This window comes from Pieris napi, chromosome 19 (genome assembly GCF_905475465.1).
Source record: "Pieris napi chromosome 19, ilPieNapi1.2, whole genome shotgun sequence".
Classification (NCBI taxonomy): domain Eukaryota; kingdom Metazoa; phylum Arthropoda; class Insecta; order Lepidoptera; family Pieridae; genus Pieris; species Pieris napi.
The window spans coordinates 11,133,706-11,204,626 of NC_062252.1; the positions used below are offsets into that span (position 1 = coordinate 11,133,706).

Here is a 70,921-nt window from a genome sequence, read left to right on the forward strand (position 1 = left end):
TGTTTTAGTTTTAAACTTGCAACTTCCTTTATCGTATACTTAAAATACTGAAGTTTACTTGTTATGAGTTAAAGTTAACCGAAGCAGTATATTATCAGTTTGAACTGTATTTGCTCAACACTTTAAACGAATATTTATCAACCCGACTTTTATTTTTATTTTATTCTGTGCCGGTATAAAATAAATCAGTGGCGCTACAACCTTTTTAGGTTAGGCCTCAGATTTTTGTATCTGTTTCATGAAATTGTCAATCTAATAGGCAAGTAGGTGATCAGCCTCCTGTGCCTGACACACCGTGGCTTTTTGTGTCTACGGCAGGCCGGTTTCCTTACGATGTTATCCTTCACTGTTCGAGCGTATGTTAAAGGCGGACATAGACAGAAAGTTCATTGGTGCACAGCTGGGTCCAACAATGCTCTCGACTTCAATTTAGAGATCAGGCATAATCCCTAAGTTAATCCCTAAAGGACTACGGACGTGCAGAACTCGCAGATCAATTTACATTTAAGAAACAACTAACAACACTGTACCAACCTTTCTTATTATTACCTGTATGTATTTTTATATTGAGTAGTAAGCACCATCTCTGGGGTCACCGGTACTATCTACCAGGCGCCAACTTAAATCTTTAATCAGCGCCTGTGCACTTGAACTCAGCCCAAGAGTCTCTACTCCAAAGGAAACAAAATCAAAGTTGCAGGCAAAACTTGCTGAAGATTTGAGCCGTTTAATATTTTCCGCCAACTCTACCGCGCCAGTTTTTTTTTGTCCGATGGAGGTGAGACTGGGCTAACGTGTCCACACAAGTAGAATCCCATACCAAAGCCCGTTACATCTGCCAAGGCATCAACGACATCCCAACCTGCCGGGGCGGCGAGCGGCGTATAATACGCCGGTCTCTTGTTCTGGAGCGCGGATAGTGAAAGGGACCTGCACTCTTTTCAGTTTAACTACAGTTATTTTTGCAAAACGAACGCATTAAATTTGCTAGCCAGGTGATTATTGATTTAAGCCATAACCTGAAAGTTGTGTACAATCCCAGTCAATCGGGATAGTCGGCTTTTATTAGTGATTTAATTACAAGGCCAACTGTGTAATTATTTACCTAATTAGCATAATCGTTACAGCTAACGACCACCTCGTTACGTGCTAAATCTATAATAACTCAGTGCTAAAACGCTGTTTTAACCTAAACGAGACTGCTGTTATACCGTAACCGAGTATTTTAAATTGCCTCAAATGTTTTATTTATTTATTTTACTTTTGCTCCCAAATGTCACAAGAAGGACAATCAGATACTTATGGATATATTTTATAAAAAGGATATACATGTGTGAAAATGACACGAGAACTTAAGAAGGCGCAGCACTGACCATGCCGCATACTCGTGAACGGTTGTTACTTGTGGTGTGTGTGGCGGTCGTACTTGAATTCGTGTATGCGGTGATGTTAGTTATTTCGACTATGTATTTGCGTGTTGTTCCCACGAGAATGTAAGTGCGTGCTCCTATTTCGCCATGCGTCCTGCTGATAGAGAACAAATCTTTGTTTTTATTATTATTTATTACTTAAGATGTCATGTGGAACATGGTGTAATGGTTGCAGCTCCTTACCAACATTTTGTAAAACAGAAAACTTGGCGATTAAAAAGAGTGGCGGAGAGTTTATTGCCAGTTCTTTTCTTCTGTTCTTAATTTGAGAACTGGCAGTAAATGTAAAATTAGAAGCATTTCATATATCTTTGACGTTCATAAGTGTACATTTTGTTGCCTATAGTACCTAGTCTCAAAAAGTGGATGGCGTGTGCCGTGTATCCGAACCTGGGCTGGCAACAAACTTACCTTCTGGCACTGTGAGTGTCCATGGGCGGCGATATAATTTAACATCAACTGTTGTCTAAAATAATATCTATAATCAATTTTTGCTTCATACCAGTCGGGTAACGAAACTTAAACTCATTGTATTACATTAACACTTCGGTGTGACACGAAGTTCGTGTAATCCGAATCTCGCGCGCTAATCCCGAAGAATATTCCTGCCGTATATTTATTGCGGACTTACATTTGTGGCTTATTCTATTATCTGAATCACTATTACACCGTCATACCATTTAATCTAAGACACACTTTAAAACCTAGACAAGGGCTGTTTGTTATTCTGTTACCATTAAGAATATATTCTAATAGAGAAGTGGTCATTTAGTTCAAAAGCCAATCTTACTAATTGGATGGGCCGCTTGCGTGGATAGTAAATAGGTTTTTGGCATTAATTGGCATAGGATTCATTCTCTCATAAATACGATATCAGATATGTAAGCTAGAATCGACGGATTCTACACGCCTATTAAAATTTGGAGTATTTACAAATCACATAGCTAGTTTATGTAATAAAATTCGTAATGATTACTAAAGGTGTGTACGTACATACGTACGTACGTAACACTTTATATTAACATTTTATTTTAAAATAAACCAGTGGCGCTACAACCTTTTTAGGTCGGGGCCTCAGAATTCTGTATCTGTTTCATGATCATTTGTCAATCTAATAGGCAAGTAGGTGATCAGCTTCCTGTGCCTGACACACGCCGTCGACTTTTTGTGTCTAAGACAAGCCGGTTTCTTCTCGATGTTTTCCTTCACCGTTCGAGCGAATTTTAAATGCGACAATAGAAAGAAAGTCCATTGGTGTACAGAGTCGCACGCTGCAGCCACTAGGCCACTGCTCCAAATTTCATTTTAATGCGATTTATTAGAAGTGACTGGAAAAAGCACTCATTATTACAAACGGTAAAAATTCAACAAACATTGAGCTGATTCAAAGTTTACCCTTCCCCGTAAAAAGGCCTAAATCAAGAATATTCAGTGTAACAGTCCATTTCCTCTATAAAAGCTCCTAGAGCTTTCACACTACATTGAAATTCCATCAGCGGATATCTCTTAAACAAACATTTTTGCTTGTTTTCTGTTTACCAACAGTTTGCGACTAACAGGCTAGGTATCTTAGACGTAAAAGAATACTCCTATAAAAGTTTAAATCTAAAAAGTTTTGGTTTTATCGACGAAAGTAGGAACACATATTTATATTTATTTATTTATTGAAGTTCACCACATCATATACTATATCTACAGTATAATTTACAAGCTGTCTTTACTAAAATACATGACATATTGTAAACATAAATGTTACAAAAATTAAAAAGTAAAACAAATAAAAAAATGTGTGCGTGTACTAGTGTACACACGTAAGAAGTGAAACTTCTTTATGACCTTGTTTAACGAAAAATTATCTACAATATGCAACTTTACAGAAATTGGTTAAATAAAGTTAAATTAGACACAGTTTAAAAAAAGGATTTTATTATCATTATATTTTATCATCACATGAATACAAATAATACAACTATTTCATTTTACCTTATTACTAGTAAGATTATCACAGAATTTCATTAATTGTAATAGAATTATTATTATCATTGTTATCGTTATTATATATTATTGTTATTAATGGCTTCGAATCTCTTCGAATCAACCGTGGTAGGGACAAGAAAAAGATGGCGCGTAACGGAAAAATGTGACGCGTAACCGAAAAATGTGACGGTAATTTTTTTTCCAACGGCGATAAAGAAGTTTCACTTCAACAATAAAAATATAACACTTCTAATTTTGGATTTTACTAGTAATTGTTTGCTTAACAATAAGCAAAAATTGCGGAAAGGTACTTAACAATGCTTTTTTTTAAGTGAAACTTCTTTATCGGGGTTGGAAAAAAATTTGGTGTAACATTTTTTCGTTACGCGTCACATTTTTCCGTTACGCGCCATCTTTTGAAGTGAAACTTCTTTATCGACGTATGGGAGAAATTTTGTAGCAGGTTACGCGCCATGTTGCTTTTTTGAAGTCAAACTTCTTTATCGGCGTTGGAAAAAAATTTACACACATTTGTCACATTTTTCGGTTACGCGCCATCTTTTTCTTGTCCCTACCACGGTTGATCCGAAGAGATTCGAAGCCATTAGTAACAAAAATATATAATAACGATAACAATGATAGTAATACTAATAATTCTATTACAATTAATGAAATTCTGTAATAATCTTAGTACTACATAGTAGTACAGTAATAAGTTAAAATGAAATAATTGTATTTGTATTCATGTCTATGACAGTAAAAGCCTTTTGTTAAAGTTTATCTAATTTAACTTTATTTAACCAATTTCTGTAAAGTTTCATATATGTAGTAGATCATTTTTCGAAAAATAAGGTAATAAAGAAGTTTCACTTCTTACGTGTGTACACCTAGTACACGCACACATTTTTTTTTAAATTGATCGGCCCACTACCGAATAGTTAAGCTCAGGATAAGTAGTGTTTATTCTGTTACATTCGCGGAGAATTCGAATGAAAGGTTCCTGAACTCCTAGGTTGGTTTTGGCAGACGGAATTTGGAAAATTCTGCTGATTTTGAACCTTGGGAATGAATAAGGGACGTCAATGTTAATAGTCTGTACGAGTTTACTGAATTTGACCATTTAACAATTTCTATAAGAACGTTACACGGGCTACATAATATCTCCGTTCGTACCTACATAGTTTTAAATTTCCCAAATCACTGATGGTACGGGTGCCTGTGAGAAAATACTGTATAAATAAAGTAAATGATCTTTGATTACTTTCAATGCGTTGCGAACAAAATTACGAATAAATAATGACAAATGTTTTCAGCTAAGAATGTATTTTTTACACCCGCGTGAAAGTATCTTAGGCACGAGAATGTCGGGCCTTGAAAATATAAAATAAAATATGTTTATTATGGAATATAAGATACAGCCCTGCGATTCTGTAACTCACTTCACGAACTCACACAGCGGTTTTCGCATCGGCGGTCGCTCTCAAATCAGTCGTGAAGCAGTCATTTTATGATTTGGCATTCTGAAAAGGTGGGAGCTTGTACTTTATTGTTTATCAGAATGCCAAATCATAAAATGACTGCTTCACGACTGATTTGAGAGCGACCGTCGATGCGAAAACCGCTATGTGAGTTCGTGAAGTGAGTTACAGAATCGCAGGGCAGGTATCACTTATTCCAGGTCATTAAATTCTCGTTACTCTTTTAAAATAGCAAATCATCATACAAAATGACTGTGCCATAACACTAATAAATTTTAAAATAAAAATCGCAAATTAATTAGATATAATAGATGATTATACCCTCTAGGTGTAATGAAAGACTACAGCAGCCCGAAGCGATAACCCAGCTTATCATTAAGCTTTCAAAAGTATTTCCACGTCGATAAGAAAATGATACAATGTATAATTTATGAAAATTCAATTTCCTAATAAGGAAGCAGGAAATTCCTCAACTTTTGCATTCAATAGGCCGGAATAAATTACGTTTAAACATTCTGACAAGATTATTAAAAGTTTCTAAAGATCATATGAATAATTAATTTAGGTAAGGAGGTTCGTTGCAGTACAAAATATCAAATTTTTAGATTATTATTGAAGGATTCAAGAAATATAATATCTTTGACCATAGAATAAAAAACTTTCAGCCTGTTTGACAGCTATGGTGACAGGAGCGTTAGCTAAAATAAATCCTCTTTGGGGATTAAAAAATATTTACATATTTTTTTATTATTGTATATGTATTACTAGCTAGTCTTTACACAAGAATGAACTACCCCAAGATTTCATACGTTCAGCGTTACTTAACAGGATCACTGATACCACCATATGAGGTCTGCAGACAGAAAGCTCTACAACTTCTAGGGTTGCGTATATGGCGCGGACTTAGCAGGACATAACACTCAGGACCTAAAAAGTGTTGGGACATACGGCAAAACTTTTTTTGAAGTTATACTTCTTTTGGCGCGTTAGGGAAAAATGATGACAGTAAATTTTTACGATGCGCGCGCTCACCGTCCCAAAAAACCGACACCCGCACACTATCACAAAAAACCGACACCTACACACCGTCACAAAAAAACCGACACCCTATTCAACATATTAAAATAAAAAGTTTCCATTTCTTTAATTATGTAGAAATAACTTTTTTGTGATATTTAAATAAAATTGAACTAGATAATGCGTTATAATAAAACTTTCAATGTATAAATACCTTTTTTCTATAGTTAGTGTCGCTTTTTCTACAAAACGTAGAATAAGGCAAAAAATATTTTTTTTTAAAGATTTTTATCTTGTTAGGGGGGCATCCATAAATTACGTGAGGTGTTTTTCGAGTCAAATCTCATTCAATCTTACGTTAAAGAGAGGGGGGTCTCGGCAAATATCACGCAATTTTATTTCTGATTGAAAAAAAAATTACGAAAACGGTTGACCCTAAAGGCCATCTCTGCAACTTCCCGCTAACTCCATACCTAAACGCTCAACATTTCACTTATTTTGTTTTAGTCGTAAATAAAAGCACGAAGCAATTTTTTTTCTTTTTTCAATAACAATTCAACGCGTTTACGTAAGAAACCCACATTTTGAAAAATCTCACGTGAGATTGGGGGATGGGGGAGGGGGTTGAATAGAATCTCACGACATCTCACCAGGGGGGGAGGTAGGTACAGAAAATTTAAAAAAACACCTCACGTAATTTATGGACGCCCCCTTACGCCAAAGAATTATAACTTCTAACGCGTCTACATAAGTTTTTTTTTCTAGTAAGGTGAGCTGAAACAATCTGTCAAAATTGGTCAGTATTAAAAACGCAACTGGACGTGAGGGTTATTTTTTCAAGCACTTTCATGCTTGGACAGTTTTAACATTGATCGGTTTGCGATGCATATTTGCTATTCCGATAAAAGTTATAATGCAATAGAATTGGTATAACGTTTTAGCAAGCTTGTACTTTTCCCGACTCACATGAACAATCTTGCAGATAAGTACGCCAAGTGGACTCTACTTTTCGTTTAAATGGGGTAGTGATGTACTATTTCATCGACAACTTTTGAAATTTCGTCAAGATTTAACACATTTTATTGGATGTTACTTTAGACAAATGATTTGCTCTGAATCGTCCCGTGTCGGTCTTATGACTTCTGCATGTGATTCTAATCTCTGAGGTCGTAGGTTCGATCCCCGTCTGTGCACTTTTCAATGGTCTTTCTTTCTCGTGGAAAAACCGGCTTGCCTTAGTCCCAACAAGTCAACGGCGAGTTTCAGACACAGGAGGTTAATCACATACTTGCCTATAAGATTGACAAATGCTCCAATTCGACTTAGGGTCCTTCAAGAATGGAGCATACCAACTCTAAAAAGGCGGGCAATGAGTCTATCACTTAGCATTAGGTGAACCTCCTGCCCGTTTTAACTTTTAACCCTGTTATAAAAATGGGTTGAACCTATACCATATAAATCATACTATCTTTAATAGAATAATTAAAGGATTTTTTCTTAAGTTTTAATTGAGTTGCCATTCCATACTAATACAAAAGTGTAAAGTTAAGTATGACCGACAATAATATATTGTTCTTAATCTACATAGCGTAAATACAAGAAAATATGACATTCAAATTTATACAGATACATTAATTATATTACAAACAAGGAACACTAATACAGGAAAAACAGGAAAAATGAGAAACAATTTAAAAAATTTACATTAATAGTATTAAAATAAATGAATTAAATTTCGATAAACTGGTCCATCCCTAGTTCGGTCATCGAAGCGAATAATCAGGTGACTGTCTGAATAACGAAACGCGCCACCGAATTTTCTCTTTTGTATTTTGAGGTGTGGCTACAGTGATGGCGAATCAAGGACGTGATTCAATAAACAGCAATTGTGCTTATAACAATTTATATTCTTGTTTTTAATAGAAAATAGTTTGAAATCATTACAATTTTATTATTACGTAGTATGGACAAAATCTGTCACAGAATTTGTAATAATTCATATAATGACTTAATTTTTATTAATGTAATAAGGCAAACGGGCACTAGGCTCACCTGATGTTAAGTGATACCACCGCACATGTGCCAAAAGGCTCGCAAGTGCGTTGCCCGTCTTTTAAGAATCGTTATGCTCTTTTCTTGAAGGACCCTAAGTCGAATTGGTTCAGAAATACTTTAGTGGGCAGCTGGTTCCTCATAGTGGAACATTTTTATGCTACCTCATATAGATAAAGTAAATAAAAAAAGTGCGTGCGTACAAAGTACACATGTCAGAAGTGAAACTTCTTTGGCAAACTAATTTTAACCACTTGTTTATATTTATACAAATCTAAAACTTTAGATTTCCGAGACTTAGAGGGTCGGAAAAAGGAAGATATGTTAGGAGTTTAATGAATTTAATTGTCATTAAATTAACACGTGTCATTTTAATTTACAATTCGTCATTTGAGACTTCAATAAATTATTTTGCATAAAATTATATACTAATATTTCATAAATTCTCTTTACGAAATTTTATTTTAAAAATAGAATTTCAATAAGGTAATTCGCCCTTCTTACTCTCTCTCAATCAGTCTCAATCGCTCTCTCCCTTTTCTTCGACAAAAACGCTGCACATCTTCGTGACGTGAAAAATTTGCCGTTAAAGAAGTTTCACTATAAATATTTAATTTTTCTTTCCATACAAACCTTCCTCACAGTTCAAGACATTCGTTCAGGTTACATTTCATAATTTTTGACATTGTAACCAAATACGGTACCATCCTTAGGCGAAGTTGAAAAAAGACAAGTAACAATCTCGCTTTAAGTGAAACCACACCCGCCCGTCTCGCACAAACGAACACGACACGGAACCTTTCCAATGCCTGCATTTGCACTTCAAGACTCCTTCTAGAGGATTTTCACTGGACAGCCATAGAAATTGTGGTTAGAATTCTTTTTGATATAAAATTCAAATCAAATATACTCAATTTGATCGTGGACTTAGATTTCTTTAGACTAGAAATAACGGTGAATACGTCTGAGAGTTTGTTTTTTAGTTTTCCAAGAAGTCAATCAGATCAAAGATCAACTGAGACTCCACAGATCGCTACACGAGTAGCTTCTTTATTCCAGAATGTATCTTAATTAAGCGTTGATCTACTGAAACTAGATTTAAGTGAAATTTAATCAATGATTAATAAGATTTTGTTTATTCTGTGGCTAAAGATTACATTATTTAATCAGATAAAATAAATTATTAGTTTTCCATTAAAATAATATATATTTATTTATTTTCAAATACTTTTATATTTATATAAAAAAAGTATTTTATAAAGTCTTGCAATACGTTTTTATAACATTTTAAGCATACTACAATTTAAAAACTTTTGAACAAATTTTGCGTGTCACCTATTTTGTTTTTAACAATGTGATTTGTGATGGTGATTTCGTGTTTTCGTGTGTATTTAAATCAGTTGTGTTAATTATAAAAAAAACTAGGGGCAAGTGATTAGATAATTGTAAAAGTATTTTGTTAAATAAAGTTTTATGAATAAAGGTATATGCTTAAAGTATACTTAAACTACAATAAAAATTAAATATTGATTTATTAGCAAGAAGCACGAAGTCAAATTGAAAATGTGCTTATGGACCCGAATAGCAATCCCAACAACTATTCTGTCTTCCTCTTCTACGCGTATTCCTTCATTCATTTATCATCAATCAACGGAAAGACGATTGTTAAATCGAGTATTAAATATATTTTTAGAATACAATCTTAACTTAGATCTACAGTCAAAGATAGATAGATTAAAATGCAACATAAAATACGGACATTCGTCTTGAAAGTGTTGCTCTTAGAATATAAATAATTAATGAACCGTTGTGACAAATATTAAAGCCTCATATGGTTTTAAGAGGGATTTTATTATTTAATACCAGACAACAGTATTTTCAATATTCTTAGCTACATATTAATAATAAAAGTAATTAGAAAATTAAGACAAATTTAAAAAGTTTGGTCCCTGTGGCAGTGTACTTTTTATGCTGGCAGCATTTCTTCTACTACTATTCTTACTAGTTAAGCGAGGAAAGCACCAACTCTGGGGTCACCGGTACTATACTAGTCGCCAAGTTTAATCTTTAATAAGCGCCTGTGCACTTGAACACCACAGCCGTAGAGTTTCTAACAATATCGAATATCAAAGTTGGTAGAAGAGAGAAAATTCATGTATAAGTTTTTTTACGTACTTTAATAAATTATTTACATCGAAAAGGAATTAAAAGTCTACAGTTTCTATAAAAGGCTCTTTATTGTTTAATTTTTATTTAGTATTACAGTAGAGTCCAACACTTGAAATTTCACAAAATTTACGGCTTTCAACAACAAACATTTAAGTCAGTTACATTTGATAAATATAATTTTGCTTAGGGTAAAAATAAGTTAAATACATTCTGATTCAAATATATATACATAGTAGATACACTTCAAAACACTCACTATGATTATGTCACAAATTTTAGTTTATTATAATTTATATTTATAGTACTGTTGTATTTCCTCTTTTATAATATTTTATTCTTATATCTCTGTGTATTAGTGTTTTTGTCTATTTACCCGACTTCCCCACTTCAAATTATTGTGAAAAATCAAGTCCTTTTCCGTATTTTATCAATAATATAAAACATCTTTTGATTTTAACTAACATTCAAAGCCATAATTAGTCAATGTTGTATCGTTATCCACATATTCACCGTTTTCTGTTGAGCTCCTTAGAACTTGTTAATAAATGGGGCGATTGAGGCAAAATCTTCACAGTCTGGAATCAGTTTTCCCTTAAATTTGAGGCAGGACTCGGCACACAGAGGCCCATCAAACCAGTTTCCAAGCATCTTCTTACATTGAGCACAGTTTTCGATACACAACTCTAACGGTTCGTAGCCAGTAATAACAGCTGGGCTACCGTCGGTTAAGATAGCGAGGGAGACAAGTACGAGAATTGCGAAGATTTTTCCTGCCATTTTTAGATGTCTTATGTTGAGGTACTGAAAATTTGCTGTGTGAAGATGAGAGGTTTGCTCGGTTTATATATGGATCCTAAAGCACTTTGTCAAATGAAGCAAAGCCTGGTCCACGGGGAGCATCCATTATCTAATTAAGATTAAGTGGAGGTGTAGAGAAATTCATATCGCTGTGTTTATACAACGTTGCAGTAGTCAAGTTTTATTTTGTCATTTTCATTTTGAAGAAGTTTGTTCTCGCTAAAATCATTCATGAGAAATATATTAAAAACAAAAAGTAAAATATATCACGCCACCATCGTACGCTGTTACTGCATAAGTTCATCTACCAGAAAATGTCGCAAGCGTATTCGAAACGGGTCCACTGCTACTTTTTCCAGCATCTCAGGAGGCAAGTTGTTGTAAGGACTCGCTCCGTAATAGGTTATGTTTTTTTACCGTATTCGGTTCTGATTTTAGGTAGATATATATGATTAGTGTTAAGCCTGCTTCGTGTGGGATTGAAGCTACATTTATTGCTTGTGTAACATAGTATTTGGTTTTCTTTTTTTAAAACTAAAATACATGTAGTGTATTTATGCATCTGCTTAATGTTCATTAAAAGAAAAGAAGATTTTAATTAATAAGTAGAACCTGAAGTGGTTTAAGTATACTAGTTTATTTATTTATTTGCTTATTTTACATTCTTACAGTAACTTAATTTTTTTAATAGAAACTTATTAATATAAAAATTAAACTAAGGAAACATAAACAAAACAAGACAAAATATCCAAAATATAGGATCCTATTTGGAGCCATTACTCTTCTTGCTATTTGTGAACGACAAAACGTCGCTGATGATTTAAAAAAGTATGATGTTATTATCTCTATCTCTTGTTCAAAATAATCTTAATATTGTGAAAGATTGGTGCTTATTAAACCTTCAATGTAAATGTGTTTTTTATATTAAATACACCACAAAAAAGCCGTTTGTTACTGTGTATGAGCTTGACGGTGCATTATTGAGAGAAGTTCACGAGATTCGTGACATGGTTATAACTATTGACAGAAAATTTATGTTTATATCTTAACTTAATAAAGTAGTCACCACATCCACACGAATGCTCGGATTTCTTAAAATAAATACAGATTCTTTTGGCTGTAAACAATTTTGTATAATGCTCTAGTGCGCAGTTATATCGAATACGGTAGTATTTGTTATATGGAATCACATTTAAAGTATTCAAAGATCATTCACTCGACACCTTGCATTCATTAATATAGGATTTTCTATTTTCGCGTACCATCAGCGACTTAGGAAATTTAAAATTATGTCATTGTACGATCGCAGATCGTTATTACGTTCTTATACAAATTGTTAAATGGTCAAATAGGAAACAAAACAGATCCTCAGAAGGTTCAAAATCAGCAGAATCTTCCAAATTCCATCTGCAAAAACCACCTCAGGCACTTCGCATTCGAATTATTCGCGAATATAACAGAATAAACACTTTTCAAAATATGCGCGCATATCTGGCACCTACTTGGCACCTTTTCCGCATTGATGAGCGAATATTTTATTTTAAATAGAAAAAAATTACTAGAAAAACTAAAATTTGCAGTTAGAGAGAGAGAGAATTTTAATTATTTTTTGTAAAATTTATGTTCACAGTCAGATTGTAATGTACACTATAGTAAATGCATTATATACATACTTTAATAAGTAAATAAATTGTGTTTCATTTTTAGCTCTAAAGATAATGTAAGAAAATCGAGGTATTAATGGTCAAAAGGTTGGTGTTGGCTAGTTCACGAAGTTGGTCATGAGCTTTTTGAGCCAATAATCTTCCTTCCCTTCTTGTATTGATGGTTCAAAATAGAATAGTCACATATCACCTGCATACTTTGTAATCTGGCCGTATAAGCCTTAATCATGGATGTTATTTACGTAGATGAGGAACAATATTGATCCCAAAACTGAACCTTGTGGGATTCAACAATGACAAGCAAAGGAGCATTTAGTCTTTCATTTATTTTCACAAGCTGGGACTATTATATATTACTTAGGTACGAGTAAACACTTTAATGTGTACTTCTAACAATATCGAAACTTGGCCATTGTTTTATAAGTGCAAATCCCATTTATTGACACTAGCTTTGAAGTCTAGGACTGTCCCACCGAATTTGAAAAAGTTTTTCATGAAGTAAAATGCATATTGTGTGTTTATGCTTAAGGTTCATAATTTCGTGGCAATGTAAAGTTTTTAAGTGGGAGTAAGAGTTGGACAAAGAAAAGAATATTTATAATTAATAAGAACCTTAAGTTGTTCAAGTTTACTAGTTGAAGCGCTACCCTATTATTAAATAAAATAAATTTGATTTTACTAAGGATTTGTATTTTCAAATACGAGGATTTTAATTAATATATTTTGTGGAACCTGAAGTTGTATAAGTTTACTAGTTGAAGTAAACCCATTTCTATGAAATATAATAAATTTAATTTTACTAAGGACTGTATATTGTCATGCGAACTGCTTTTGTAACCACATCCTTGTCTCTTGTAATTTATTGTTTTCTATTTGCATTTTCGCTATCAATTTGTGCAGCTTGTCCACATGTATTTTTTATACTTAAAAAAATTTAATATTATAGAATATGTTGAAGTTAATTTGTGCTTGTATAAGTTTTTATTATTTACGTACTTTTAATCAATACTGTATATATAACAATGAAAAGGAATTAAAAGTCTAGTTTCTATAAACAAAATTTTATTCTATATTTTTGTAGGAAGTCCAACACTTGAAATTTCACAAAATTTATGCCATTCAACAACAAACAATTATTAGGATAGTGCATTTAAGTTAAATACATTATAATTTTAATATACAATAAGTAGGTACACTTCGAAACATTCATATGATTCTGTCACAAATTTTAGTTGATTATAATTTTATAATAATAATATACATCTATATCTGTAAATTAATTCATTTATACGTACATACAATTACTATATATTTTCTTTAATTTATTTTCATAAGTGTAAAAGATTTTTGCTTGATTTCAGAAAACCGTAGAGGAAGGTGCCAAATTTGACTTCATATTTATATTATATGTTGTACCGCTTGTAGGTTCTTCTTTAGTAGTATGTAGTATTTTATTCTTATATCTCTGGGCATTAATTTGTTTATTTTGTTTATGTGTGTTGTGTGGTTGTGTGTTTATGTTTGTTTTGCTTTTTATTTACCCGAATTCCCAATTTCAAATTAAAGTGAAAAATCAGGTCCTTTTCCGTATTTCATATAAAACATCGAAATCAAAAGCCATAATCAATCATCGTTCTATCGTTATCCACAAATTCACTGTTTTCTTTTGAGATCCTTAGAGCTTGGTAATAAATGGGGCGATTGAAGCAAAATCTTCACAGTCTGGAATCAGTTTTCCCCTAAATTTGAGGCAGGACTCGGCACACAGAGGCCCATCAAACCAGTTTCCAAGCATCTTCTTGCATTGCGCACAGTTTTCGATACACAACTCTAACGGGTCGTAGCCAGTAATAACAGCTGGGCTACCGTCGGTTAAGATAGCGAGGGAGACAAGTACGAGAATTGCGAAGATTTTTCCTGCCATTTTTAGATGATGATTAGATGTCTAGTGTTGAAGTACTGAAGATTTGCTGTGTGAAGATGAGAGGTTTGCTCGGTTTATATATGGATCCTAAAGCACTTTGTCAAATGAAGCAAAGCCTGGTCCACGGGGAGCATCCATTATCTTATTAAGATTAAGTGGAGGGAATTTTATATCGCTGTGGTAAAACAACGTTGCAGTAGTATCATTTCGACGGGGTTTCTGCAATGCGTAAGTCATTTCGTAATATGTTTTTGTAGGCTTTAGTATTCCACGCTTCCGCTTCTCTTGCAGGCTCTAATCACGCGCCTGCTTGGGGATATAATTGGAATCTCTTTGGAGTGTTTGACCTATCCATTTCCACTTGCGTTAATTGATCTGCTGTCTAATCGTGGTTTCTCGGCAAAGCTCCCAAAGATGCTATTGGGTCTTCTCGGGCTAGTAGATACCCAGAATACGGCAAATACAGCTGTTGACGTAGACTTGGAGCCGGTGAGAGATATTATTTCTTATTGTTTTCGTCAGGTTAAACTAACAAGATTAGGTAAATCTTAAAGTCCTACTGGTTCTAATAATGCATATTTCAAACTTAAACACAAACATATATGTTATGGTCTCACATATAGTACAATGTAATATGTGTAATAGAACAGAAGTACGTCAAGCGAACAAGTATTTGAATGTATCACCTCTATAGTAAAATCTCTCAATATCATTAAAACAATAAATGCACCAACCCCAATTCAACCACAAAGTACACATTCATTAATATAGTGAAACCATATAAACAGTATCATAATATTTATCGCACACGAGCCGCCATATTTATTAGCGAACCACTTCCGTTTCCGTTGAGAGTGATTTAAAAGCCTTTTTCCGGTTTCGTTCACGCTTCCGCCGCGCTTATTGCATTAATTTATTACATTTTAGTAATGTGTTCTTTTAATATTTTTATAGCTCAAAGAGTATATCGTATCTTTTAGAATACAGTGTAATTTTACTGGTAAGGTTGATTTGTTTTTATTACACTTTACCTAAATAATTGTTGTCAAACATAAGTAGGTAACGTGGAGTTATTTTCAACACGAACAACTGTTTTTCGTGAATCGAATTGAAGGTTCTGTGGGTCGATGTGCAATAACCACTAGACCACGGAGACCACATTCCTTGATGACGTAAGAAAATACAGCGAAAAGCTTTGCTCTCGTTTGCTGATATCTGAAGAATGTTACAAGTTTGTAAATTAGCTAAGCGCGCGAAGGAAGTGCTGTTAAATTGTTCCGTGTATTCTCACAACACGACATACAAAGTTTCCTTCATTTTCACGCAAAGTATCGAGTTATGTAAAATTTAGGGCTGTTACCACTTTGGATTTTTATTTGACTGTGTCGCGGAATATATGAGTTTTTTTTTAAAACCTAAAAATACTATTTATATGGAAAAAAATATATTTAACCCATTTATAATGTTAACCTTTGCATGTAATTTTATATTGCGGACTTTACGTCTGGCTTGTCTGGAACAAACTGCTTTTAGCATTATGACCGCCCATTTACATTCTTCGTCCTCATTTTTTTGTCCTGATGCACAACTTTACCTTTTTAGAATATAAGTAGAGATGTTGGACACAGAATATCAGTAGATAAAACAATCAGAAATGATTTCTCTTAATTGAATTATTTAAAAAATCAATATTAATATATCATCTATTAATATTTAATATTATAAAGAGGTCTGTCGAGATCTGTTGAGTCCGCTAATATTCTATTTATCAATAAAATGCCTACGAACCCGGGCCACGGTTAGTATGTATTAAGTGACAGCCCTGATGAAATGTTGGTAAAACTTTTGTTCACATCTGTTGTATCCATTTAGCTCTTCAACGCTCCTACACCGCTCCATCGAACTTTCTGAGGCTGTCATATTAATATCAATGTTGCAATTTACACAATAATAATACATATAAATCATGACATTTGTAAGAAAAAAGTTTTTATAAGCCAAAAAATTCAAACATTCTCAATTGACATTTACGCCAGTTAAACGGGGTTGAACGGACAAAATTTACTACTGAACAACTACTACTAAACATACTACATGTGTGGACTCTTTAACCTAGTCTCACCTCCCTCAAACAAGAACAAAAACTGGCGCGGCTGCAGCGCAGGCGATAATAATAAACGGCTCAAATATAAGAAAATAATCCTCCAAATTTGGATCCCTTCAGAGTCTAGGGTCGTGGGGTTAAAGTGCACAGGCATTAAAGATTGAAGTTGGCGTCTGGTACTACTACTACCGTTGATCTGGTACTTCCCTCGTGCTTCAAAATAAGTATCGCAACACAGTGAAATGCTGCCAGCATTAATGATTTTATGGATGCAAACGGGCAGGAGGCTCGATGCAAAGGGCAGGAGGATGTAAAGTGATACCGCCGCCCATGGACACTAACATTACCAGAAGGCTCGAAGGTGCGTTGCCGGCCTTTTAAGAATTGGTACGCTCTTTTCTCGGATCCTAAGTTGAATTGGTTCGGAATGCTTCAGTGAGCAGCTGGTACACAGCCACAGGGACCAAACTTTTTAAATCTATTTAAATTTTCTATTTATCATAATTTTTAATTATTATCATTACTATGTTGGTCAAGAATATTGTAAATACTCTATATTTGTGTGTTGGAAATTAATAATACCTTAAATTTGGAACTTTAAAAAAGAACTAAACGTTTACAGTTAGATTAATTGGTTGAACTGTAGAAATTTAATTTTGTATTTTGTAAAACAATTTTACAAATTACAAAATTAAATTCTAAATCACCTTTTCATTACGAAAAACTCTGACCAAAAACCGCTAAAAGCAATATCAAGCTTTCAGTTTACAGCTTAATACAAAGTGTTTTTCTCACTTTCCGATTCAACCACATAAACCGAAAACCCGTTATTCTATTGGCAATTGATATTTCGCCTTTGAAGTATTCATTTTATAATGAAAAAAGGCGACCAGATATTTTTTCAATCTATATTTAATGTTTGGAAAAGGGATATAGTAAATTTACAAAATCCTAACGGACCTGACAGACGTTATCCTTTACATATATCTTAAATACTTTCAGATATCTAATTGTAAATAATCTGAACCCACTTGAACATTATCAAAATCAGTCCACCCGTATAGGGGGCGTTTAATTACTAATACAGAAGAAGATTTATTATATCAAAAAACACTAGACATCAAATATGTTAATGCTGAAAACGAATTGTATTGGAAAATTAAATTATTTATGCTGTTTTTTATTTGTTGCTTTTTGTTGTTTCTTATTATTATTAAATGGTATTACAGCGAGAAACCTGTATACTGTAAACCTTCCTTGAGTTCACAAATATTTCAAGACTAAAATTATCCAAATCGGTCCAGCCATTCTCGAGTTTTAACGAGATAAACGATCAGCAATTAATTTTTATATACGAGTATATAGATGTCTGCCGAATTACAATTAATTGTTCAATTAAATTTAAATTTTTGCTTTATATCAAACATGACCATGAGACAACTTATATGTATATCTTTAAGTTTGAAATGCATAATTATAAATTAGGAATATTTGACTCGTATATTCCAATCCTCAATTTGTTAGACAGAAGATTACTATGTCTATTTGATAAGTGCAACTTAGACTAATTGCAAGGAAGCAAAACTTAGACTAATTGCAAAATAAAAATGAACTAATTGCAATTATAATTGGAAAATCTAATATATAAAATTCTCGTGTCAAAATGTTCGTTCCCATACTCCTTCGAAACGGCTCGACCGATTCTTATGAATTTTTTTATACATATTCAGTAAGTCTGATAAGGGGTGTAGACCCCAAAAAATGTTTATTTTTTGGATATTTTTCTATTTCTTTATTTTATATTATGTGGCATTAAAAAAACATACAACCCTTACTTTTCACCCTTCTTCGACTAACCCCTATTTTTTATTATAGTAGATTTTATTGAAGTTTAGATAGTTTTTATTGAAATAAAAAATGTTTCCTAGAAATAATATACATAGCAAGACAACGTTTGCCGGGTCAGCTAGTTTTTATATATAAATAAGATTAATGGAGTCAATTTGAAGAAACTTCTTAAGTTCGCATGTCATTTTTACACGGGTATATCCTTTTAAAAGACAAAGAGGATAACAAGGTGTATAGGGCTACCAGCCCTGCGATTCTGTAACTCACTTCACGAACTCACACAGCGGTTTTCGCATCGGCGGTCGCTCTCAAATCAGTCGTGAAGCAGTCATTTTATGATTTCGCATTCTGAAAAGGTGGGAGCTTGTACTTTATTGTTTATCAGAATGCCAAATCATAAAATTACTGCTTCACGACTGATTTGAGAGAGACCGCCGATGCGAAAACCGCTGTGTGAGTTCGTGAAGTGAGTTACAGAATCGCAGGGCTGGAAAAAGTTACATGGTAGCCCTCTTGCACGGTGAGCTGGCGATCTTAAAGAAGTTGGTGAAAATGATTGGGAGACAAATGCTCAAAATAGAAAGAAAGATGGAGCCAATTGGAGGAAGCCTATACTCTATATTTTAAGTGTGTGTATATTTTATAAAGATGCATTAATGTTTCAAGGAATAATTGAGGCTTAGTTACTATAATAATTATTCTTTAAATAACATATTTTCATAAGTGTTATGTTTTAGAAAATAATATAAATAAATAAAAAAAGCCCGAGGCAATGGTGTAAAATCACATCTTATGTGTTCATAAGGCCATTAAAAATATTTTCCTCGTTTCTCGCGCTTTTCATATTACAAGCAATCTTGTATAATCTTTTGTCAATTTCCTACATTCGCAGGTTAGCGGAAATTAGCCCCCGCTTCCGGTATTAAACCAACTTCCGCTTTCACAGGTGAAGTTTTTAATTACATGTATGTATGTAATAAAATAACTTTGCTGAGGCTTTTTCGTGTCTGTTTAAATTTATTATTAATGACAGGGCAATTAGAAAAGAGGAATTCAATACAAATAATTAGTTTTTTGTGTCAGTCAGTTTGTTTCCATAATTTATTGTACTTGTAACCTGTACTTTTATATTTTTAGAATTTCTAGTAGGTTTTTACGCAGATTTATCAGAAGGAAATTGTAAGTCGAAACGCAGAAACGCCTAGCCAGTAAGTTCACCTAATTACGACCTTTTTTTTATTTGTACGTGATATAAATAAAGTGTTTATTATTTTGTACACATTAAGCTCAAGACTACACGGTTGACATCCCGGCTAAGTAATACACGCATATTACCCTCGGTACATTTAAGTAATAACAGTGTTTTATTGGAATATGATATCAGGGAAAAGTTAACATAATTGAAAAATCATTTATATTTAGCCTCTTAAAAACTAAAAGGAGGCAGTTCTCATTAAATAAATTTGACAGTTGATCTATAGACAAGTTCTCAACTTTCCTTTCACGTTCATGTGCATGAAAAAAATTAATACTAGATGATAAATCTTGGTTGGAATGGAAAAATGAATGGTTAAAGATAAATTTATAATGATTTTACCTCTTATAAGCGCTCGAGATTGCTACAGTAGGTCTAGTTCTCAGATTTCTACGTAGACCGCATTTTCATTGAAATGTCTTCTACCCTAAAAATACTTCTACCCTAATGTCTTCTCACCTAAAAATTAATAATAATAAATGGTAATAATAATTTTTAGAATGATATGCTGGGTACCTTAAATATTTTCTTTCATCAAAGACACAACATACCTTTATAGGTAACAAAAAAATTATAGATTTTAATTCTTATCGTAAAAGTTCAATACAAATAAATAGAATAAAATAATATTATGTATTTACAAAACATAAAAAAATCACTTTACTTTATTAATTAATTTATTTTGCATCCATTTTCTTATGCATTTATTTTTAACTATGAACGAGCATCGCAGAAATTATTACAATTCGTAGTCACACAGTGCTTGTTGTAACACCGATGCAACCTACCTGCACTTTTGTAAAAAAATATTGCACATATTGATAACAACTAATATTTTAATTTATATAGCTTATTTTTAAAAAGTGCACATTACTAACCTAGTCTAAAATTTGTCACCAAGTGAATGTAATTCTTTGAGAAATAATGTATCTTTAAGACGAAAACACAGTACAGCACATAGAGCAGCAGCTGGACAGCTGGATCAGCTAATGACCAGAAGATTGAAAATCCCACCATCTTCAAATATATAAGTTAAATTTGATGTAATAATTTAGGCGCTAGTTTACGTCCAAATCGTATTTCAGTTTTTGCATGGTTATTGGAGGGTCTGATTATAAATGGTCGATATTAATCTCAGGGATTTATCGAGCGCACTGATATAGACAGATTTACTATCTCGCTGACAACATACAGATATTTCCATTTTCAATTTATTTAGTCATACCTTTCAACAGAAGCTGTATCTTTTATTACCTTTCATATATTTTTACTAGCTGATCCGGCAAACGTCGTTTTGCCATGTATATCATTTATAATAAAAAATAGGGGTAGATCGTAGAGGGGTGAAAATTAGGGATTGTATGTATTTTTAATGTCGTATCATAAAAAAATTAAAATTTATCTAAAAATTAAAAAAAAAATTGAAGGGTTGACTACCCTTAACATTTAGGGGGATGAAAAATAGATGTTGTCCGATTTTCAGACATACCCAATATGCACACAAAATTTCATGAGAATTGGTCTAGCCGTTTCGGAGGAGTTTAACTACAAACACCGCGACACGAGAATTTTATATATTAGATTTATCGATAAAAGTGTTCATAGTTGATGATCCTAGTTATTATCCTAATTTTTTTTTTTTTCTATCCTTCCATGCTGAAATAGAGGCTGCGTTTCCCTACACACTTATGCACTATCTAAAGAAATATCTCTTTCGAAGTACCACAACAGAGGTTTTTTAAAGATCCTTTAAACTGAGACATTTAGTTACTTATAAGTATCGTTTCTACATATACTAATGTCTTATTTTTCGCAAGTTAAAGAAGTGATTGTGTAAATAACTAATTATTATTTACTAAGCAGTCTAGAGAAATCAATTCCAAGAAATACTGTAAGCACATTTTGCTAACAATGAAGGCATCCATTTTCAATCAATATTGTAGACTTAAAACAAAAGCTTTAGATACCTGCGTCTTAATGAAAAAGATCCTTTCAATTTTAATGAGATTTTTTTTAGACCAGATTAAATTTCTTACTTTGAGATAGACAATTTATTAAGCAATAAAATTACAAGAATGTTTACTTTATTTTCTCCTAATATGAATAGGCTTTGAAAATGATTTTGATGCTTCTGCCAGAAAATTGTATGGTTAAATTTTATATGTATTAAATGTTAGAAGTATCTTTATAGTATACGAGTATGTAGTGTATTTATAAGCAAGCTGCACTAGATAACCAAATAAATGAGAGCACGCTGTAGCCACTAGGCAAACACCTACCTAAATATTAAATAGTCCTAGTAATTACCATCTCAAATTAATCTTAATAATGTGGAGGAAATCTTAAAGAAAATAAAATACAAATTTGTTAACATATTACGATAGAAACTCAATGCACTAATTAATATTCACCGAACACATGCGCTTAACCTAAAATATGTATTTTATAAAATATACAAGTTAATTTATCCAGTTAAAAATATTCTCTGAAAACGTAACTGACTAAACTTGATTAATCAAATCTCCTAATAGTAGTTAAGATTCACGCTTAGATAAAAACTAACATTTTATTGTAATGAAAGGTATTACTTAAAGGTAAAAAAGGTACGGTTGTCATAGCAACGAGAATCATTTACCCCATGACTCGACAATTGCGAGAGAAATCTTTTACTCGCTGAATATAAAGTAGCTCTCCCTTAGGGCCAGTTTTTTGATCCGTAGTAAAAAATGGTTTTACCATTTGTTACATTAACTATAGTTAAATGAATAACCATTGGTAAAATCGTAAATGCGTTTTTCAATGCCTTTTTTAACTATAGTTAATCTTAACAATTTGTCAATTTGTTGCCAGTGCAATGAGCAATGACATCCCAAAAAATGTGGTTCTTTTTTGTGGGGAACATTTATTTTGTATGACAACACTAGACATATTGAGTGAATGAAATCCATTTTAGCCATCTTCATTCGTTATTTGCGCTTCGAAGAGTTTGAAGTGTCAAATTAATCTAAATAACACGATATAAATAAAGTTGTTTTTCTGTGTTTTAATACGGTTTACACGTTTTACGATACTTAAATATATAAATAACGATGTCCGCAAACAGCCAACAGTCAAACAAGTAAGTACAAACATATTTTCGTGTTATTTATTCCGGTTTATCTTGTGTTTCGTATTAGAAAGTAATACATTTATGTTTTGTTAAAGGGACCATACTGCTAACTTCGCCAAAAAAGAAACTGCCAAACTGGTGATGCTTCTCAAGGATTACACAGTCGTCACCTGCAAACAACTGATCACTGCAGCAATCTACAAAAAGATGCAGCTTGGAAATCTCTGTGACGTTTTCAACTCAGATGGGTCTAGACAGCAAAGTGTTAAATTTAATATACATTTAATGAAGGTGTAGGCACATTTTTATATTTATTCTTGTATAGCTGTGTCCTACAACAAAAGGAAAAAACCTTTTAACCCTTTGGTAACAAGGAAGCGGATTATGATCCACATGGATAAAAAAAAATGAGTTTTTGAAACAAAGACAAATAAGAGAGGATGATTTGTTCAATTATGCTAAGGAAGAGCATCAAAAACATTTGCTGCACCAATGAGAGGCCCACCAAAAATCCATACTGTATAAAGAGGAGGTGCACCAAAAAGTGATGCAGCAGATGGAAGAAAGGCACAATAAATATATGTAGCAGCAAAAAGAGTTGCATCAAATTGAGGTGAAATGCAAGAAGAAACAATTAGAAAATATTTAATTGCTACGTTAGGGTTTCATGTAAATTTTGTAATGTTTTTTTAATAAAAATGGTTTGTATTTAAGTTATAATTAAACAGTTTATTAATCAAGTCAAATGTTTTATTTATAAATTCTTGTAATAAAGTAGGTAGACGCTAACTCACAAATGTAATAAAAGCTCTAAAGGATATCATAGGTCCCTAACTAATGTGTAGCTTTAGTTTTTAGTATAAGTACATACAAGTATGATAATTAAGTATAAGCAGTACAATATTAACTTATAATAATTATAAGTTAATATTATAGGCAATAAAACACATAATGAATTAGTAATATACTTAATTATATACTGCTGCGGTTCTGTAGCTAGTAATGAAGCAAAATAGGTTTGTATGAGCTGCTGTCTATATATACTCTTGTTCTTGTATTTTATTTAATTATAATAATTATAAGTTAATATTATAGGCAATAAAACACATAATGAATTAGTAATATACTTAATTATATTTTGCTGCGGTTCTGTAGCTAGTAATGAAGCAAAATAGGTTGGTATGAGCTGCTGTCTATATATACTCTTGTTCATTGGCAGTTTAAGATCATTCCCAATTTCAGTAACAATCCAGAGCACTGTTCCCTTCGATAGGAAGTAACAGTGACAAAAATCTACATCATCCCAGGTTTCTAATGGCGGATGACATTGCCTTAATATTTTTGGTCACTCATTAACACATTCTCATATAATATTATCGTCTTCTTCATCGTCTCATTAATTAAAGTATCTCAATATGTTTAAATTCATCATTAGATAGTAATAAACGTATTTATCATAGTTTGATTTCTGTGACAAACAGCTGTTACTATATAAATTACCAGCGGCCATCTTTTTAACCCTCCGATACTGAGTAGTTAACTTTTTTGACAAATGGTTAGATATTTTACCATTGGATGCTGTTACCACGGATCAAAAAACGCATTTTGCTGATATTTAACTATTAGTAAGGATTTTTAACCAATAGTTGAGTTAACTACGGATCAAAAAACCGACTCTTAGCCTTCAAATGACAACCCAATGGAAAATAGGTTGAAGTTTTTTTGATATAGTATGTAAGTTAAGACCATGCGGTACCGTTTGTCAAATTCTGGGCGAAAGTTAGGCAGAAAAAACCATTATAAGTACAAGAAATTTCTTTGTGTACAAATGTTTTACTAGAGCAATTGTTTTATTAAGAATTTTTCATCGAAATAATTGTTTAATGAACATGTATAACCTGGGGCAAAGGGAATTATATCAAGTCTATTTAATATTTTAAGGCTAGGTATTTTAAGAATCAAATGTTTTATTTATTGATTATAGAAATACCTACATTATACATATATACAGAATATGTCAGTACGATAATGTCGACTAAAATTTAAATAAAACATATATTTTTTTTATATACATGTGTCTTTACTAAGACATCATGGAACATTACAATCTAGCCTAACTTAAGACTAATAAGTTATTTAAGTCTAACCTTTACTAATAAGGATTTTTACATAAGAAAGTGTCCAATAACACTAATTACAGTCTCTATTAAAGGGAAGACACTCTGTTCTTGTGTTCTATTTTTTTCTTTCACTCACTGTGTATTTAGTACTGACGTGTACTAACACTAATTCACTAGTTCAAATGGTTTTGTCCTTTTAAGTCTTCTCACTAGGCCCGTGGTGTCAAGGAGTTGAATAGCCTCGACATTCACGTAATGGTGGAGCCTATGTTCGTGGGCTCCAGCAGTCTTTTTTATTATTGTGGCGTCCTCTATATTAAGGATGGCCCGATGGAGGTCGTTATTGCGAATATACCAAGGAGCATTGACTATTCCCCTGAGCACTTTGTTTTGGAATCGTTGGATTACTTGGATGTTACTGTTACTGGTACGGGCTCTACATGCTGTGACTGCACAGCTGGCAACCATAAGTCCATACAGGTGTCAGGACTTGTTTGTAAATCAATAATTTATTTTGAACTGATAACGCGGAAATAAAATATAATGAAGTTATAATATTAAACACTATGTATTATACACTGTATATTATATACACAAAATCTACATACACAACTCAATTGCTACTGTTAATTCAGTATTCAGTAGGCGCTACGTCTTTGATGTAAATTGAAATCATAATCTCTTAGTCACCATTTAGTTTTAACACAATAACTTATTCAATGTATTTACTGTTTTCGAATGTAAAGAGAAATTATTAACAAAAATATAGCACAATAACGAAAAATATATTTAACTACAAAAACACTTATTTTAGTTTTATCACGTAATATTTTAGCAACCAGTTCGTTATTGGGTAAACATAAATCATTGTTCGCCACTGGGGCTCGCAATATTAACACGTTTTGTTATTAATACCATTTAGTAGAGAATATTATTTATATATACTTTAATATTTATGCACAATGAAGAATATAATCAATTCAAATGCAAGCTCGACTGACACCTTTGTTACAAAAATATCCTACAACACTTTGGCCTTGGCATCTTTATGTTAATTCTAAATAATAGTAAACTTGATTAATTTCACCATTAACGTATTCTTTTTGTATGGACACTAGGACATTCCAGTGTTGACTCTAGACTCTTTCGAGATATAAAAAAATCCTTAAAAATAAAAATAATTAAAAGTACTTAAAAATATAGGGTAGAAGAAAAACAATTGAATTTAAACAATATTACAACAATATTTGCTAGTAATATAAAATAACAACAGGTAACAGTAAGTTTGTTTGATGTTTGAACTTTATTCTGCATGTCGCAGATTCGAATCGATTAATATTAGCCAGATGCCGATCAGAGATTAACTGAACTCAACGATAGATCCAACGCACTACTGACAATTTTCAGCATGTAAGATGTCTATAATATTACGCAAAATATACGGTGTTGCCATTCTAGTAAAACCAATGACGAATTATATTATAAATTTGATATGATAAAATTGACTACACATATTAGTGATTACAGTACTTCAAATAAACATACTTACCGCTGCATATACTTCCACAACCTACCAGACGTAGCCCACTTAAATCGTCGTAAAAGGCCAAATAAATCTAGCCTGAAAAGGAATTTCTATACCTCCACATACGCACTCAAAAAAGAAAGAAACTACAGCTCATTCAGCAAAAATTAAAGGATCCTATACAACCTCCAGTTAGGGGAGGCATTTGAAATTCGTTTAGATTACTGCCGGATGCTTGACGGAGTGGTTTCGAGCACCGGAAAACCAACCGTGTGTTATTAATGTCGTAGATATGCAATGTGTAGACGAGATTTACATTTACAAGCTATCATAATGCAAATTATTCTTGTATATGTCTTTATATGACAAGTTTCTAACCGCGCAAATACGAATTCATATTGTTTGACTGAATTGTTATTCTTAAGTTGAACTGAATTAAAATTACTTAAAATCTGTCAAAAAAGTCATAACATTCGCTTTACCCCTTTTAAGATATTCTTTCATCTCTTTCTATCAAATTGTTTTTGAAGACATGATTGTCTCCTTCTACCAACATGCCATTTAGGGTAACACCTGCAACATCTGACCCACGTACTCAATTGTTTTAAGTAAACGTAAGAAGCCTAGTTATAAGTAAATATAGCTGAATATTCAGTGTGTGTATAAACTTATTGACGATAGTTTTTCATAACATACTGTGACCCCACCCTTATTTTAATCACTCCATGACGTAACCATGTCATTAAATGCTTGTTACATGGACAATACACGCTACCCTTGTCAAGATAAAGATAGATCAGATTAATGAGTAAAACCGATTAAAACTAATAATATTAACAAAAATATGCAGATACAATCTCTAACTCTTGCTTTATAAACAACTAGCTTTCCCTGCGAACTTTGTTTCGCGTTTAATTGTTAATCTGTGCGATAATTTTATTTATATGCGTAGTTTTGTCAACAGATGGCACTACATGGTGTTTGCATTCTTAAAATTAATTAATTAATTTAATGTTATTCGATAACTTATGCAATATTTTACTTATTCTGCTATTCGGAGCGGAGAAAAATCAACCAAAAAAGAGATAACTAACATCGGTCCAGCCGATCTTGAGCTATAAGTAACTCACACTACGTGTTACTTTGTTCTATATATCTTAATATATATAAATTACGTGTCACGTTGCTTGTCCGCTATGGACTTCTAAACTACCGAACCGATATCAATCAAATTTGCACACCGTATGTAGTTTGATCCAACTTAAAAGATAGGATAGCTTACATCTCAATTTATACCCGCAATATTATTTTATTACAAAACATTTGTGTATTATTTGATAGTCACAATTCTAACAGATGGCGCTGTGTTGAAAGTACCAACGTTTCACACAAGCTACAATTTAATGACATAACCACCAAAAAAGCATGTTGTCCCCATGACTGGTGTTCTCCTACCGTTTCCCTTGAATAGTTTGCTACTATGTAATATAACAAAAACCTTAGCCACAGCAACGCTTGGCTGGTCTGCTAGTTTAGATATAGGTAGTAATATCAGCGATGTGGTAATTTCACGTAATTGCTAAGTGATCACAATAATTACAACATATCCGCTATTATATTACCGAATCAAAAGCCTTAAAATCCTCTATAAAGTCGAATCTCTGCGGTACCGTTTACCTCGACGGTTTCATATCGCAATTAATTAAATTGAAACTGGAAACGCACTCTCAAGTGTGATACGTCATTTATGAGTTAAGAAAGTATTCGTGAAACCAAGCTTGAGAATGTCTGGACTGATGGACTGATGGCCTGTTGGTCTAGTGATTAATCTTGCGGGTCTGAACCTTTAGACGGGGCACCAATTTTTCTTGCTATCTTAATTAACGCTCGTTAGGAAACCGGCATACGTTAAGTCCAAAATTTATGTGTAGGAGAAGATGTGTCACAAAGACAAGTAATCTATAAAAAGAAATTGCTCTGACAAAACTATTTAAGCGCCTTTAGTGTATCATAATTTTATATTACATCAGTACCCACCGTAACATCGTCTTTACCAACGCGTATTTCCTTATATGACTAAAGATATTCTTAATTTTATTTCCTATATAAACGGTTTGTTGTGTATCTCCAAGTACGGAATAAGTTTTAGGAATTAAATGACCCTATCTGGTCAATATATTCTTGAAGCCTTGTTGTATGTTCAAAAATATATAAACGATTTTAAAACAAAAGATGTTTTTTCTTCGTTTCTAGTTCTGTTACCAGTATAATACTAGAAACAGAACTAATTTAAACGTACAACCAACCAGGCTCCAGAAGATTAACCAGTTATAAGGAAATTGTATTCGTTTTTACAACAAACTCCCAAACGAAATTACAGAATGATCACTGAATAAATTCAAAGCTCTCGTTAAGCGTAAATTAATCATAAAGCTTTTCATAAATTTCACAATTATTTAAATGATCCCAATCCTTGGGATTGATTTGCTTCAACAATTTGTATGACTCAAAACTTGGCGATTAAAAAGAGTGGCGGAGAGTATTTCCTGCTCTACGCCCTTGACTTGCAAACAGCCAGTAAATGTCAATTTAATTTAACTTCTTTCTGACTTTTCATAAGTGTACTTGTTTACCTATATGAATAAAGTTATTTTGACTTTGTATTCTTAAAAAAAACTGTTTTATAGCACATACCACTGACGCATTCCTGCATTCCTTTATCTTAGAACAGCCTCAATACAATTTCTAATAAAATTTCTGTCCTGGAATCTAACAGGAAGTTCGGGTTAATTAGAATAAACCAAATCACAATAAAATTTCAGTTTGTACTGTAACATCAAAAGTTTTATAATTATGTCAGAAAATCGTTACTTCATAACATTATATGAATACTGGATAGAATAACAACCATGGGTGGTGGTTGCTATATCAAATATCACGAATGTGTAGTAGTGGTAATGGTAGGGGGCAGAGTGGTGGCAAAAGTCGGGTTCAATCGCCTACTGAGCAAATAAAGACAACTATGGGTGTCAACATCCCTAGTGCCCGGAGACAAGCTAGATATAGAGTGGTCTGGAAGTCGACTGACAGCAAGTCAACCTATCGGTTAGGGATTAATACCTGCAACTGAATATCATCATGGGTCGTTGAGGCAGATTACGAAATTCCGCCCGTATCATCTCGACATCCGTCGTTCCACAACTGAGCGTTTTTAAGGCAGTTTGTCAGCACCACCACTATGTGGAACCAGCTGCCCACTGAAGTATTTCCGAACCAATTCTACTAAGGGTCCTTCAAGAAAAAAAAGCGTATCAATTCTTAAAAGGCCCGCAATGCACTCGCGAGCCCTCTGATATTAAGAGTGTCCATGGGCGGCGGTATCACTTAACATCAGGTGAGCCTCCTGCCCGTTTGCCCCCCGGTTATATAAAAAAGGGCTTTGCAAGACAGGCACGACATTCAGAAATGATGACTACGAAGAAAAAAAGGAGTAGTAACTGCCCAAACAACAAATCACATTTAGGTATATATCAATCTACGAGTAAATATTTACCCATTATCGGGCGCGTTTGAGAGTAAATAAAGATCGTTAAGAACTCAATAAGGCTACGCCGGCACGATTCAGGGGGATTTTAATAAATTTAGCTTCCTGTTTCATAAGAAACGCTCTCCCATAGATAATCCACGTTATGAGTTATGACGTCAACGGATCGCATTTCAATTACGTTTTCTAGATAAGACAGGGATAGCTTAGTGATGAAGTGATAAACCTGCGATTCCAAACCTTGAGAATGACTTCGAATCCTGGAAATACATGGTCGTTTCTAAGTCCTTAATACTTTCTTGTATGTTATGTGTGTCTGACCTATTTATTTACTGAAAAACGCTCAAAAAGCAATTCAAAATTGTGTCTACCGAATTCCCCATTATGGATATTTATTATGTTAAATATATATCGCCGAAACTTGGTAGACATTTAGGGTCTCTCTGCATCTTCTACCGCGTTTACCATCGAGAGTGTTCAGAGGTGTGGATTAATACAGAGACACATTAGATTAATACATATAGAGTTTTAAGGCAGTTTTTACGCTTTATATGGAAACAGCTGCCCACTGAAGTATTTCCGATCCAATTCGATGTAGACGAAGAAAAGAGCGTACCAATTGTTAAAAGCCCGGGATCGCAATCACGGGCCATCTGGGATTGAGACATGTCCATGGGCGGCACTTATTATAGTCAAAATATTATTCGTCATTCAAGCTACGTAAAAGATACGTATTTGGTATAATTAACAGATTTTCATTTACATATCTACGTCTTTTAATTTAAAAGGATTTTCATGCAACCTATAGCTGAGAAGTAGTTGCTTTGTTACTGGTAATATGGATTAAAGCTTCTACATATTTGGTAAAGCTTTAAGGCACATGGGGCATCGACGTAATTTAAATATATAGCACAGGGGGTGTTGATATATTGTAATACTACATAGCCGTAGGTTGCTAACTACATTCTTGTATGTATTGATTATTTCAATGTAAACTTTTGTGCTTACGAAATAATAATAGTTGGGTATCAAGCTAGATGTTCTTCGATTTAGGTGTTCTTATAAAGAAACTAGAGTCTCTATTATCTAAGATATTGCATAGATTTTATCGGGGGCTTTGAGCGCGGCGACCGAATCATGAAATTCCGTAACGAAAATAGAAACCAAACATACGATGACGTAATATAGGTGCGGCCAATACGCGTTAGAGAGGGACAGAACGCATACTGCGTCTCACATCGGTCTGGCGTGATCGGTGACGTAGCGCATTTACGGTAGAGTGGCACAGACTATATAGTATATAGGCGTGTAAGTCTGAGTCTGGTAGAGCGGTATATTGAATTAATATTAAAGAAAACAAAATACTATAAAAATAAATAAATAATTATAATTGCATAAGTAGATAAAAACATTCAAAAGCTTTGCCGCGGCAGTCCCCAAGTGCCAGACTTTTCTTTTTTCATTATATTGTGCAGTGCGTGATCGTCCCCAATAGTTTTTTGGTATAAGACCATTTTGGTTCTTGTACTATGCCACACGAGCAAGTATTAATTAATATAATTAATATATATATTATTAATATATTCGGCACACATAGAAAGAAAAATCTATTGGGATTGCTCAGCCCATGACCTCACGGCTAAAGGTTCTGAAGCGAGACTTAGCACGAACATGATAGTAAATCGTCGACTTGAGCGCCGACTAGACTTAGAAGCGAATCTGGCGCTATCAAACTGACAATCATGTAATTAAACAAATAAATTTTTTAAAACATTATACTATGTTTAGTAAATATATACATTTAAAAACGACTTTAAAACTTGAAATTGTTTCTTTCAGTTTCATAAACATATATGGTTATGCAATGAATATATTATTTATATTGCTCCTCAGATTAGTATAAATCCTCTGTACTTATACCAAAACAAAAGAAACCAGACTACGCGAAGAGTAACAAGAACAAGTTTCTGAGTAAAACTGTAAACTTGGCCTGCTGGACTTTGACCGCCTTACGATAAGTAACGTATCTGAACTTCAGCCTAAGAGCCCCTTAAGTTTAACGCTTAACCACTAAGCTAACCCTGCGCTCATTAATCGTTTTACAAAGAACATACGTAACATACTTAGAATTAAATACCTGTAAAAGGTGTACCCCTATTTGAAAAAACTTTGCTTTTAATGTACAAAAGTTGGTTTATTTCGAGTTGGAATGAAAAGTTTGCGAAGTTTAATATGTATTGAGGTCGCGCGGGTGGAAATTAAAATAGGCTCAGGAATAAATACGCCATTTACATGACAACCTTTAGAAAATAAGGTTTTAATGCTTGACGTAAAAAACACTAAAAAAAGTTTGAATGGAACATGGAGATTATGCGAATATTTTTAAAAATTGGACTACAAAGAACGGTTTGGGATGCGATGATACAATTTTTTTTAACAATAAATCATAAGTGAGTACATCATTCGATACTTATATGCCTGATTTATTTCAATTACATGATGTCATGTCACTCGAACACTCGGAAAAATGGAATAAGGAAACAATAGATACAGAAGCAATGGGAAAGGTACTGATAATGTTATAAATACTGTTTGGACTTAAGTACAATAACAAATAGTTAAACGCACAAAACACACCCAAATAATATACATATTATTACCTTTAAATTGTTAAATATCGAAACAATTACAAATGCGTCTAACCAAGTGATATAATAAAGTGAAAGAGGTTGTGAAATCAAACGTAGCGGTCGGCCGAGTCCAAAACAAAATTAATAAAAAAGTATCTACAAAAATCTACATACCCGCTCGAACAAAATATTAATTCATTCTAATTTCTTACATAACATTAAATTGGTTTTAGAACCTAACGACATTTACAAAAAAGTTTGTTATTACAAGTATTATTCTAATTACATTATTATATGTAACGTTTACGTTACGTTACTAATATTACGTAAATAAGATTTCTGTTAAGCTAGACTTATTTGTTTGTACACTGGCTGAGTACACCAGAGTTGCTTCCTATATTATTAGTTATAAGATTTAGGTACATAAATATATTTTTTTTAATGTTTTTTATTTAGGTTAATTGGTGTGGGTAAAAATATTGTGTCGTTCTATCGAATTAGTAATTACTGTAAAGATAGAATATTGATATGGAATAAATAAATAAACATTTAGTACTTCACAGAAATATACAGTATTTACAAATTTTCTTAACCTACTACTATTATTACTATAATAATTATTATTATGTAGTACTACGGTAAATCTTGAATTAGCGCCTGTGCACTTGAACCCCACGGCCCAAGGGTCTCTACTCCAAAGGGAACAAAATCGAAGTTGGAGGAAAAACTCTTATATTTGAGCCGTTTATTATTTTTCGCCTGAAGAATGAATATTATGACCAGCTGATATTATTGAGTAATCTCCTAATGGCTGTTAAGGTTATGTAACTGCTATGATTTGTATTTTTTAATTACAAACTGGTTTTATCCTCGTGGAATAGTTAAATTGAGCAGTATTTTTTTTGGATACTCAACAAGACGATTAACGAATGTTTGCACGTGAATGCGTAAGTTTTTTTAAAGCTATTGCATAGCTTCTATCGCGGGCCTCGAGCGTGGAGACCGAATCCAGAAATTCCGTAACGAAAAAAACCTTACGCGTTAGAGCGGGACAGACTATATAGGCGAGTTAGTCTGAGTCTGGTAGAGTGGTAGATTGAAATAATTTATCAAAGAAAAAACTTGAATTAACATCAAAGAAAAAAAATACTGCATAAATAAATAATTATAATTGCACAAGTTGAAAGAAAAAATTACGCAATAGCTTTACCGCGGCAGTCCCCGAGTGCCACACGTTTTTTTTTTTTATAGAACGGGCCAAACGTGCTCGAGGCTCATCTGATTAGGTCACGGACACCGTCAATGCCATAGTTACTTTTGTGTTTATATTATTAGCAGAAATTCTACATTATACAACTATAAAACATGTATTAAGCCAAACCACTGATTAGAAAAATTAGCCTTTGACATACAGAACATTTCTCAATCCCTCTGTTACCAAACCAATAGGGTAGGCCCCAGTCGTCAATAGTTGAGTAATAGTTATAATCGTGATTAGGGTTGTCACCGAGTCGATCAAAGTGACCCTTCTGAAAGTTCAAAACAATTTCGTCATTGAAGGGATGTTTTCAATATTTGGACGGTTTGAATGGTAAGTTGACAGACTATTTCCTGCAAGAAATTGCTTCGTCAACCAACTATTTGAATTGATTAAATTGGAAAACCATATTGTATTGTGTATAACGCGGATCTGAGCGGATTTGGCCTAAAATTTTTACCCCCTTCCAAATACAATATCTTTTTTTTATTCTTCGCTTAAGAAACCCTTACTCTCTTGATAAAATAATAGGTTTATAGGCCACAGTAAGTAATTTTTCAAAATATAAATAAAAACGTAAATTCAAATTCCAAATAATTTTAGTAAATTTTAAATGGGGCGTGGGCCCCACGTTGAGAAACACTGGCCTAGTGACTTAATCATGCGCCTCTCAACCTTGGGATCATGTGGTAACCACGGCTATGCGCCAATAGAGTTTTTAAAGTTAGTGTATTAGTGTGAAGGAAAACATCGTGAGAACACCGGCATATATTAAAGTCGAAAATCACGTGAGTCAGGCACAGATGAAGATATATAATAAAAACTAAGGATTATGAAACAGATAGAGAAATCTGACACCCAGAGCTAAAAGATTGAAGTGCCACAGGTAAGATTACCTATATCAGCTATTTCAGGACCAACGTTTTGATGTTGTCAATGTGTCAACTGTTAGTGACGTTTCTGTACTACGTGTAATCAATCAATATTGAAATAATGCTGTTAGTAGGAAGTAGATAGTTAATTGTATGAATAGAGACAGATGAAGAACAGTTCGTTAGTCAAACCACTTCAGACAGGACGCGAACTCGTTACACTTGAACTGCTCCAATAGTTCGCTATTGTCTGGAAGTAATAACGTATATACATGACTAAGTTGCTTTATTAAGTAAAAATTTCGTTAAATTCTTAATTTAATTAACGGATAGGGGTTTTTTTGATATATTGCTGTACTGATCGACAGTAATAGCGTAAAAGGAATGGCAACAAACTGTGATATTACCCAGAGAAAAGGGATTCCCTTAAGCCCAACTTTTTACATGTATTAATGCTCTTCCTGGCAAAACTATTAAATTTTTTAATATATATTCATATAAGAGCAAAACTATTAAATGATATATTATCGAGACTACCCGTAAATGTAGTTTCTCGCTTTTTTCTACTCTGTCCCATACCGTGTATCAAAACCACGGATAGCCATAACTTTTCCTCTATTTATTCGATTAACATTTGCGGAGAGAAAAATATCATTGAAGCAAACGGTTCCGTTTAGAGGGTTCAAACGAAAACCTATTAGCTTAAACCGTAATAATAAGTGGTTTTCTCAAAGGCTTTACGGGTTTGCGGGCAAAGTCAGGTAAAATATTTTATAAGTATAAAACAAACAATGACCTGGTATGAGTGTCATTATTGGTGCATGCAACCCCTACGCAAATATTTGTTCAAATATTGTATGGTACGTAAGGCTGTGTATAAACTAAACTTTTATAATTATTTTTATAACACAATCAAGTCTAATTTAAGAGTAAGTCAAGTCAAAGTCAAAGTTAAAAATCATTCATATAGGTAACACAATATACACTTATTTCAAAAAAGAAATATACATTAAATGCTTGTAAATTTTAGCATTTACTGCCAGTTCTCAAATCAAGGGCGAACGAAAGAGAAGAACTGGCAATAAACTCTCCGCCACTCTTTTTATCGCCAAGTTTTTTGTTTAACACGACGTTTTTAAAGAGCCGCAACCATTACACCATATGTAACGTAACCATTAGTCTAACGTAATTGACTAATAAGAATATTTAATAGAAGGGAAGACACTTTTTTTTTCTTGTTTTATATTTGTTCCACATATGAATATTTGACACTTCTCTATGTCTATGTCTATGTCTAATATGAATTTGTTTTCTTTATTAACAAACTTTTGTAGATATGCAAAATGATATTATATTACAATTCTTAATCGGTTACTGAGTATGTGTTGAAGAACTAAGTTTTGAATTTTGGAAGAACCTAAGTTTAGTAATATTACATCTGCCTCCGCTATGAACCATTAAAAACATGGAATAACCAGACTTTTCGTTAACAATATAATACTTTATGGTTCAAGAATCTTTATTTCTGATACAGCTTTAATTTAGATAGAAACATTTAAATATATAACTTATTTGACTGCACCGACACCAACAGCTTACTTTGACAAATTCTTCGCGGTTGTCAAATGCCATCTGTCAAATTGGTTCAGCCTATTATACAGGATATTTTTGTTTAAGTTACAGTGTACTTCTAGTTAGCTACTAACCTAATACTCGCCGTATTGTTGTATGTGTTTTGTGCACACAATTGTGTTTTTTAATATTTGCCATGAAAGTAATCACATAAAAATCTTAAAACTATGGTAAAAACGTACAATCTTTACAATCAAATTACTTTTAATAGTATTCGAAATGCATTACGTAGTCCAAAATCTAAACAAGAAATTCATCAAGATTCTACCATCGTTTGAGAAGCGTAACACTAGACCTGCGTTTCAATCGTTCGTGATGAACAGTCCTAAATGTACGACACCAATTAATCCGGCGAGTTTGTCGACGTAAATATCAGCTCGATGTCAGGCAGAGATTAAACAAGGAGCTGCTCGTTATATGCACCGTATCGATCCTACTTACAAATACGTATAATTATAATTACTATAATATATAGAAAATATAGTAAAATTAGGTTCTTCCAAAATTCAAAACTTAGTTCTTCATATAGTAGAAAGAGTAGCGGAGGTTTTTTTGCCAGTTCTTCTCTTCCTATCTACGACCTTGATTTGAGAACTGGCAGTAAATGTAATATTACTGTATATTTCTTTTTTGACGTTCATAAGTGTACATTGGAATTAATTATTTTTGACTTGACTTTGAGAACATATAATATGGCTTTACTATGGATTGTCCCATCCAAAATAATATTTTCAGGAAGACACAATGGGTGATAAGCAATAGAATAGGAATTCCATAGTTCGAAACATGTTAGCATACATTTCAGAATGTTTCATACCATATTTCAAGTCTCATATAACAATCCACGAGAATTGACTTTAATGGTTCTTTACCTGAACGATATAAACTATTTTGCAAAAAAAACGGGCAAATAAGCAGTCCTGACCTCAAAGCATTTGAACATGTCTGCAACCTACTTCACAAAGCATTAGGGTGCTAAAAAGAGTCAGCGAGAACAAGAGTGGGAACGTTTTCTTTTTTTATGTAACGGCAGAATTCACTTCACGTATTAATATGTAGCAGTAGTAGTATCACGTATTAATTAAGACGATTATAAGTATACGGACTAAATCAGTATCACCTTGATGGCTGGTCTTCCACAGTCCGCTTCACAAGATACTTTCTTTTGCGAACTAGTGAACTGTGGAATCTTCATCAGGGGGACTTGAGAGATACGATCTCTCTAATGCCCTTTTTCGGCGTCCAGTAGGCTCCATTGCCCCCCATTCTAAAAAAAAAAACCTCAGACAATAAAATTCGAGATCGACTTTAAAACGTTAATTTCCTTAGATGCCCGTTTTATTGTAAAAGAGTTTATTGACTTTTTTATTATTTTATAATATAACTGGGCAAACAGGCAGAAGGCTCACCTAATGCTATGTGATAGCGACACCCTTAATTTCAAACAGACCGTGAGTGAGTTTCCGGCCTATTAAGAATTAGTACGCTCTTTTCTTGAAGAACGCTAAGTCAAATTGGTTCGGAAATACGAGTACTTCAGTGGGCTGCTAATTCCACATAGTAGTGCGTGGCAAAAACTGCCTTAAAAAAACGCTCAGTTGTGGAACGACGGACGGTGGAATTTCGTATTCTGTCTCGACGTCCGATGATGAAATTCAGCAGCAGATATGAATCAGAACAACACCTCCAATCACTCTCCGTTATAAACGCGTTGATTACATCGTCAATATATTTGATACGCGAAGTTCTTATTTCAAATTGAACTGATTCTTATAAATAAAACCGAGGATTCTATATAAACAAATAATGTATGTACATTAAGCTATTTTAAGCTAAGAGAAACAAAAATTGCAATTCAAAACCTTTTTATATGAATCAAATAATCTTGTGTCATATCAAATGACTATTTTCCACTATATTTACGTTATCAAAGCTATTCATATGAATATTACATTGCATACACCTTGGTATCACGTACTTGGCAGGTAAAAAAGAAATAAAATGTGAAATTAAAGAATGCCCGACAAAATCTTATCTCCATACGTTGTCCTCGTAACAAATGAGACTACGTGTTTGAGGATCTTTTAAGAGTTTTAGGGATGTTAATAGTTATCGATATCGATAAAGTTATCGAGATCGATCGATAGAATTAAAATGTAAAGTTGGGTTGCTCATTAAGGCGATAATGTCGTGACATAAGCGATTATAGAATTGTGATCGATATTTTATGTATTTATGTGGCTTAATTTATACACACAATTTTATTCATCAAGTAGGTGTTGATCAGTTTTTAACACGGTTTTAAAATTATTGAATGTATTAGTTAAATCAAAGGCGCCCTCTGTGTGGTGTGTAGATATATTTTACGTCGTTAGTGTCTATACCATCAATCAAATGCTTTCCTTTTTTCAACAAAAATCAAGGCGATGAACCACCTGCTCCCTCACTACCTGGTGAATGAACAAAAATGCAAGCTATGGAGCCTCAACGAACATGAAAAGTATACCTTCACACAACTATTTTAATTTGCAAAAATATAATAAGTACTGTTGAAAGCGATTATGCTAAAGAATTCAAATATATCGACATCATACATCACTAACAAGCTTGCTGTCCCAAACGTGACCTAATTACTCGGAAAGTTATCATCGACATTATATATCGACAGCCCACATCCCTAACACCTGTAAAGCCGCACCTGTCACACGCGCCCTATCGTTTACAACTCCTTTATTTCTTGACGTGAAACAAATTAATCTTAACATCGAATCTGTGGGTTTTTCCCTTTTTTCGCCTGTTTTGTATATTTCTTTTATTAGATTTCTAAAATCGAATTATTCAAGACTCTGAATGAAAATACGTTTTTACAAAAGCGCCCGTAGCGCAAAAGGCTTTGGTATAGAAACATATATACGCGTACTAAGTCAAAAGTCAACGTCAAAATATTTTTTTCATACAGGTAACATAATGTACACTTATATACAAATTCTAATTTTACATTTACTGCCAGTTCTCATATCAAGAGCGTAGAACAGAAGAGAAGAACTGGCAATAAACTCTCCGACTTAAACTTTTTAAGAGTTTTGACTACTATAGGATTAGTTGTACAAATATAGAAAACAAAAGATTAGAAATAAGTGACGATCACACACAATAAAACCAGGGAAGGGATTTTACCTTCAATAAGGTACAACCGTCGTAAGCAACATCCTAATGTTTTAGAAAAAAGCAAAAATGTTTTGGTATACGCATCTTTAAATGAGTCTGGAATATTGGTCACGGCAAGGTGGAAGGCCAAATGCCGCGGGGCAGATCCCCAACCCGCTGGTGTGAACAACTAACGATTCTTACGAGTCTCCCCGTAATAGCTGCGCTACGGGTTGTGCTGTCGAACAAAGTGGAGCAATACCACTAGCAGGGCAGCAAGCACCTTACATTGACGCCGCCTTCAGCAATGAAAAATTACTGAGAAGAGAACTAGACTTCTCACTAAACACGATTTGACAGAAAGAGACAAAAAAGTATCTACATTAAAAGGATGTATTTATACTAATTTTGCATTGATTAAAAGCGGGTAGATACTAAAATGTGGGTAGTATTCATTGTAAGTCTCTGTTAAAAACAAATAAAGATTTTTTAGTATTATAGTATAGTATATAGTATACATAATTAAAAGGACAATTAGTTCAAAGGAAAGTGCATAAGGGATTCCCTCTGTCGTGAGTAGTCTCTTCCATTTGACACGTTAACGGTATATAATATTTTCTACATCACACTTACATTTTATAATTAAACTATTTGTTGCCAGAATATTTTCTATTTCAGCATAGGACAGGTTGAGAACATGTTTAAGATTGTTAGTAAATGTATAAAGTTTTGAATCCTTAGAGCAAAATTTTGTTTTTAAGAAAGTGCTTAAAAGTCAAAGGGCCTATGTAGAAAAAAGCATTAGGCGCGCGACATAGACATACAATCGCGACACTCCGTAGCTATGATAATGAATAGGATTTATTAATATATTATACCTATTTATTTTGTGAGCGTGAAAGCGAAAGTTAAATATAAAGTTTAACGGTATTAAGCTGATTTGCCTAACACGGGGGGGGGGTAATGTAGCGGAAACTTACGAAGGGCTAATTATCAACTTAAATTTTCATACCAAACACATTAGTTAATTTGTTTTTGTTTGATATAAGCCATTTTCTGTCTTTTGCAAAGGTGCTTTATTATTCCCTGAGTGAACTTGCAAAGCAAAGCATTGTTCGTGCAAATATTTATAGTTTTAGCTTTAGTTTATGTATTATGTTTAGAATTATATATCTAAGCAGTGCTTACTTAGTGGCTTTAGAATGTAACTTTCATTCCTGAGGTCGTAGGTTCGATCCCTACCAATGGATTTTTCCTAAGTGCGTATTTAACATTCACTCGAACGGTGAAGGAAACATCATGAGGAAACCGGCTTGTCTTAGGCCCAAAAACTCGACGGCATGTCTCAGGCACAGAAGGGTGATCACCTCCTTGCCTATTAGATTGACAAATCATCATGGAATAGAGACAGAACGAGTCTGTGCCTCAGATTTTTGTATCTGTTTCATTATCATTTTTTTTCAATCCAATTGGTGATCATCCTCCTGTGCCTCATACACGCAGTCGAAACAAGCAAGTGCGTTGCCAAAATTTATGAGTCGCAACGCTCTGTTCTTGTAGGTCTCTAAGTCGTAGCTGGTAAAAACTTCGCGCAGCTGGTGGTGGTGATTGGTGCCTTTAACGCTTCTAACCCGCGACTAACCCGCCATTTTTTCTAATTATAGAAGTCGAAAATGTTTGCCTGGCACAGAAGGCTGATAACATACATGCCAATCAATAATAATAATATATGAAACACACACAGCAATGATTGTGCCCCATGCATGGGGTTCGGAACTTTATACACATCAAATTTAACTTCACAAGCGAACTTTGTGCCATCTAGTTTGAAATTAATTTCACTAAAACTCGAATCGTGAAACTAAAAGCAAAAATAAACCGTACCAATCGTTTTTAAGATTAAATACGAGAAATCCTTGATAATTCTTCGGGTAGAAAAGTTCAAAGGATGCCGAAGACATATGCACTTAAGGCCTGTGAGACAATGAGCGATAATGAATTGTATGTGTGTTTGAAGAAATATTCTGTACATGAAGACTTGTGTGTTTATGCTGTGTTGAAAAGTGACTTCATCTTCACTCGCGCTCTTCATTTCTGAAGGTCTTGTTAGTGGTGCCGTACAACTACCTCCAGTCTCCCCTGTCTTCGGGAAGCCTCTGCACCGTGGTGAGACCAGTAAGGGCCTTTACTTGATCAGTCCAGTGAGCAGGGGATTGGCCACGAATCTAAATCTTCTAAACTTTCTGTATCTCTGTTATATGTCCAATAAAAATATGCATGTAACAAGTGTCGAAAGACGATTTTTTGCCTGTCACCGAAAGTATGGACACGTTGGTTTCCATACCCTGGGGTATTATAAACATCTGCCTCCGCCGCCTCCTGAAAAGTGACAGATGAGTACATAAAAGTCATACAAGTCAACATAAAAGTCTTCCATACACCCCGCTAGAATTAAAAAAATATACATTAATAACCCGTTAATATACATAAATAAGAACGTAATCACCGATATTTCCAAGGATTTCTCTGATCAGCGGGGCAACATTACTTGGTCGTGGTCCCAGATTCAGTTATCTTGATATTTTTTTCCTTATAGATCAGGTAATTATTTTATTGTGTGTATAATTATTTTAGTCTAACGCATGCTTCTTTTGTCCCAATGTTTTTCTTCACCGTACGAGATCTTAACCTGCAAAATATCAGCTGAGATTGCTTTGAATTGTACAAGTGATAGATCTAAATGATTTTTTGTAAAAGATAGTAGCATTATCAATTATAAATTATAACTTAAATTATATTTAATTTTTATAATTTCTAATATACAGTATTTGAAATATTCTTAAAAATTTGCTCCCTATGGCAGTGTACATTTAACGCTGGCGGTATTTCCTTGCTATATTGCGATACTTTCATTGAGCGAGGAAAGCACCAGCTCTGGGGTCACCGGTACTATCTACCAGGCGCCAATTTAAATCTTTAATAAGCGCCTGTGCACTTGAACCCAACGGCTCAAGTGTCTCTACTCCAAAAGAACCAAATCAAAGTTGGGGGAAAGACTCTTATATTTGTGCCGTTTATTATTTTTCGCCTACTTTGCGGCTGCGCCAGTTTTTTTGCATTCCCAAAAAAAATAGATTTTAAAGTGTAACATATAGGTCTTCGCTGAAAATTGATTCAACAACACAAAAAAGATTTAAAACACATTCCTATAGCAAAAATCGGCCGCAGCTATCTCGTTTGTTCTATATTTTAGCGAAGTTGCGTCACCTTTGATCTAGTTCACAAAAATATGGACGTAGCTTTGGCCCGACACGCCATTCAACTATAAGGGCCGAAACACATAAGCGCGTTGCGGCGCCGCGCCGCTGAAATCGGCAGTGCGCTATAGCGGTGCGGCGCCGCAACGCACGACGTGAATTCCAGCGTTATGACGTCATACTTGTTGACAAGGATGCAGTTTGTTTCTAACACTCTTGCAAACAACACGTGTCAACCGAGTCCTTTATTTTTTTTCTTCTGTATATATTTTGATAACTCGCTTAATAGCTCTTCAAATGATGATATACTCATTCTAAAGTAGGCAACAAATTTTTTTTCGTCTATCTTTAATGCTTCGTATTTTTTAGAAAAGAACTCGCCATTTGGATTCATACCCTTACTTAATGGATGTATCCAGTATCTTCTTTGCCGTATTTTTAAGATAGAATAATGTCTTCTTAATAACAAATAAGCAATAAGTTTATTACGATCCATCGCAGAGAGACGTCTATCCACACTCAAAAATCACGAGAAAATGGTTGCCCTACCATAATGCCCTGTTTCGCGACGCCGCAACGCGGCAACGCAACTGCCGATTTTGGCGTTGCGGCGCCGCAAAAATAAGCAGTTTGCGTTATGTGTTTCGGCCCTAAACCAATGATCCGATGCAGTTATTCGACCATCAGACTTAACTGACTGCAACGTGTGAAACACAACCGATTCGAAATTACACCAAATTCACGCGTAATAACGAAATACAGGAGTAGCAATGAAACTGGAAATAATTATGGGAAAAACACGGAAATGTTCAATGGAATTTTTAAACAGTTTCCATTTCCGGAGGAAAGATTTAGACTATCAAGTTTTGCTGTGTTAAATGCCCGTGTAGCGTGGCTCTAGCATATAAAAAACGTGGGTTCCTAAACGGCGAAACAACTTTCTTCTGGATTGCTAGCCGTAGAGGACTAATCAATAATCATACCAACGTTATCTAATCTATCTATCGTAATATCGAATCTAGAGGCAAGTGCGCTTCGGTTTAAAGACATCTATTCTCATAGCAGACAATAGTCACTTATATGAGAACTTATATACTACAGACACAATTTATCACGTACTGGGTCATTGAAGAGCTTCAAGGATGAATTAGCGAAGTAGAACTTGGGTGGACTTTCATTTACGTAGATAACTGGGATCACTCAAGAGATGGTCTTTTAGTCTTCATTTAAATATTGCCAGGCTGTTGCACTTTTCATATTTTGTGGAAGTCTATTATACCGCACTTTCTATTTTATTTAAACATTCTTTTTTATTACGTCTAATAAAGTTTTTTCTTCGTTAAAAAGTGACCAGTAATACAGGGGGTGTCTGCTGTATGCTCCTTTTCTACATATACTACAACAGGCCAGTTTCATTAAAAAATAATCACAAATATTCTTCGATTTACAAAACATGATATTTTCAATGTTATTTTTAGCAAGTAACTTTTATAGAATAGGGGGGAAAGGAGTCTAGATAGGCACCCAGTTTAGTGGGTGCGTTGCCGGGCTTTGAAGGAGGAGTACACTCTTTCTTTAAACAATTGGAGGTCGATTCCACAGTTTGCCAGTTCGCAATAGAAGGTGTCTTGTGAAACGGACCTTGGAAGACTTCCATCCATCACATTCATCATTTCTAATTGTCTATGTTCATATTCACTGACGTGTTGTTAGAGTCTTTCTTAAACTAAAAAATCTTTTAGTAAGAGAAAAAATAACGTGAAAACTCCCAATACATACTCACCTTAAACCTACTCTAGCACCGCAAAAACTCCCTGAAATCGAGCAGTGGCACCACCCAACTAATCTATTTAGAACTTAACTGGTTTACACCTTTTGAAGTTCGTAATTCGATTGAACCGCCCTTTAGCGAATCTTCAAAGGGTATTTTAATTCTATGAATAAATAATTTAAATGGACACAATTGGTAAGTGCTAGCGTGGAAAGGGTTAATCTCATTTATTTAGGGATAACATATGAAATCAGGAGATAATTAACGTGCGACCATTTCAAAGCTATAGTATTTTATCAAGATGTCATGACAGTTTTAAAAAAATCAAAACCGCATTAATATCCGTAGTTTAAAAGATCTAGGCGTACAGATGTAGAGAAGTGAACTTAATTTACGATACGTGAAGCTGGTGATTATAAGATGTTGAAGACGAAAGAAAATCAAATCAAAAATTCTAATAAAAATATATATAAATTGGTATATATATATACCAATGGAGCTACAACCTTTTAGGTCTGGGCACAGATTTATATATCATCATTTATAATAGGCAAGTAGGTGTTCAACCGTTCTGTGCCTAACACACATCGTCCAGTTTTTGGGTCAAAGGCAAGGTTTCCTCACGATGTTTTCCTTCACAGTGCGAACCGTTCTTTACCGTGTGCGCCGATAGACAGAAAGTAAAAATAAACTATTATTTTATATAAATTCTCTGTCAATATTTTTAGTTAAATCTTACGTCAAAAATCAAAATCAATTATTTGTTACAACAAAAAATAAATGATCGTCATACTGCCTACTGAATTTACATATACAACTATCGGAAATGACTATTAAAAATACAGGTGTAAAAAAGTATACTGTTAAAAATTCTGTGAATTCGTCCCTTGCCCCACTGGCACTTTATACTGAAGTTTGTTTCACTGCGTAATTCACTTTGCAGTTCATTAATCTAGTGCTTCGGGTTATCGATATAAATGCCTAGCTAATCGATTATTGACGGGTTGCGGTTCAGTTGCCTGGAATTAGGGATGATCCCTATTTTATCGATAATACTCATTAAATTATTTTGGGTTCTACTTTTCGTCCCTTTTTGACAATTTCTTTTATTAAGGCGATAAGAATTTGTTTAAGGCAATTTTTAATGTTTGCTTTGTTTTTGTTTGGTGCTGATTAGAAAAATTAAATTAAATCTACGCTTGCCATAAATAGTCATACAACAGACACAAAAATATGTCTTGTCTAAGTCCTTAAATTACTTAGTATGAGGATTGATCTAATACACTTATAGCAGCAAAGGCTTCGTTGTGGTTGCCTTTAAAAAGCACAAGGCGCTTATTTTTATTAATGGATTAAAATTATAGTAAGGAACGTTTTAATATTCATTGAGCTTCAATAATCAACAGAATTATCCAAATTCCATCGGGAAAACCCTACCTAGAAGTTCAGGCACCTCTCAATCAAATTCTTCGCAAATATAACAGAATAAACACTACTTATCCACAGCTTGACATATTTGGTAGCGGGCTGAACAATTTTAATAAAAGCATTGTTGAGTGCCTATTTGATACCTAATCCGCTGTTTACCATTTTCTAATATAAAATTGGTAGTGTAATATTTTTGTTCCTTAATTTTTTGTATAATTTATGTTTTCCACAATTGTAATGTATTTTAGAAAAGATAGCTTTTAACATATACTGTAGATATAGCATTATATATGATGTGGTGAACTTTAATAAATAAATAAACAGTATATTGTAATAAAGAACTTTATAATTCCTCGAGCTTTATCATTAACAACGCCTAAGTAATAATAGTAAGAAAGAGTAAAAAAAGCATTAAAAAAGGTTACAAATACTTTATACTTAAACGTTGCAATTTATCGATATACAGCCATCCCATCCCGTAAATCACGGCAGTCTGTGGACTAGACTTTACCAATGAAGAATGTGAGCTACATATGAATATTTTACTAAAAACAGCTTCAAACGAAACTGTGGAAAAAATACTCAATACATTAAAAACGAAAACAAAGTTAATTAATATTTATAAAACATAACCTTGGTATAATAGTTATAATAATGGCATAATCAGTTCGTAAAGAGAGTCGAATTCACTGTCTAGAAAAAAGAAAATATTTCATCACTCATATACACACCCTCACACACTTAATGATAGGTATTCTTTTCCTTAGTTAGTAAATGTATTTTGTCTAATTTTATTGTTATTTTTCTTTTCTAAGATTTAAAAATATTTAAACCATATTGTCAATATTCACGTAGCCAGTTTTTAGGATTGTGGCTTCATTGAAGGTCCAAACCTCAGCCGGCAATGGGATAACAAAGGCTGTTCTTGTTTTAAGGGAAGTGTCATAACCCTGAATTGTCTGCCATTTATTAACTTCACCAAATAAGGCTCTCATAATGCCACAAATCACCAATTGTTCGATCTAATACACATTGCATGATACGCAGTACCGAATCAAAGTCAAAATTAGCAACACGCAAAATGAAATTATCTGTGACAAAACTAATTATACAGCTGTTAATTCTGTTAATAATAGCTGTTATAATATTTATATTATCTATATCTTTGTACAGTATTCGATATTGGCCAGATGTGTATAACTATATCAACGCAAACATAACGATAAAACGAATTCCAACAATAACAGAACTAAATGTTACGTATTATGAAGAAACGACGGATGATGCCACCACAGAGTATATTTTAGACACGACTATAGAAGACATCACAGACTATTTTAGTCTAGAAGATGTCGAGGCGAAAAGAGATAAACGAAGAGTGGAGATTGATGCTGATTATGTTCAATTACCGAAAATAGGTGTGGTTGATTATGTTTTCGAATCCGAGGCGACTACGATGGAAATGATAGATTTAATTGGTAAAGATAAATGCACTACTGATGTGGACGTCGAAATCGATTCTGTAAAAGTAAGTTTTATAATGGTATTTTTTTTTTAAACGCTGGCGAGACTTCTGGCAATTTAAGTATGTATGAGCGGCGGTACGACCTTTTATCAGCTGAGCCTCCTGCCCGTTTGTCCTTTTATATAAGTAAAAACAGTATTTTTTGTGTTAAAAACGAATTAAAAACACTTCCAAAAGTATTTTTGAATAATTATATCAAATCTGAATAATATTTTATGTAATTATTTATTCAAAATATTATATTTTAAGCTTCATTAATCCTTATAAACACAACTTCATTAATAAAGATAAATTCAAATAATCCAGGTGCATACGTAGATAATTTTATATATAATTCCTTCCATCCAGATAAATAACTATATTATTACCTCATATTTGTAAAACGGCATATATAATGAAATTTCTAACAATTTGAGATACATCAAAATCAACATGTCATTTACATACAAAATCTTATTGGAAGAAATACGGTTTTAGTAGGTTTTGGTAATATTTATAGATTCTTGTCATAATCCAAATTTAAATTGCCATCATCGATAATGAATGATTTAACAAAAACGGCTGTTCTATTACTTTTATTAAACGAATGATATTCTGAATCCAACAGACTTTTATAAATAATTTTATTTTGACAAATATCAATAGCAATTAGAAATATTACACACAAAGATTACAAAATAAAACATTGCATAAGAAATATAACGAATGCATTACACAAACGTTTTATATAAAAGCTTAACAAAGATGACAGTAACAAATATTCTCCCGCACCCATTGTTAACAAATCCACTTTCTCTAAGTAACCTAGATTTCAAACACAAATACGTCAAGGCAACCATAATTCTTGTAAGCTCGTCGATTACTACTAAAATGGCCTATTATCCACCCATTGTGCGAACCATCCATCAAAGTCAGGCTCACCACGAATTCCCAAGGTGAGGTCATTACTTACCTCCACAATACTAAATTTAATTAATATAATTGTACTGCATTTGTTCGTGATCATGCTCTATGTACTCACGTCAAAATGAACCTACAAATTATTTTATTTTTCATTCAAATGTGTGGAATATATTGTGAATGTGATACATACTACGAGTGCCTTAATACATTCGTGAATAGCTTCTTTAAAGCTAATTATTTTAAGCCTAGTGAAGATCAAAGTGATGTTATAGACTTTAGTGGTGAAAATATTAATAAAATTTTATCAGGTGTTTCCGGTTTCTTAAAGGATGAGATTAAAGGTGTCACTGATTTGGATTCAGAATATCATTCGTTTAATAAAAGTAATAGAACAGCCATTTTTGTTAAATCATTTATTATCGATGATAGCAATTTAAATTTGGATTATGACGAAGAATCTATAAATATTACCAATACCGTTTATAACACAAACGATCATTTAACAACAGAAACAAATTACATTGATAGCTTAGAGAAGGAACGGAAGAGCTTTGATCCTAATTTTGAAATCGACAATATCATCGATATAGATTATGATAATGAGGACAATTCTACAGATTATCCTATAATTGATTATATAGACTTGTACAAAGATACAACAAATGAATATGTGACATCAACAGAATCACAAGTTGTAAATACAATTTCTCACGAAGCGACCTTAATAGATAATTCTAATGAAACAAAAACTTACGTAAGTTATTTCAATTTGCTCATAATTAAAATTTCCGCATTTTAATTACGTAATTCCTGTTTTAAGATTAACATCTAAAAAGTATTTATTATGCTGCTTTGGTTATTAAAAAGTTTCTATTTGAATTCTGAGTTTGTCGTTGGTTTTGCGACATAAAATAAGAACAAAAACATCCGCAACTTTCACGAATATCATAGAAAAGGCTTTTTTAATTTGTAAGTTTTACATTTCTACACATATTTTTAACAATTATTCATCACTAGACAGATCAGAAACCCTTTTAAGGAAAGTTTCATTTATATTATTATAAAAATCAGTCTGATGCATTTAAAGAACTCCGCGATAAAATGGACCAGTCATCGTTTTAATGTCTAGTCAATAATCACCCGTAAAAGAAAAAAAAATATTATATGTGAAGGACTAAGAGATTACATATTTACTTCAAAAGATAATAATAAACCCTAAATAGAGTTTAGACCCAAGCCACTACCCACGTGCACACAAGGGTAGCACTATAAGGGCAGGTAAAATAAAAGCATTGCCAATAATAAATACTTATAAGTATTAACTAGAACTGTGTTGGCCTAGTGGATTCAGCGTGCGACTATCATACCTGAGGTCGTAGGTTCGATCCCCCGCTGTGCACCGATGGACTTTCTTTCTATGTGCGCATTTTGCTCGAACGGTGACGGAAAACATCGTGAGGAAACCGACATGTCTTTAACCCGAAAAGTCGACGGCGTGTATCAGGCACTGGAGGCTGATCACCTAATTGCCTATTAGATTTAAAAATGATCATGAAACGATCAGCATTCGCGCCATTTTCCTCATTCCGAAGTGTAATTCAATCCATTGCAGTTCTAACCTAACCATAAATGGAAAACCGGGATTCGTAAATTCATTTTCTATTGCACGTTTGTTTTAAACCTCAACAAAGGTCATTAATAGGTCTGTCAAGCGATATTTCGGTGACGTGAATCCGTCCTGTCATAACGATGTGTTTATCTTGTAGCCTAAGAGCAAGATTTTAATCGGTGAAGTGTTTACATGTACTCGGTATTAAAAATAATAAATCAGTTTGGTTGTGATTCTTATATTAACGTATGTAATATTAACCGGTATATTTTTTGGCGTTTGATAATAATGTAGTCAAATAATTATTATTAATTAAAAAAATTAAAAAACCAAATTCAATCAGAGGCGTATAACAAGGAACACCATGAGGGCCAGTCAGTAAGCTTCTTTACGTAGACTTGAATGATTGGCCAATCAGAACTTAGTCAGCAAGATGCTAGAACATTTTATCGGCTTATTTTGGTTACAAAGAATATGTAATTGAAACCGGGTAAGACGTAGTCAAGATATCAAAAGTTTATAAACAGAACGATTCAAGCAATAAAAATTATGTAAGGAAAAATTTCGAACTCTTAAACTATATCATTGATTTTAGCAGAATGAAAAATCGCACTATTCATCGCTATATATGTATATCTGTTTGCGGCGAGAGGTTTCGAAATGTTCCCTTCTTTTTCAAATTAATGGTCACAATTTTTTACTGTGATTGATATGCGCTGAATGAAAACGGAATTATTACAGCACTGGGTTAATGGAAAGATTTTTTAACATGCATTAATAATTATAATTTATTTGCAACAAAAATTTTATGGTGGTACTATTTATAGTTCGTATATTCTGTCACACAATGGCCTGCAAATTTGTCTTAAAATTACATAGAAGTTATATACATTATGAGTCATATCATTACATAGACCAGTGCCGATAATTTTTGAAACCAAAAAAAATTACAGTAGGATAAAACCCATTAGAAAAGGAGGGGAATATGATCAAAATGAAAGGAAAAATAAATTACGGTCGATCTGAGGTCGGGAAGGGAAGGGGGGGGGAGTTTTAAGGGTAAAAAACGGTTTATCTCGATTTCCGGCAAAACTAAAAGTCCTATCGAAGAAAGTTAAATGGCAAAGTTGTAGGTAATAAAAAGATCTAAAACTTTTGTATTCACACATTTTTCACATAACCTCAAAATTTATGTGAAAAATTCAAAAAAACCAAGTTTTTGGTTTTTAATTTTTATCTTTAACAAAAATATTTTTTTTTTAACGAAATTTGGTGAAAACTTACCTTTCTATGTCCCAAATACGCTGTTATTTTTTTTGATTAAAAATGTTTATTTGTTCACCTTATTTTGAATTAATATCGAAAAAACACCCTAATTTTCAATCGAAAATTCTGACGTCAAAATTTCAGCTTTTTTCAAAAAGTTGGTGTGCTTTCAGTTCATTGAAATCTCTACTTTCCTATGGTAAAAAAATATATATATATTACCATAGTAAATCTTCTCAGAAAACGCAAAAAATCGAATGCAGTAACGCCCAGACCTGTCATCCCCTTCCTTACTTCTCTATGAAATACGAAAATTTTAGCCCATCTAAAGGCTAAATTTTTTTTTAGGTCACTCAGGTATATATAAGTTATCTTAAAATAGTAATAAATAGGCATCTGATTATAATTGAAAGAAGATTCATAGAGAAGTAGGGAAGGGGATGACAGGTCTGGGCGTTACTGCATACGATTTTTTGCGTTTTCTGAGAAGATTTACTATGGTAATATATATATATTTTTTTACCATAGGAAAGTAGAGATTTCAATGAACTGAAAGCACATCAACTTTTTGAAAAAAGCTGAAATTTTGACGTCAGAATTTTCGATTGAAAATTAGGGTGTTTTTTCGATATTAATTCAAAATAAGGTGAACAAATAAATATTTTTAATCAAATAAATTACAGCGTATTTGGGACATAGAAAGGTAAGTTTTCACCAAATTTCGTTAAAAAAAAATTATTTTTGTTAAAGATAAAAATTAAAAACCAAAAACTTGGTTTTTTGAATTTTTCACATACATTTTGAGGTTATGTGAAAAATGTGTGAAAACAAAAGTTTTAGATCTTTTTATTACCTACAACTTTGACATTTAACTTTCTTCGATAGGACTTTTAGTTTAGCCGGAAATCGAGATAAACCGTTTTTTAAACTTAAAACTCCCCCCCTACCCCTTCCCGACCTCAGATCGACCGTAATTTATTTTTCCTTTCATTTTGATCATATTCTCCTCCTTTTCTAATGGGTTTCATCCTACTGTAATTTTTTTCACTTTTTATTTATTTTAAAGGCTATCTGCACTGGTCTATACAGTCAAATCTTATATTATGTTATCACAACATCATCACATTATTAAAATATATTATTACGTTATAAATTAATATTAATTATAATGTTTCACGCAAATAATACATTTTATTGTAAAATATTTAGTTTGGTACAGTTTACTACTTTGTAATAAGCAAACAAAAAAGTTGTTGTAAGAACGCACTACTTCTAGTTCATTTGCCATTTTTATTTTTGGGAAAATAACTGATATGCCTTCTGCCCTGCGATTCTGTAACTCACTTTTCGAACTCACACAGCGGTTTTTGCAGCGGCGTAAGTGAGTTACAGAATCGCAAGGCTGTGCCTGATACACGTCGTAAATTTTTGGATTTCACCAGTTTTCTCAAGTTGTGTAAGTGTCACTTGCGAACTTAGAAATATAGCCTTTGTTGTAGTCAGGACAATACTATTTAAGTAGGAAGACTCATAGAATACGTCTCACTACATCAAGAGTCTGGGTTGGCAATGAACATATTATAATGTTTGCTTTGTAATTTCTGAGCCAACAAAAATACGAGCTCCTTCAAATCTCTTTCTACCAAATTTCGATTATATTCTATACTTTTTCAAACGAAAGTAGCAAGAAACCTGGCACACGTCTTGGTTAAATAATCTTCGGCAATGCACCAAATCATAATTTCAAAGCGTATATCCAAAGGAGCAATAATGATTTATCTTCGAAAGAAGATAGAAGTAAGAAGAAAGGGTTTCAGGGCCATGTGAATATCTATTAAAAACAACTATGTTGGCCCTACTGATATAATGAACCTTTTATTTTCCCCTTCGCAAACAGGGTAAAGTTTGAGTTAAATGGTAACCCCGTAACAATGCCAGTTGCTGATAGTTGGCAACACGCGACCCACTACATCAATCACGTTAACAAAGGATGCAGACCTTCAAACTTGTAAAAATAGATGAGGTGTATTTCTAAGGCATTTCTTTTTTCGTTTTTTTTTATATTAGCGATATAGGTTGTTGTTCTTTTTAATTAATTTATATCTAAATACTGTGTATAAAAAAAAACTTAAGAGGTGTCAAGGGACACCCGGATGGAACAAAATTCCTTTCGATTAATTTATATGTTAATTGGTAACAAAACAGTATGATACATTTTCTCGACACCAATCTTACGACGAAAAAAAAAAGCCAACATCACGAGGTATTCCCAGGCGGTCACCCATCCAAGTACTGACCTCGCCCGACGTTGCTTAACTTCGGTGATCGGACGAGAACCGGTGTATTACAATAGACAAAAAAAGTGTCGTGACAACTTTTCGTAAGAATTTTTTCCGTCTAGCCCCCTTTCACAACGCGCGATAAGGAACTTCGTTCCAAAATCTTCTATGTAACATTGTACGGTCTAACTTTGGAACTAAAATCAAACTTGAAATAAATACATTATTTAAACGTTTATTTGCAAAGAAAGCGGAACATTCAGATTGATTAATTATAAAATCCGCACAATGACTCATATAAATATAGGTATGCAAATGTCACATTATGGACATTATATTAATTATTATAATGTCAAATAATAAGAACATTATCATAATAATAAGTTATTTGTCAAACTTCTAAAAGCACCTTGCCTTTAAGAATTTAATCACCTAGCAAACAGTGAAATCAAATTATATTTGAACAAACACGTATTGCTGTAAGTACTGCATAAGAGAACTATTGAAGAAAGATACTCTTTTTTCGTATAAATAGTACATATTTTCTTAATTGGGATTATAAATAATAAATTAATAATTTTTGGTCGCGCAGAATGTGGAATGGAATGTGGTGGCTACCCATTGAAATATTTCCCAACCAATTCGACTAAAGGTCCTTCAATAGAGTACAGAGTACATACATTAGTACATACAACAGTAGGTGATCTTTCTGTCCATTCGACCTATAAAAATAAATATAAATACCGCATCCGTAGCTTTAATTCGCGAAGGAAACAATGTTCCTCTCACGATGTCTCAAGGTTGAGTAATAATTAGAGGAAAAAACTTTTGTTTCGCTGTACATTATATATCTTTGATCGTTTTGGATAAACTAATTGCATAGTAAACAAACTCAGCTTATTTATGTACATAGGAGTATGTACTATTATGTGTGTCCGTGCATCTAAAACTGCACTAATATATGAAGTGATTAAAATAAAAATTTAAGAAATATAAGTCAATTTATGTTTTAATAATTTTCTAACTTTCAGTACAACGACTCGTGTCCTCTAGGAACAACTGATGACGTCACAAGCGTGTTCAGCTGGATTGCCGCTATATTTGTAAAGAATGGGACCAATCAGTTCCAATATTACTGCGATGGGGCTCTTTTATCCACCAATATTATTGTAACAGGTATTATTTGACTTTTACAATAGCTTTGTCGTGTAACCTGTACAAATAATACATTTGCAAGTGGTTGTTTGCACTTTGAGGATATTAAGAACTTTCAAGCTAATTTTTTTCTTGTGTCAAATTGTATGTGATAGGAGTCGTCAAAACAATTGTTTATAGAACCGTCTTACCGCTACTGTCAACTGTCAAACAGTTTGAGTATTTCCGAACCGATAGCCATCAAAGAAGGAACTACATTCTTATAGTCTGGACTCTCTGGGCGTATATCTTATGGCTTTAATTATTAATGTCGACTCTCTAAAAGTCATGTATCGTATCCTCATTTCTATATTAATATTATTTATTTATTTTTAATACAAAATCATTTGAAATCGTTACGCCAATTAAAAGCTTTACAGACTAAACAATAATGTTTACAGAGAGAATTACGTGTAGGATGTGGGTGTGTATTTGTGTGTGTGGGTGTGTGTAACTAAAGCCTGTGATTTAAAAGGAAAAAAACATTTTTGTAAATCCGAAAACAGTATTTTTTCCTTTTTATAATATTAATGTTTCTATAAATAAGAATACGAAAACATTTTAGAAAATAAAGACCAGTCTTGCAAAGTCGGGACAAGCTAGTTTCTTATAAAAGTATCACAATTTGCATACTGAAAGTACATGTCAACCGGCTTCAGGACAAGAAAAATGCAAAAGAAATATCTTTCACTCATTATTGCTCGGTAAATGACGTCACGACTATACCTCAAATAAAACAAATGCGGGGAAAAAATGCTTTTGCCCTCCCGACTCGCAAGTACTTTTTAAAAAATGAAAATGTCAACCCGGAAAAATAAAGCGACGTTGGAGAAAGCATTTTTTATTTTAGCGCCTGGCAAGAATAAGGAAGTTTACCTACTACGCTAAGAGTATTTAGCTATTGGATACTACAGAAATACAATACAAATGCAGAATTAGACTGCTTATAATTAAGTTTTTCAAAACAGCAAGTTGGCCACGCCATCTGTGTATTCTTTGTCATCAGAAATTTAATAGATTATCGTTAAAAAAATGTGTGAACACAATTAAGACGTTTCATGTCGCGCACCACCACTTTATGGAACCAGCTGCCATTCCAGATATAGCCGAACCGTTACGTCTTAGGGGCCTTCAAGAGAAAAGCATACCCTTAAAGGTTGGCAACGCACTTGCAAATCCTTGTGTTGCGGTAAACACTTAACTTTAAGTGACTGCTCGTACTATATCTATAATACACTTAGTTCTTATTCTAAATCGCACAGTGAGTAAGCTTCAGCAGCGGATGGTAATGTGATTACCGCCTCGAATGCAGTCGACGGCATTAAACTGTGTCTTAACTCGACGAAAAATTACAGCGTGTTCAATTTTCTTTCCAATATAACTCGTTACGCTTGAGACTTGACTTAAGTTCAACGGATAACTTAAGTTGATAAGTTTTAAAAAGATAACTTAACCCCAAATGCCTGGTGCAAGTTTCAGAGTTTAAAGTTTTTTGTTTGGATAAAAATATCGTAAGTTATCAGACTGACAAATAGTTTATTTAATGGCGCTGCACTAAAAAGTAAGATTTTTGTTTAGTTCATGATGTAACTTTACTTTCCAATCTCTCCTTGGGAATCCGCGATAAACGTCGATAATTTTTTTTTTATTTTGTGGAAGAGAATCTCGCTGTTGGCCTTAAAGGCCTTTACAGCTCAGTGGGGCTATTTTGTCGAGCGTAGCTCGGCCTGAATAAGCGTTTTTCCCGCGACTAGCGCGTCAATCGCCTGAAGGGCAGGACGGAAGCTCACTGGGGTGAGCGAAGTACGCAGTTGAGGTCCTCGCCAGTTGCCTTCCCCGGTGTAGGTGGTTTTTTACCCTAATCTGTTTTTGGCTATTATTAATATTGGCCGCGCGGGCGGCTTTTAATTTATTGTTAGCTACAGTGATTAGATCATCTTGATCCGTTAGTAAGTGTCGCGGCCTCCTTCGAATCTTGTTTGTCGGAAAGGGACTTCAATAACTCATGAAAACCCACCACTATGTAGATATTCGCCGTATAAAACAATACCGTGTTCCAAATGTAACAACTGCCATCTAGTGATCGGCATTAAAATTAACTATATGTTTATCAAATTTAATTTAAAACTTTACAGCTGCACGCTGTGTGAATTTCACGCGAGCTGAAGACATCGTTGTTATATTGGGCAAGGCTTCTCTACAAAATATGAAAGAAAATGAGAAAATTTTAAAAGTAAGTATAAGATTTTAAGAAGAATCTTACACGTATACATATTTTCCACAAATGAAAATGACAAACTACAGGCTGAAACTACATTTAAATATTTTGTCACAAATTTTTAATCATTTCACTATTTGCATTCTGCATTTTGTATTCTTGCTTAAATTAAAATACTGCATAAAACATCTGGACAGTTTGACATTTGGATAGTCTTAAATTAAATTTTAATAATTGTGTTAGTAAAACGTACTTAAGTAAATTTTCAATGTCGTCAAGTGACAGTCGTTCATTGAAATGCAAATGTGGCGAAAGTTACATATAATTCTTAATGACCGTCTACCTATTTGCCTTTATATAATAGAGGGCATACGGTAGGCTTGACCTGATGACACCACCGTCTAGACACATCGAAAGAGGGCTCGCAAGTGTATTGCCGGCCTTTTAAGAATTTGTGCGCTCATTTCTTAAAGGACTTTCATGAACGCCTAGCGGCTGATATAGATCCCGATGTTATTATATTCAATTTCGATTTAGTTAGAATGAAAGACAAAATCACTTATTCACACGATGTACACTTATGAACGTCAATTAAAAACGTATAAACCTAAGGGTGCGTCCACATCGGGCGAATATGCCGCGAATGTGCAGCTCGTGAGCAGTTTGCGAGCTGCGCGCGAGCATTTTTGTTCCTGCGCCGCCCGCGCGCATTTCTCTCGCAACCTAAGCGCCGTACGCGATTAGAGGCTCGCGTCTTCCCTCCGCCCACGCCAGTAAACGGAACTGTAAGCGCGAGAATTGAGTGCGCGCAAATCGCGCACGTCTTATACGAACCTTGCATGAGTTGCGCTAAGAGGCGCACATTGCCGTGACTGCACGTGCACATTCGCCAGATGTGGACGCACCCTTACGTATGTATGAACGTAGAATATCCGTAGGGCTGTCGTCGCAACCTTGGTAACACGGTACAAAAACTTGGGCCATGGCAGCCAGGTTTTCATGTCAACAATTTTTTAAGAAAGAAACGGCGCAACCATTCCAAGCTGTAGAATCGTAAAATCATCCATTAACAGTAACTTTTTGAAGTAACTCGAATTCCAATTAATGGAATTTGTCATCGTTTTCATTGGTTCAACCCGTGATTTGCATTTATTTATCGATGATGCAATTGCTTTCAGATATCAGAAGTTCTAGTACACGAAAATTTCACGAGCTCAGATAATGATATCGCGGTATTGAAGACAGAAGATGAAGTAGACACAACCCAGACAATATCTTTCGCTTGTCTGACTGATGGACAGGAGTTCTCTGACGCTGCCGTACGTATATTAAAAACTGTCTTTTTTTATATTCCTCATTAGTTTGGTGCTTATTATGTTCATCTGATTATAAGTTTTTTTATTTAGTTGTTAGGTTCAAATCATGAGTGACAAACACTAGAGACAGATCGGATCCATCTAATATATATTATAGTGTTTGTAATTAAACTCCTCCGAAATGGCTCGACCGATTTTCGTGAAATTTTGTGTGCATATCGGTTAGGTCTGCGAATCGGACAACATCTATTTTTCATCCCTCTAAATGTAAGGGGTGGTTTTTTGTATTTTTAAGACATACATTTTTGTTTTTTTAGGATACAGCATACAAAATTACATACAACCCTTAATTTTCACACCCCTACGATCAACCCCTATTTTTTATTTGTAAAAATAAATATGAATCGCATAATATGGGACTAAGTGCAAATCTCGACTGGACTTCGAGTATTTTTTATTATTTATTCCTTAAACTCTGAGGATAAAAATTGGAAAAAATTAAAAATTTAGTTTTATTTAGTATTTAGGTTTTTATTCCGGAAAAGCGAACAGTCTAGGGCATAGAAAAATGTTCCATATTTTGTATGTAGCTACTAAAAAGGTGGGCTAAGTAAAAAAACATATAAAGAGAACTAAATTCGCGGGAGCAGCTAGTAGTTAATAAATCTGTATAAATTATTATTTATTAAAGATACACAGTGCAGATTTCTTTTAATTAATACGTGTTTGATTTATTCGTTTGGAATTATTATTATTATTATGTAGGGTAAGGTTGTTCGTAATGGCTACAGCGCAGTCTCCCTGATCCCTAAAGTCCTAGGTTCGAACCCCGGCTGAGGGTTTTATATCTCAAAAATCATATTCTATAAACCAAATGGTTCAGTTAATGGCAAATAAGTTATTTTAAAAATTACATCTTTACAATAATAATAATAGGTATTTCCTCGATAACTTAATACAAATTGTAGCTGGTATATTTAGTAAGCTTACTGTGGTATAAGCTTATAGAAAGCCTCAACTAAGAACAATAATTTTAGACGACAGGTTGGGCGGTTTCGGGAGAATTAACGGCCATACATTTTGACAAAGACAAGAGTCAACAGTGCTTGGCGGAAGACGTTTGTGCTGTCTACGGGAATGGTAAGATTTATATTGTTAGAAACCGCCACTAAACTAGTATTCAACTTTACTAATAATAATTTAAACCCTATTTTGAATTTGGCTTAAAGTTTTAGCAAATATTTTAGTCTCGACATCCGTCGTTCTACAATTAAGCGTTTTAAGGCAGGCTTACTTGAGTTATTTTCAAACCAAAACTTAGGGTCGTAAAAGAAAAGAAGAAAGAATTCTTAAAAGGCCGGCAACTCACTCGCGAGCCCTCTGGCAGTGTGTCCTTGAAAGTCAAAAACTTGACATACATAAAAAAAGAAAATACAATGTTATGTATGTCATTTTCTTTTTCATTTGAAACCAATGAAAAAATTATTTTCAGATATTACCGTATGTCCCAGTTTTGGCGGTGTGTACGCGGTGAAGCAAGGTGGCTGGTACCTCCACGGTATTCGCACGGAGATCGAACCCTTTGACCAGAGCTTGTGTCTCAACAAACCCCTTCATTATACACCACTCAACCTATATTCAGACTGGATTTATAATCTTTAAGAAAATATACTATTTTTGTAAACTATTATTTTATTGTACCGCCTCTGTTGTTTAATGGTTACATATCGTGTAAATGGGTTCAATTTTTGGTGAAACAATGGCTGTTTCAATGCCAAACACTAAATCAAGTTGGAACTTGTCTAAGATATTGATTGATATCTTCCCTACTACTGTAGTTTTAATAAGTACCGACTATCTTAAAAACCATCAACAGCGACTATAACGTAGTGTTTGAAGCAGCAAATCGCGGGAAAACGCTTTCATTTCAAAAGAAGAAATTCCTGCTTTATCAAGACAATGCACGGTGTCAATAAAAATTATAGAAAATTCCATGAAAGAATTACTTCCGCATCCACCATTTTTCCAGATTTGTCCTCCAGCGGTTTATTCCTGTTCTAAGACCTCAAGAGAGTGCAAGCTGGATAAAAATTGTTTTGAGGCTAAAGAGAAAACGTATTATAAAAATAGTATCGAAAAATTTTATGACCGCTATAATCGTTGTATCGCTCTCAAAGGCAACTATATTGAATAATCAAATCAAATACTATAAAAAAAAGATTTTTTTCTAATGTAGAAATGTAGAACACTCGCGTAGTATAAAAGAAAATAACGTAAAGGTGTGTTACATTCTTTTAATTTAAGTACATTTTAATAATTGAATTACAAAGACTAGATATTATAATGCCGTATTTTCTAGAAATTTAATCACCGTCCAATGATTATAAATTCTCATCACAGATTCTGTTACTCACGTACGATAAACTGCAATTAAGTGAATTTGGTCCAGACATGCAGATCTAGGATTATCGGTTAAAGGACAATACCCTATCAGGTTAAGCTTGAATATGGTTATCTACATATTGTAAATATGTACGTATAATTGATGGTTAGATCTTGTGTTTGGTTTAGTATGGAGCAACAACTTTATTAATCTGAGGTTAGGAAAGTTATTGGCTTTTTTAATCGCCAATTCCTGTTTAAATTACAAATTTAATAGCAGCGCCAATTTTAAAGCCGGCAATAGAAAGTATAGGTCGCCTTCCTTATGTAATAAATATGTCTGAAAAGGTTACATACTCTACAATGCATATATAGCTTACTGAATTGTATGATTTATCAAAAAGAGACAGAGGCAAAAATTTCAAGCGGTCAAGTGGACACTTTGATATTAAACAGACAGAGGATTAAAGTGTTTGATTTGTTGACGCATTAATTGTTTCAACCGAATTCAAGCATTTCCCTCAATGTGGGAAATAAAAATAATGTATTATAAGCATTACTTAGGCACTATGTTTACGCTTGTAGGTTATAATAATCTGTTTTTCATAGCTATTATAAAATCTTAAGTAACAACGTAGAAACTCCTCTCTCTTTGTTCTCTAATATCCTCAATTACCTAAATGTTACCTAATTGTTTTGTCACATTTATGTACGTGCAAAGTAACACGAATATCAAAATAAAAAAATAATATGAAAAAGTGTTTAATTTCCTATTATTTTAATACAAACAACCAAGCATTATGTTACGTCTTATTAATACAGTGTAGTCCGGTTAGTACAGCGTAATAAGCATAGTTACCTGTTTGGTTTTAACGAAAAAGTTTCTCGATTGAAGAAAAAAGTGATATAAAACAACATTTAAATGCTGGCGAATCGAATGGTTCGTTTGCGAAGGTAAATTATTTTACAATATCCACAATTATTAAGAAAAATAAACACAAGATAGAACCTTTCTTTGCAAATGCTGAAGAATTGTTGAATGTGTTGTTACTATTAATACATGCATTATATACGTGTGATTATCTTAATACAATACATAAATTGTCAATACGACTTCCGGTTAATACGACGAAATATCCCGGTTCATTAGCCGTCGATATATTCGGATTCAGTAAAGATTAGATAAATTAAATTATAACTTACAATTTTAGTAGGAACCCCCTTCACATGTATATTGAGACAAAGGCAAGGAATGCCATTATTCTCTTACACCAGCCACCTGGAGTCAGTATGGGCTAGCAATTTTGGAAAAGTCGTCCTCCCATCGCGTTTAGATAATCTTGCATCATTGACCAAAAGTCCTTTTCATGATGTGACTCATTTAGCCATCTTCCGTCTTGACGCCACGTGTTCCGCCTACTTCCATTTTAATTTTTTCTTTCGCATTTCAATTTTTTCTTTACCTTTTTAATTTTTTCTTTAGCATTTTAATTTTTTCTTTAGCATTTAAATTTTTTCTTTACCATATTAATTTTGTCTTTAGCATTTTAATTTTTTCTTTTGTCTGTATCTTTTGTCAACTCTCGTATTTTCTCTCTTCGTACTCTCATGTGACGTAATTTTTGGATTGCTTTAACGCCTAAACCTTTCTATTAAACTACTACATTCTAAACTACGAAAATGACAAGGACAAAACATTTAATTGCAATATGTGACTTATAGAACGTTTATATAGTTATAATAAGTCTGTTTTAATTAATACTTTAATAACTTTTGTTATCTCAACTCGCAAACGAGCAAAACTGTAAACAATTAATTATCTCGAATTGAAATCTAGCTTGAACGCGACATTAAAACAATTTTGATAAAATATCTCCGGGAACAATATTAAATTATCTTAGAACATAAATCATTCCGAACTTATGGCGGGGCACCGTCGGAAATTCATTTGTATGTAAATATGAAGGTCGAATAACTACGCAAGTGCAGGCAAATAGCGCGGTATGCATAGTAATCGGGATTACGGCCCTACTACGAAAACATGAATTAAAAGTCACTTGTATATCGAAATTTCTTTCTTGCTTCAGTGTTTTACCAAAGGAACCTGAGCTTTTTGGACATATTGTACTCGGAGGTGCCGATAACTTAGAGCAGGCCCCCTAGACAGATCCTCTACTCGCTGGACCGACCAAGTTATGGTCCTCTTCGGCTTGCCGTTATACAGAAGACAGATGGTCTAAAACAGTAACCGAATGGAATGGTCCAAAAGGAAAAGGCAACAAAGGCAGACGAATAGAGCGATGGGCCGACGGATTCGAATAGGGTAGCTGGAAAAAATTGGATGACGATGGCACAAAATAAAATAGGCTGGAAAATGTTGGAGGAGGTCTTCTCCCGGCCAGGGGCGGCGACTCAGAGTAGTAAAATTTTTATTTATATCTATTTTTGTTAAATATATGTCAATAAGATGTGGATGAATAAAGGCTTATTATTATTATTTAGACTTGCCGATAGGAGAGAAAGATATGCAACACCAACACGATCATCAGTAATGAAGAACGCGACTAAAAAAGAAGAAATATCGAAATAATATTAAATAGATTTGGTAATTGTTTAACAGTTTTTTTTTTTTTTAAAGACAATTCACACCAATTCCAATCTTGGACCACAGAATAAGAACAAACACATAAAGAAAGCAGCTGTCTTTGATATAAGGTGTTAATTATACCTTGTTACATGATTTTAATAATGGTAAATAACTGCTAATGACTGATGAAAAGAAGGTCTAGTCAAGACTTCATATTATATACATAATAAAAATTACATGCAAGTGAAGTGGTTTTACCTAGCATTATCGGGGGTTTGAAGGACAAAATCGCGGAAAAACGGTCCCATTTGAAGAAGATGGAACTGCTGTTCCATCAAGACAATGCACCGTGTCAGAAATCAATAAATACGATCGCAAAATTCCATGAATTGGCCTTCGACTTATTTCCGCATCTACCGTATTCCCCAGATTTGATCCGCAGCGAATTTTTAATGTTCTTAGACCTCAAGAGAATGCTTGTTGGACAGAAATTTGGCGCCGATGAAGAAGTGCCGAAACTGATGCCTTTTTTTAAGCTAAAGACAAATCGTATAACCGCAAAAAATGTATGACCGATTTAACCGTTGTATCGCTCTCGAAGGAATATTTAATAATGAAATTAAATTCTATCAAAAAACGATTCTTTTTTCTATGTTATGTAATCTTTTCGGCGCACTTAATATTGTCACTTAAATTATACTTGTAAGTCACAATCATATTTCATCCTTTATTATTACAGTTTGTCATTTATAGACACTGTGAGTCATGACTAATTTGTTCCGATAACAAATCCTTGATAATGAATAATGAAATAGATGTAAAACTATTTTACTGCAAAAGCTTTAGGACCTCGAACCTCATTCTTCCACCATTACGTATTGTTTTAATATAAATGAATAATTTTAATTTTTTAAAATGTTTACGAATTATATAATTTTGATTATTTTATTTTATTTTCATTAAATAATAAAAGTAATTATTTCTTCTGTATATAATATCATCATTAATGAGTTCATATTCGCATTCCGTCCATTTAATCCTGCTCGAGAACTATTAGTAGCGATGTTTAGCGCCTGACAGACATCGTAGAAGTGGGACATTACAGCGAGGTATTGCATTTTCTATGATAACATGGCATTATGTGGCGAATACGTAATTTAATATTGCATATTTTATTCAGGAGCATTATTTGTCTCGAGGGAAATGAACTGTCATATGCATTTTCTTTGTTATTGATTATATAGGAGAAATTTCTAAATGCATGACGTTTAAATCGAAAAAACATGGGTCTATGTGAGGAATATGGAATTACAATTATTTTTTAAGACAATTACAAATCTAAAATTGGTACCTGTTATAAAGTTATGACTACTTCGGGAAATTATTCGATTACTTTCTGTGTGTATAAAAAAAAAACGTTTCCGTCGTATCGTAAACCTGTCGTCCTTCAATGCTCCTTTTTATTTATTTCTACGGCTGTCATAAATTATATACAACAAAATTAATTGTACCAAAGACGAAATACGTACAAAAAGTTTACAATATTTACCAAAGGAAAAATTTCTTATATACGTAATACCGTATTCGGCTGTGCTGTGTGATGGTGTGTACGTGGAGTGTGCTCATGATGAAGGTAAATGCTATGGATATTCTTGATACAAAAAGTTATTTTTGATAAAAAAAGACCAAGTTTTGACCGACTTGTACCAAGTTTGACCAAGTTTTGGCATTGTAATGATAATTCCCTATTATTTGGAAACACTTAATTACACTATATTAAATGCAGTTTTAGCTTCTCTTTCTTTCACATTGATTTAGTTTTTACTCTAATTTAACTAATGTGTGACTCTGCTTTAAAAAAGTAGCTTTCTCGGGAACTTTAGCATAGCGAGGGTTTGAGTTACCAAACAGAACTATTAAATTTATTACAAGCCTTTATCAAAATTAAAACAAGCTTAATAAGTTATTTCATCAGTAATTGAAAATGTACACAGTTAATGCACTTAGCGAATAATATATCTCTTAAATTATATATGTACATCTAATTAACAGTAAGACCATCCGTTAATTATAGGAACCTGGGCTTTAAACAAGCTGACTATCATACACAAGAGCCTAATCCATTAGACCAGTAATATATCGATTGGTATTCGTTAGTCGTCTCGAGCTATGCGCTTAGTTAGCGTGGACTGCATACTAATTATTATGATATAGATAAGCTTTAGGCTGAGTATAGACTAGCGATTTATGTTTTAATGTTTGGTTTTTGTTAATAAGAAATAAGGATAATGTCGTCGGTCACACAGCGAGGACTGACTTCGCCATACGCAATATGCAGGCAGACTACATGTACAATAAATTAAAAAGGCTGCTTAATATCTACCCACTCAACTTAATTTAAAAAAAAATGTTAGAGGACTGGCTTCTGAACACACCTTACGCAGAGTTGAAGATACTGGGATTTGACATGTAGTTACACATTACACCCACACACTCACTCACATGCTCCCACACACTTCCCCTCATGCTCTCACAAAAAAATAGGTACAAGAAGTTGTTGTAAACATTTAAAAAAAATTCAAAATTGTAATTGGGAACCCAGGCACAGGTATTTTTACTTAAAAAGAATTGTAACATTGAAATAATACATAAACACATTTGTTTTAATAAAAGGCTTTTATAGGATCAAATGAAATGAAAATGAAAAATCACTAAATAATTACATATAATGTATTTATTGAACACGCAATTTAGTACTTAAACTAAAGAACGGTTTTATTGTGTTAAAGAATAATTTCTAGATGTTTATTGGCCCAAAAATTGAAGAATTGTTTTTTTATTTTTTTTTATTTTTATTATCTGGTCTGTTTATATTGCTCGCACTAGTTTACAACATTTGAATATTACGACAAGAAGATTATGTATTATCAATTAAATAAACAAATTATATATTCTATAATTACCATAAAACGATTTCTATTAGCCTAAATGGTAATGTAAGAAAATATCTGTTAGTAACAAGCTTAATTATAAATCAGATTACAATGAACACAAAACGCTAGACTTTCCTTTACTCTATAATCCACAACATAAGCTTCACCACCAAAACTCACTATACAATCAATGTCACAAGTTTTCCTGGTTTTTTCAAGGTGCAATACTCAAAAGGAAAACAATAACAAACACATTTAGTTCGTAAACACACCTGACAACGCGAGACGTGTCGAATATTAATAACAAATTAAATCAAAAATGGAATTTAAAATTACTTTTCAATAGTGAGTTCCAAGTGTTGCGTCGTTTTAAAATTGGAACGTATTTATCCATTCACAGGCAATTGTTTTTCAAAATTCGAATATAGAATCGCTGTTGAAATTATCTACTGTGCTTAAAGAAACGAAAATCCTATGAATGTATGAAACTAAAAAACATTGGAATTGGAAAATTAGAAAATGTGGTGGCGTTACGCAATATTCTGTGTATTAGTGACATTGATATCGTTCGTGGTTATCCGTTGTGTGTTAATGTTATTCCGTCATTATCACGGAAGAGACGAAGAGTTCAAGAAATTCGGTGACAATATTTTAACTGAGCGTTTAGTCGAGGAAGAGACTAAAGGACGGACTATATCACCCAATTACCTACTTATACAAAGACTATTATACACAAATGTTAAGGATGCCGAAGTTTTTAAGGCTATTGATAGTAAATAATAAATAATTGTAATTATATTTTCTTTAGACTATACAACTTTACAAAATATGTTGGTGGTATGCGTTGTATGTCTGTTTGTTTTATTTTAAATATATGTTGATATTTAACTGACTAAATGGTAGTTATTTAATAGACTTAAGTTATCAACGATAGACTATATATTTTATAATTAAAATACAATGTCAACAACTCATTAAAAATAATTATTCATAAAATTATTTTTAATGAGTTGTTTTTTTTTTTTTGATGAAAAATTTAAAAAAAGTATTTAGTATACAGCGTCAATTAATACCAGCTATTTTTGGCTTGAAATAATGTCCAATTATTTCAAAGAGTCCAAAGATTCTCAAAGACAAGGAGTTTTCTAGAAAATATATATCTGGAATGTCATGTATCAAGTGTGTGTGAAGACTCCTAAACGATGGGTCATAGACAAACCCATGCGTCATTAGTCAACTGTAATCATAGTCCATTCACAAGACGTATGCTATTAACAATAGTTACAATAGTTTTTCCAAACAAGGCAGGAATATTCCATTCCAGATTTTATATTGAATTTAATAATCTACGCCGTACCAAGCTCTACTTAATGAAAATATTCTTTATCGAAGCTCATGGTTATATATTTAGCCACACTGAGTCATATGTTCCTACGAAAACTAGTTTATAAGTTGACGCACATATTTTGTAGCGATTATCTTGAGGAAACTTAATGTAGCGGCGAGAGAGTCCACTTTGTCGCGTCATTTAATTTTTTGCCGTTATAATACGTTTTGCTTCATAGCCAGGTCCGTAGCTATGTTTACAGGGGCCCTGATTTTATAGTGATTGTGTTGCCATAGATTTTTGTTAATAAGTGTAATGTATGGCTTCGCCCCGTTTCTTAAATATATACTTTTGATCATACTTTAAAGGTGTTTTTTATTTCATCTTAATCTCACTTTTGAAGCTTATAAACATTTTAGGCCTAGTTAACTGGGCGCAAAGTGAAGAGTTGATTTTTACCACCGTTATAATAATGGATATTAGTATTTCAGATACATTTACACTTAAACACATTTATATTTATATCATCATATTTTTCCCGCCTTTCCTATCTGCACCTGTCTGTTCTGTGCCACTCTCTGTCAGGTACCACCTGCTGATTCCTTAATTTGGTCTATCCATCTTCTAAATTGTCTTCCTCTTTTGCGTTTATTGCGTTTGGGTATTTCTGTTCCTCTTGCCTTAGCCCTGCCCATTTGCACTTAAGGCTATTTATTTTATTATAAAGATTGTAGTTAATATTTTTTCGCCAAGATGCTGACTATAAACAGGGTTGAATATAAAGTAATGGCATAAATCCAAATTACATTTAAAAAAATAAATTGGAGGTACTTTTAGTAAAATTAGTTATCATCAGTTTAAGGAGTATGTTTACTAGAATTTGTTTTAAAACGTAATCCTTCCACAATTAAACGCGTTTCAGACTACCATTTTCCTTACTTTTCCTTTTTTCGACACTATCTGGAACCAGCCTATACAAGTATTTGAAAGTAATTCTAGGATCCTTGAAAACCCTTTTTATTTCCTGCAGTGTACCCATGAACGACGATATTACTTAAAAATAGGAGGGCCTCTGCAAAAAAATCTATATAAAAAGCAATCATTGTTCAATTTATCGTCGGACCTATGTTTAGTTGAGCCCGTCCCCGTAAACTCATTCTGGATATCTTTACACGCACGCGTTAACATTACCACGGTGTCGGAATAAAGGCTGTATAGGAGTGGCTTACGTATAACAAGGGATGTGGGCTCGATTCTCAGCACTAATGAGGTTTTGATAAATGTCGTTCCGGAAATATTTTTTACAAATGATCTTGTTTTAATAGCTTACAAATCTTATGCAGCATGCATATGATGCATGAAGTGCGTTCTTTGTTAAGGTATATTTTCATGCTAAAAGTTATAAACTCAATTCTGTATACATTTAGTAAAATAGACTTGGTGCATAGTATAGCGCAATGAACCGAAAATGTATAAAGAAATATCCTTGAGTAGTTTTTTTTTTTTTGAGAAAGATTTACAGCTTATAACTAACATCCTTACTAAATATAAAGTTATTTTTACACATACAAATCTTTACATATAAATAAATACTTAATAATTAAATCGATTGGTAACAATGAAATCATTTTAATCCAACTATCTTTATCTATCAAAAAAAGCAATAAACTAACTAAAATTAGTTGAGGAACACTTAGGGTAGTATAACTTATACACTTCTAAAAACTCACAATATTGTGTTAGTGACGCACATACACTAAGTCACTTTCGTAATACAGAATAGGAATAATATATTTCATGATATAATAATCGAAAGATATATATCATGAAATTAATTTTCTAAATGAATAATAAATAGTAACAGATCCAATTTTCCCGCCTCACTAATCCCATGACCAACAAAGCTACTTAGGGTGTCGGGAACCAATATCCGGGTGTGTCTGTGTGACAGGAAACAGAGACAGATAGAACTTCCTCTTAATATCCGGTTATTGGACAATAGTGTTGCTTAAGGAAATAACGTGTTCTCAATTTGAATTTGAGGATGTCGCCTTGTGCAAACTCATTGAGATTCACGAAGGCTCTTGACTTTGCAGACTTTACAGTGACTATACAGTACAACACCTCTGCCTTAAGTTTGTGAATTTATTTAACGTATAAGCGAAAGTTATTGTTTAATAAGTTAAACTTTCAAGCGACTATCGTTGCAAGGTGTGAAAGAAAATTTACATAGACGTCGTTACAATATTATTTTTGGTTTTAATTATGATTTCATACATTATTTCTTACTGCAAATAGCTTTAACACAATGCATAAAAATGCCATTATGGCAAATATAACTAAGCATAGGTTAACTGGAATAGGCTTCCGGAAAGTGTGATCAGTGCACCATCTGTAAACACCTTTAAAAATAGACTGGATAAGTTTCTCCAAATCCCTTAATACACACGCATCAGCTTATTAAAAGCTGCCAGTGTGTTAAGTAAATAATAATAATAATAATAGGTTTAGTAGTATATTTCGTATGTTTATATGTAGTAAAAAACTTTTAATCTAACTTTAAGAGACTTGAAATTATATTAACAAGTATTATCAAAATAATACTAATAATCTTAAGTAAGTCTTATTATTAGAATAAAGATATCATGGATCACCATTCACAATATTTAGGTAAATCAGGAAGAGCCTGATCCAATGTGACAGTTTTAAAGATGTATAGAATAACGCATTCGATTCCAATGCACATGGGAGACCAAATTACTTGTCGTATAAAAATAAAAGCTTTTACAGTTTTGTCGCTGTCCTATTAGAAATGTCTGGAATTCCACTTATATTAGATTCCGGCCGTAAGAGCTTGAATGTATTTATACATAACGACAAAAATTAACAGTCGTATCGGATTGTAAGCGAATGTTATTTTGTGTGTGTGTATTTGAAGAAAATTAACATGTATTATATTGTCAGCAATAACAATAAATAAACTTAAATGGATATGGGCGGAAAACGTGGTAAGAAGAACAGAAAAGTATTGAACTAGTGCCCAAGCTACAATGAACGCAAGAGAGGAAGACACTATAGTAGGTAGATAGACCAAATTACAATGCAGAGAGGGAAGTTCTTTGCCGAAAACCAGCACATATATACATAAAAAGAATGAGATGATAGAAATGTACATGTGTTTAAGTGTAAAAGTATCTGAAATAAAAGGCTATTATTATTAAAATGTCAGTACCAAGCTTAGTACCAAATGAAAGACTCTTTTATGCATTTAAAAAAGGTACACAACAACAAACAAAAGTTGCAAACACTTCATGGTTTGTACTTAATTGCTAACTAACAAAATATTAAACATCTAATTAAAACACACTAGTTC

General features: G+C 33.3%; 1 protein-coding gene, 1 long non-coding RNA gene and 1 pseudogene across 2 annotated transcripts; 1 reads left to right on the forward strand and 2 right to left on the reverse strand.

The window, feature by feature from the left end:
* Positions 1-23,936: 23,936 nt before the first annotated feature.
* Positions 23,937-32,676, reverse strand: LOC125059202. Its single transcript, XR_007118615.1, has 3 exons — positions 32,665-32,676; positions 31,652-31,653; positions 23,937-24,507 (listed from the first exon to the last, which is right to left on the reverse strand). It is a non-coding gene; the product is annotated as an uncharacterized LOC125059202 (long non-coding RNA).
* A 20,884-nt stretch (positions 32,677-53,560) lies between these two features.
* LOC125059462 lies at positions 53,561-53,679 on the reverse strand (annotated as a pseudogene).
* Positions 53,680-54,503: 824 nt separating this feature from the next.
* LOC125059388 (urokinase-type plasminogen activator-like) lies at positions 54,504-60,003 on the forward strand. Its single transcript, XM_047663795.1, has 6 exons — positions 54,504-54,557; positions 54,623-54,767; positions 56,921-57,018; positions 58,182-58,322; positions 59,357-59,459; positions 59,812-60,003. Exons 1-6 carry the CDS (start codon positions 54,519-54,521, stop codon positions 59,979-59,981), a joined length of 696 nt encoding a protein of 231 aa, XP_047519751.1. The 5' UTR covers positions 54,504-54,518; the 3' UTR covers positions 59,982-60,003.
* Positions 60,004-70,921: the final 10,918 nt, after the last annotated feature.

Bases quoted from the DNA above. Each gene is read 5' to 3' on its own strand.
- LOC125059388 (XM_047663795.1), top strand. From the start codon at position 54,519: ATGTGTGTCCGTGCATCTAAAACTGCACTAATATATGAA. The intron at 54,768-56,920 runs GTATTATTTGAC...AAAACTTTACAG, and splicing joins CACCAATATTATTGTAACAG to CTGCACGCTGTGTGAATTTC. The intron at 57,019-58,181 runs GTAAGTATAAGA...AATTGCTTTCAG, and splicing joins AAAATGAGAAAATTTTAAAA to ATATCAGAAGTTCTAGTACA.